Here is a 72,089-nt window from a genome sequence, read left to right on the forward strand (position 1 = left end):
ATCAAGCCTTCACATAAGTGCTTCCACTTTTGTGGACAACTCTCAAGAGTTCTCAACTTCAAAGAGACTTTCAACTTGATGAGTATTAGGATTAGAGGTCCTAGCATGAGAAGTAGAAGCATGTTGGATAGGATTTCGCTCAGATTCTTGAAGAGAGTCCATGCTTCATCCGCACTTTTATGTAAGAATGTGTCCCACACAAAGAATCAACCATTTGTCTATAAGGCTCAGTTAAACCATAATAAAAACCTTACACCAATTGTCATTTTGGGACATCATGGTATGGGCACTTCCAAAAGAGATCATTAAGTCTCTGCCATGTCTCATGGAATTGCTCCCCAGTGATTTTGGAGAAACTCATAATTACTCGCCTAACTTTATTGGTTTTTCCTACCGGGTAGTATTTTTTAAGGAACTCTTGTTGGAGTTGAGCCCATGTAGTGATTGAATTCACTGGTAGAGAATTTAACAGATACTTAGTTTTATCTTTCAGTGAGAATGGGAAGAGAAGCATCCTCAAACCATCTTCTGTGAAGTTTTGCAACCGAGTAGTGGAGCAAACTTCATGGAGCAGGTTCTACCGCTCTTGGTGCATTAGTGTTTGCATTATCATCAAGTTCTCAGTTTGTTCTCCTAACAAATTAGGGTCTCTATTAGTTCTCCTAAGTTGTCTAAATTTTTTTCTAATTTTCAGGTTGTATGTATTCACGGGGAATGATAATGAATGACGATCTAACATGTACTGATTTCACTAACAAGAAAAGAGAACAATAGAAAAGTCCCAAACACAGAAATTAAAACGCAAAGAACTCACAAAAGGCCCAAAACTTTAGCTTTGTTCCCTAATCCGTGTGATTTGCACCTAGATACATAGACTTGAAAAATAAAAACAAATCAAGAGAAAAATATATATAAGTCCTAAACTAAGAACCAAAATAGAACTAATCTTTAACTTAATAATAAAACCGTTACACAGTCCCCGACAACGATGCCAAAAGTTAATGCGTTAATAATAAAAAACCACTCGCAATAGAACAAATCCTTGTAGGATAGGGCTATATTGAGGGTGTCAAACCTCAAGGACTATAGTGGATTGTTAAGTGTGAGAATAATTCCAATTCAATTCAATAGAAGAATGGATTTGTTGTTTCTTTATTCCTATGGATGACAAAATTAAAGGAAACTAAAAATAAACTAAGTTAAGAGATAAGAATATCAAAGAAGAGAGGCTAGGGAATTGACTTCACCATTAAACTTGTAACAATGGCCAATTACATTAAATTTAAGGGAATTCATTATATGTATACTTGCTAATCATGTGGCTATAAGCTCACCTTGATTCAATTAAGATGATATATATATATATAATCAAGCACAAAGCATAAATCGTCTTCGGTTGGCACAAATTGTCTACCTAACTTCTCTAAACTAAGGTGTAGTACAACTTGTCTTCCCGAAGTATGAACTAACAAAACACTTGTTTATATATTCAATGAAAACTATTGCATGATCATTACCTTCATAATCACAGAAAATAAAAATAATTTGATTTCAATTAAAACAAAACCAATTCTAAGACAAGATCATGATTTTATTAAAACTGAAATTTAGTTAGTTCATATAAATATATAACTTGAAATTTACCTTTCAAAAAAAAAAAAAAAATTGTTAAGCTCATTTGACACATATAATTAATGGTAAACTGTATTTTTTTAAATACAAAATTTATAATACAAAATAATTTAATAAGGGCGAGGTAATAGTTAATATGAAAGAGAAAAAAATATTATGAGGTGTTTGTAGTTAAAGTGACTTTTTGGAAGTGTGTTTGTATTTTAGTTGGTAAAAGAAGAAAGGTTTGAATGGATGTTTCAGTAAAATATAAAATATAAAATTATATAAAATAATACTTGTAAAGTGTATATAAATAATAAAAATAGAATTCACTTTTATTAGGGATATGTATATATATATATATATATTAGGGTTGATCACGGATCGGATCGGTTTAATTTGGAGGTAAAGTTCAATCCAATTCAGTTTTTACGGATTGGTGAAATTTGAAACCAAATCTATCCGTGGGGACCTTCATCCGAACCTAACCGATCTGTGAAATAATGGACCGAATCGGTTCGGTTTCCACAGATTGGGCTTTTCAAACAACTCAATATGATTGTACTTTATGGCTATTAAAATCTCAAATTAGTAATTAAAAACGTGTAATGAGTAATGACTTTGGTGACCTAGGGTTAACTTAAAATCTTAAATAATGAATTAAAAAAAATAAAAATACAATAAATATATAGTTATATATATATATATATATAATATAATATAATATAATATTAATGGGTACATTTCACGAAACCCCCAATACTATCACTTTTTGATCAAATATCCCCAACCTATTTTAGAAAACCCCTAACACTATGAAATTTGATCACATTGCACCATGTCTGTGATTAAATGACGAAAGTACCCTTCTGATATACTAAATCAATTAAAAAAGTCAAAATAGGTATTTTGCCAATTACAAAAATACCCTTGGTGACATTTAAGTCACCAAAGCACAAAACGCGGTTGTTTTGTGTGTATATAATATGTATATATATTATTCACCTCCCTTCTCTTCCATCTCACCTTCGCCCTTCTCTTCCGTCTCACCTTCGACTAGAAAACAACAGTTAACAAACAAATTTAGTAAGAGCACATGGAATCAGAGCTCCGGCTGACGAAGGTGTGACATGCCAGTTCGGCATCATCATCGAGCTCCACCTCCTTGGCATGGGGCTTTCCGGCCAAATCCCACCACACACAATCGAAAATCTGACCCACCTCCACACACTCAGCCTCCGCTTCAACGGCCTCTCCGCCCACTCCCAAATGACCTCACTTCCATTTCTGGCCTAACAGCGAAACCTCCTCTCTCTTTGAGGATGTTAAGGACCGTTTCGAAGGAGCCAAACGAGCAATTAATTCTGATGCCGATCGACGATTAATTGAGAATTGCTTATCTAAAATTGAGAATTTTGACCAAGTCATGAACTGTGATTGGTCTTTGCGCCTGAAAATCGATTCTACTTCGTGCTTTGGGCACTGCAACAACGATGACGGCTCTGAAATTTTGTGATACAAGCCTTCAATTGAAAACCAAATAGGGAAGAGCTAGGTTTTAAGAAGCTTGGTTGGGTAGGTTTTAAGACCGAATGATGCTCTGAAATTTTGTGATTCCATGTCTATAATCAGATCCAATTGATTGCAGGTATGGGCTTAAGAATGGCAACCCTAAAGTTTGTGTTGCTAAGAATAAATCATGAGTTTTTGAAACATTTTTTTATTTGGATTTACACAATTGAATTTTCAAGATTGCATTTTTAATGGGGATGAATGATCATCTGATTTGGTCCTGAATAAATCATTTCTTAAGCTGTATTTGGTTGTTTGTTGCGACGAATACATAAAATTTAAAGGGCAGTGAAATGAAAATCAAAGGCCATTTCAGGGGTAACCTAAGAAGTTGAGAAAAAAGGGCTGCTGATCTAAAATGATTCACACCATGCCAACACTCTTGTGTGGTTCATGACGGGAATTTGTATTTGCAGTTACCTCAAAGTTTGAATCTGGACTAATCAAACACTTTTCCAGCTAGGGCTTTTGTCTTCTGGTGACCAAATTATGAACCTTAAGTTGGTGTGGGTTGGGAATAGTGGTGGCAATTACGAAGATGGGGATGGTGGTGCTGCAGCGGTTGCCCTACTGTAATCGTCGGATGTAATGGAGATGAAAAAAAGAAAAAAAAATATATAAAATGTGTTAGTTTGAATATATATATACACGCAAATTTCACTAAGACTATTTATGTAATTTGTAAAAAAATGATTTTTGCTTTTTTAAATAAATTGGTATATCAGAAGGGTAGTTTTGTCCTTTTATCATAGAATTGGTGCAATGTGATCATATTTCATAGTGTTGGGTGTTTTTTAAAGTAGGTTGGGGGTATTTGATAAAAAAGTGATAGTATTGGGGGTTTCGTGAAATTTACTCTATATTAATATATAATTAAGGTAACGAATCGGATCAGATCGGTTTTTTCAGGGCCTAATCCATTAACCGAACTGTGAATAGCGGATTGCTATTTTTCTAAACCATCATCGAACCATGAGATCTGAAAACTGAACCGAACCACACGGATCGGATTGGTTCGAACTGGATTGACAGATTGACGAATTATTTGCTCACCCCTAAATTATATATATTTATATATTCTAAAAATGGATATAAAATATTGGGTATAAAGAGAATTTATCTAACACAAATTAATTAATTAATTAATTTTTTGTATTTAAAAACATAAAGGTAGTTTTGGTAAGTAGAATTATTATTTTTTTCTTTTTTACACTATCCAAGCTAACAAAATAAAATTTTTTCATAATTTTTTTAATAAAATTTCCTACTAACCAAATAATTACTGAAAATTTGATTTTTCCATTTTCTTTCACTTTCATTTTCCGTTATAAATTTCCTTGGATTTACTTGACATGGAATTTGATGAAACTGACTAACATTAGGATTTGGACAGTGTGACGACCTTGCCAAGACTAGGGTTTTGGACAGGTCCAAATCCTAGACTCACGCCTGAGCTGGTTTGGATTAAAAATGGATTGTTTCCAAATTGGATTGAATTGGGTTGGTCCAGTAGGTAATGTAGGCTAGTTAGATTGGGTTAAAACTAATTACAAACTGGGCTGAAATATTAGGCTAGCTTGTTGAACCAAGCTCGAGAAATATGGACCATTGGGTTAATTGCATATCAGAGGGTATTACCGACTTTGAGTGTAAAAAATAAAAAATACCCTTATATTATAATAATGAATAAAATTCAAAACAATTCCCTTAAACTATTGTATTTTTACAAATAACCTCCCTAAACTATTAATTTGTCTAATTAAAGACAAACCAATCACAAATAATTATTTTACCCTTTCTCCTTTTTAGTTTGTCATTTTTTATTAAATTATTATTATTATTTTTTCTTATTTAAATATTAATTATACCATTTACCTTAATTTTATTACTAATATCAATTTATCATAAAATGAAAAAAATAAATAGATTTATAACTACCATTTTTTAAATAATTAACTCATCATTAAAACTTTATTATTTATAATAAAACTTATTATACTCAGTTTAAACTTTTATAGCCTAAAAAAAATACTTTCTCTTTTCAGATAATATATTTATGAAAAATTAATAAATAGCTTAATTTTTTTTTTTCGTGCAATGTATTCATGAAAAATTAAGAAATTAATTAAATTTATTTTAAAATTTTCTACTTAACATTTTTATTAAACAATTAATTTAAAAAATTAAAGTTAAATTTAAATATGCAAATTTAATAGAGATTATGTTATCAAATTAGTATGTATTTTTTTCATAATTTATTTGAAAAAGAAAAATAGATTAAGTGCCATTCAATAAGAAATGACATTATGGCCATTTAATGAAAAATAGTCCAGGCATTGGGGTATTTTGTAACAAAATGTGATAGTTCGGGGATATTATGCATAAAATAAATGAGTAATTCAAAGGACTTACTTGCAAATTTGAACATTGTTCATGGTTTTATTTTTTTGCACTTTACCCTGTAATAATATAGGGCTAAGTGCAAAAACCCCCCTAATATGTAGGGTTTGTGTAGAAATAGTCTCTACATTTTTAAAATGTTCATTTTAGTCCATAAAATTTTTAAAAGGTGCAAATAAGCCCCTTTGACCACTTTTTTTCGGTCAAAATTAACCTAAAATAAATTCAAAAATCATATTTTGCCCTTTTCTTTTTCTATTTTACCCTTCTCTCCTACGCTTCACCACCACCACCATCCTCACCACCACTACCACTATGTTTATTCTGGCCATTCAATTAAACCCCATAACCAAAGTTCAGCGCCAATCTGTTGAGTTAATTTAGTGTGTCATCAAATAAAGCCACATCACAAACCCAGTTGTTGGTGGTTGTTGGTGACGGTGATGGATGGCGAGCTTAGGATGTCGTTAATGTGTCATCCGTGACGGCAACTGATGAGAAGGGTCTGTATTTGTTGGTGTTTGTCGTCCAGTAAGGATGAAAGCTTGTCGTCGGAGTTTAGTTGACGGTGAAAGGTTGAGGTCTCATTCTATGACGATGAAATGACGTACGGTGAACCTCATGAGGTAGCCCTGGACGGGAGTGGTTCCACCGCCTCTGAGGAAGAGGTCGGTGGGGTTGGCCAAGTACAGTCTAGCGGCGACGAGGGCCTTTGCGATGGCTATGAGGTTCAACCACTACTTTACTCTCTCCCTTCATTCCACCACCATGTTCACCTCTGCCCTTTCTCTCCCTCCAACACTTCTACGGCCACCACAGCTTTTACAATCGCCACCACCTTTGGGGCCTCCGGGGCTTCTTCCTCCTCTGAAGCCTTTTCCTTCTCTCCCTCCATCACCTCTACCGCGCTCGCCTCTGCCCCTTTCTCTCCCTCCATCACTTCTACCGCCACCACGACTTTTAAAGCCGTCGCCACCTTTGTGGCCTCCGAGGCTTCTTCCTCCTCCAAAGTCTCTTCCTTCTCGATCTCCCTCCATCACCTCGGCCGCCTTTAAACCCTCCACCACCACGACCTACAAATCAATCAACCAAATACAAAGGGAAAAAAAAAGGGAAAAAGAAAAGAATAAATTATCTGCAATGGTAATATTACATTGCCTAATTTTTTAAATCTTATTTCATTTATATTAGAGAGGGTATTAATGTCTTTTCATGCAAATAGGGGGGTAATTGCGCCAAATTGATAATATAGGGGGGTTTTATACCACACATGAACTGTTTTGCAATATTGATAGTAGAGGGATTTTTTTTTGGCACTTAACCTAATGATATATTACATTTGGAAAGGACATAATAATTTTCATTTTATAAAATTTGGTCCTAGCACATGCGCAAATCTCATAGTAGATTAAAATAATAAATGCTAAACAATTTACAGGTCCGTAACTTGTCCAAATGTTGAAATCAGTGTAATTTACCTTATAAATAAACCGAGCTTTTCCCTTTTTAGTCAGAAATCTTTAGCCATTTTGGTAACACTCAAAAAGCACATATCGCTGCTAATAAAAATTTCATTGAAATTTTGTGTAATCCTCCTTATTATACTACTTAATTTATTGATAATTTTCTGCCCTATTTATTTATACAAATTCTCTGTATCATACTCAGAATGTGCAACATAAATCACTATTTTTTTTGTTCTTCTTTGTTTTTATCACAATTTATTCGTTAAATTAAGTATTTGTTTTATTATGCATCTGTGGGTATGTGTTAATATGTACGTTTGATTAAACTTAAAAAAAAAAACACAAAAACAAAGCAAAACAAAACCAAAAAAAAAAAAAAATCACTTCATCTCTGCATATACTACACGACTCATTTCACATAATCTTTTTCATATGCAACACATACAATCTAAAACTTCTGTGAGAATTATGTGAACATGAATAGCTAGAATTGGTTCATGAAGGCCAATTTCTATACCAACCAGCCCATGCAGAGACCAACCCACTGATGCCAAGTGTGACAGCATGGTTGCAGAATGGGTTGGGTTCGATATCCGCGACTGCGATAACCAAGTCCGCTACGTTTGCCGCCACTGCCATCAACCTCATCACTCTATCAACTCTGATTTTCTTAATACCCTCCTTTGCGTCCTCTGATTTCTCCATAGAAGTCACAAGCTTTCTCTCTCTCTCTCTCCCCTCCCTAATGACAATAAAATCAGATATAATGAAAAATATGTAGCCAAAAGCCTCACCAAATGCTGATATGAAGCTCATTTTCCTAGCTAGCTTTGCATCCAAGACCCCAATTCTGGACAACCAAAGAAAGTGGTCAAAGAAGAAGTACACCATCTCTCCTGCATTAGCAAGAACAGCTAGGAACCGGAAAGTGGGCGTCGAGCCCGGGTTTCGCCGGACGGCATTGAAGCCGGTGAGAAACCGGCCACTCCGGAAGGCTTTGCGACTAAGGCCCGAGGCAACTTCCCACTGCTTGGCTCTGTGTGCAACGTCGGGGCGCGCGGACTCAGCTTGCCAGTGAACGAGCTTGGAGACATACTGGAAGGTCTTGACAAGCTTGTCAATGCCGTCTCTCTTAGCTAGGAAGATGACCAGCTTGTCCACTGTGTCATTCATGGCTGAGGTTGATGAAGGTTTTTGCTTCTTCTTGTTGATGAAATATTAGATGAAGAAGAGCAGATTGGGAGTGTTGAGTTTGTGTGTCCGTTAGAAAAATGAAGGAGAGCCACAAAATTGTGCTATTTGGATAATACAGTACTGTGATATATGTTTGGTTGGACCTTGTTCTCCTCTATTTTAATACCAACATTTTTTTTACAAAAATTATTTTATCTGCATCCTACATCGAGAAAATAATGTGGATATATATATATATATGTGATGTATGTATGTACGTGTAAATTTGCCTTGTGATGTATAATGAAGCCTGCCTGAGATATATATATATATATATATATATATATATATATATGATGTATGTATGTATGTGTAAATATTGCCTTGTGATGTATAATGAAGCCTGCCTAAATTTTGTTTCATTCATTCTTGTCGCAATTGTTAGATTGTCATTTACAGGAGACTTCTAGTATTTAAATAATTGGCACCATTCATTTTCATTCAGTTATATTTAATCAAATCATGTTGAATAGTATGCATCTTTAATTTTTTCGTGAGAACGAAAGCAAGGATAAATTCCACAATATTGGAATGTGGGCATGAAAGGATGATTAGATGGGTTCAATCTCTGCCTTCTGTTTTCATTATCTTTGAATTGTAAAAAACTACCTAGTCTTTGTTGGGTAACACTGCAATAAAAGTATAAAGCCATGTCTGGATACCAATTCATCAGTTTATTAGATTTTAATGGATATAGCTTTCTGTTTTCAGTATCTTCAAATTTTACTGTACATTGGTAAATTTTGGGGTCTCAAAAGAACATAATCCATGATTTTGATCTTTTAGAATGACTACTATGTTTTTTTGAAGAATAATGGCACAGAGTCTGATTGTCTGACTACTATGTTTTTTAAAGAATAATGGCACAGAGTCTGATTGTCCGACACATTCGGTTAATTATTCCGCTAATTTTATATAAGTAAGGATTGATGTCATCATTATATCAGCGATATTAATGATATTATGATGTTATCAACTCACTCACATAAATTAATTAGATATATCCGATGAAATGTCGAATGTCAAATCATTACTTTTTCAACTATTCCATTTAGGATAATAAATTTATACATTGAAACATACTATTAAAAAAAAATTGTATAGAAACATTCAATGGAACATCCAAACATTTCAAATATTCCATTCGGATAGTGAATTTATACACTGAAGCATACTTAAAAAAAAAAAAAAAAAAAAAATTGTATCGATACATTCAATGGAACATCCAAACATATCATGACTGAGATTAGTCTCAATTTGCGCGCGCACACACACACATATTCTTTTCTTTTCTTTTCTTTTCTTTTTTTCCTTTAGCTTAATTAATTAGCACATAGACTTATAAGATTCCTATCCCACCTTAAATTCCACGAGGACTTTAATTCCATAGTTTTTTTTTTTTTTTTTTTTTCCAGATGGATGAACAAAAGATTCTACCATATATATGAAACAGCCAATGGTCTTGCAAGAGGACATTATTAGAGTTAGATTTAATTGTTGGGATTTATATGCCCTGGCATAGTAAATTTCTATTTGGATTATAGTGACATATGTTCCTGACGTTTTTGAAATATTTATGCTTGATATAATTGGTGAATTCAATGTATTATGTTTCAATTTATTATGGAATTGATAGTGTCCATTTGATTACAAGAGATATTTATATATGTATGTGATGGCGATTAATACATGAATATAAATGGTAATCATAAATTATTCCTAATCTCGGTAATTATGGATGGACTCATAATTAATTAAGACTTGAACTGGATCCGCGTTAGGTTGAATTATATTGCGAGAGCCGTCGTATGCAATTACTCCCTATCACTGTTATGGCATTTGACTTTTAAGCATGAGAAAAATATAAACTCTTTTATTAATTAATAATTACTTTGATTTGTTCGGCGGATACTTCAGGATCCTTAGACCGATACTTTGGGTAGTTATGTAATTAATAGTTAGAGGGTTATATTTTTCAATATTTGCATCATTGCTACTTGTATTTATTTTGTATTGATTATGGTTGATCACAAAGTAAATTCGAAGGCCTTCGTGTGTTTTTAAACAAAATGATTTATTATATATTTATTTATTTAAATTATTATTTTTTCAAACAAATGTTTTATTGTGATCGAGCAAGAGATAATCAATGTTACTAAAATAAATATATTAATTAAGTAATCAGATTGATGGCTTTATTTATCCGATAACTAATTATGCATAGAGGGGTCAAAGTGCAACATTGACTTAGAGGTTATTTATTATTTAATTGGAGTTCAATTAATTTCTTTTAGTGGAGTAGAAATTAATTTATGAATTAATTGAATTGGGTCCATGGACCGGGCCAATTATTAATTCATTGTAGCCAATAAAATAATAAGCCCAAATGATTCTCACTCATAGCCCAACTTGATATTGGAATCCTATTAGATTTGAGACATGTGAATTAGAGATTGAGAAGGAATTATTGTTTCCTTTTCTTTATCTTTATGTTGCCTATGGTCTATGTATATTTTAGGGGTAATTTTTGGTAGAAGGAAAAATGAATATATATTTTCTCTCTCTAGAAAATTAGGGTTAGTATTCTCATCTAATGGAAGCTCTCACAAGCCTAGTTTTCCAAGGTCATTCATGGAGGCTTATGAGTGATTTCTAAAGATAAAACAATTACCAAGAAGATGGAGATCCAAAGAGAAGGCATCTTGTTAAGGAATCTACAATAAGTGAGAACATTCACTTTAGAGGAAAGATTTAAAGGTTTACTCAGACCTTTGATGTAAGTATTCAATCTGGCAATTGAATGATACATCATGTTTTTTTTTTGCATAAAACTTATCTCTATGTGATGAATCAAGATCTGTGAATAAAAATCCCTCGAAAAGGTTTTAAAACTTGCACGTTTCCTAATAGTGGTATCAGAGCATGGTTTGATTCATTACTAGAGATTATATTTTTTTTTATCAAAATTATCATTCATGGATCCAATTTATATATGCATAAATATAAATTTATTGATGTATGATTTAATATGTTGATATATATTAATACATGATCGTGTATGTATAATTGTAAATGAATGATGATGTATGTTTGGGTCATGGATGAAGTTTATAGGTTGATTAAATGTAATTTTATCTTTGGATGAATGTAATTAAGGCTTTGATTTAGCCGTTTGAAAGTTCAATGATGTAATTTATTTTTTCCCATTATATTTCAAATTGTAAATTTATTTAAAGCCATGTAATCTTCATCAAAGGATGCTATGAAACTTCTAAAAGGTCTAAAAGGGTTTAATTAGGCTTCAGGAATTTTCTGGAATTTTTCTAAAATTTTTGGGCTTAATTATAATTTTCTGGAATTTTTCCAGAACTTTTTAAGGCCAAATAATTATTTCTGGCAATTATTAAATGTTTCTGGAATTTCCGGAATTTTCTGGAGGCCGGAGAAAGTGGCGGCTGATTTAGTGTGGCAAGGTCTTCATGCACCCGCACAAAGAGCCGCTGGATGAAGAAGAGGAGGTTGATTGATTCGGTGCGGGCGAGTATAACATGCACTCCATTTGCAACCATCCACACAGCGCGTGTGGAACATGCGCGTACAAGGCCAGCTGCTCCAGGCGCTTGGCAACGCGTGTCACGCGCTGCAGGATGCTCTACTCGGGTGCCAGCGCGTGCACGCACGTGAGAGCACGTGAAGGAACCTGTTCAGCGCGTGCGGGCGAGTGTGTTGAGGGTTTTGGCTTTACATGTGCACTTCAACTTACGGTGGACCTCTAGGCTTGATTTTATAATTATTTTACGCTATTTTTGCTTATTAGAGAGTAAATTATTGCCCCAAAGTAGATTTTATCATTATTCTCCATTATTTAAAAATAGTGGGAGTTTAATTGGGTGCAATAATTATAGCACTTAATAATTATTTAGTTTTTAATGTTAAAAGTTAAATCCATTGGCCATTTCATTTATTTGTTTTTGCCTGTCATTTATTTATTTATGTGATGTATGAAATGCATGGAATAGATAATTGCTAATTATTATTGTTCATGCATTGGATCCATGATTTTTTATCTAAATGGCTTGATTTATATTAATTAAATTCTGAAGATAAATTGGATTTGATTGCTAATTAATTTGAGGGCATTTTTTTAGGAAACGAAAAATTATTTTTGTAAATTATTTTAAAATAATGCCTCAAATTAAATATTAGTAAATCATTTAAAATCCAGATATTTTCTAAATTTAATTGGATTAAAATCAAGGCGTTTTGCATGCATTAAATCATGAATAAATTGAAAACGCTAATTATGAATGATTAAAAATTGAGTGGGAGCGGGGATTTTTATACATTACCCCATGGTCTTCGTTATTAAAATCATTGTAATTAGATTTTCAAAAATAAGGCTCAACGCATGATTTGAAGAGTCATAATATTACAAGAATGGTTGTCTTATGAAAATAAAAATATTAAACGTTCATTTTAATTAGATCTTTAAAAATAAGGCCCTACGCATGATTTAAAGAGTTTAGATTATAATGACAAGATATTTAATGTTTTATATTTCATTAGAGTTTTAATAACGTTATACACTCAATTTAAAATCAATAGTGTTAGCTCCCCAACGGAGTGGTCTATACTAGGTGATTTTAGAAAGGCTAAACGTAATCGGGAATCATTTCATATGATAGACAAGGCATTGTCTTAAGAGATATGGAAATAATGGGATTTGCCCACCAATAGAAATAATGAACTTTGCCAACCGAATAGGTTATTGGCCTATTGGTTATCCGATTTTTCATGTAGTAGTTAAGGGACCTACATATTATTATTTTAATGAAAATGCTCACCTAATAGCAAATGAATCCCAACAATAGTAATAATGAACTCCTCCATCAGGATAAGTTATTGAAAGGGATTGTTTACCAATAATGATAATGATCTCTTATTCTATTTGAGATTTATTATATTATGTGGTTAATAAACTCATTTTAATTTTAAATATGCATGATAGTATTAATAATTCACCTTACATATTGTATGAATGCATTTATATTCAGATTAATTATGTCTAATCCATTTTATTTACTTACTTACATATTCAATGTATTTGGACCTCATTTATATTGACTGGAAAATGAACTTAGATATTTTATTCACAACGTAAGGGTACAAAATGTATTTAATACTCCTATACCTAATTCATTTACTTTAAGATACCCAATGAGATGTTTTAGTGAGATTAGATAGAGCGTATGCCTAAGTACTATGTCCGACTTGAACACCAGCAAGATAGCCTAAGGAACTCCAGTATCAGATTATATTTTGAAAATGATTGTTTATTATTTAAAATTTAACTGGAGGTCAATTAGGCTGACTTGGGTGGAAAGTTTCAAGTTGACATGATTATTGCCTTGTTACCAAACTTGTTTGACTCTTTTAGAGTGAACTAAATAAGGAACCAGTTTGAGTTCACACTCGCTGATATTCTTATAAAATTGGTAACCGATGAAGGGATAATCAAGAGTATAGGCGTTCCTATCAATCTAACCTAGTCTATATCATCTTCTTCTAGGCCCAAGTGGAAGGGCAAAGTAAAGAAGAAGGATGATTATTGGACTAGGCTAGCACAAAACATTGGTATCCAAAAGGTTAAAGGGAATAAGGGAGTGTATGTTGAGGGCGAAGGAAACTGTTTCTTTTGCCTATAACTAAGACACTGAAGGACGAACTGTCTAAGCAATGACGTGGCATAGGAAAATGTATATTTAATCATTGAGCCATGTTATGTGGTTGTATCTATTAATTCCTGATGGATAGATTCTGGAGCCACTAAACATGTTTGCAATTCGTTGCAAGGATTTCAGGAATCCAGAAGCCTCAATGATATGGATATATATTTGTACTTGACCTGATACCAAGGTTGTAACTAAGTCAGTGGGAGTATTACATCTGAAATTAGAGAGTATGATGATATTAGTATTAAAGAACTATCTTTATGCACAGATATTAGACGCAATTTCATTCTTGTTTCACTTTTGGTTTATAAAAACTGTGTTGTTATTTTGTAAAACTGCTTTTATAAAATTGAATAGATATGCGATTGCTTCTGGTGCATTAAAAGATGGTTAATATACTATAACCACAATTTCTTAAAATTTGCAGGATGTAGATACTAATGTTGCATCTTCTAGATTGAATGTTAAGAGAAAATTTGTTATTCCGAACTCATTGTATTTTTAGTGTCTATTTTTTTGGGTTGTAATCAGTCAAAATGAGATTCAAAGATTGGTCAAAGAAGGTTTATAACCTAGTGAGGCAGGGGAGCCTAAACCAAACTTATGAATCTTGTTTTGAAGGATAGATAACCCTAAGGGCTTAATCAGCAAAATGAAATAGACATAAATAACAATTGGAGTCGGTACACACAGACATGTGTGGTCTTATGAACATCCAAGCAAGATTACTCACGTTTTGGATAAATTTATCTGATGCGACACGAGTCTTAAACTTTTGATATATTCTGAAAGTGTCAAGATTGATGTGGAGCACAGATCAGGTAAACTTATCAAAACAATTCGATCTGATCGTGGATATGAGTATTTCTTAGGATAGTGCAAAGACTATATGGTCAATGAGGATGCTGTGTACTAGTTTTCCGTGATTGACGCTAAATGGATTTAGGTGTCAAATAGGAATAACAGAATTTCGCTTAACATGGTTAGATCTATGATCAGTTATGCTACATTATCTCTTTCATTTAAGAGTTTAGCTTTAATGATATCGATGCATATTATGAACTGCATTCCATCTTAGTCTATCTCAAGGATACCGTTTGAGCTGTGTTTTTGACTATATCTTAGTTTGAATCACATGCACATATGGGGTAGTCTTGCACATGTATGCTTGATATAGATAAGTAAGTTGGAAACAGATCATACGCATGATAGATTTGATAGCTACTCTAAATGCACTAGGATGGATTATTTTATGATCTCAATGATAAAATTTGATTGTTTACACTCACTGTTTATCTATAAGAGGATCATATTTTGAATCATATACCTAGTAACATAATGTTAGAGAATATGGTACGAGTACCAGATGTACCACAGATGAACACACTTATTATAGAGATTAAGAATTATATATGAATTCCCTATTGGTGCATCAGCATCATCTAATACACAGATTCCTGCATCAGTACATTATTGTAGTGGAAGGATTATCATCCAATCCGACAGAATCATGTTTTTAGGTGAGACCGTTATGGCCATCCCTGTTAAACATGAGTTGGACCCAATAAGCTACACGGAAGCGTGAACCGATATGGATACAGATCGCTTTGGCGAGTTGCTATGAAATCAGAGTTGGAATCTATGTATTCTAATAAAATCTGGGATCTTGTAGAACTTTCTAGTAGGGTGATACCTATAGAAGGCAAGTCAATCTACAAAAGGATACCAGAAGATTTCTTAGTAATTAAATCATGAGTGTATAAGGGAATGTCATTATTTTTCCTAATTCTATATATATTGATGACATCCTACTCATTTAGAATGATATGGAAAGTTTTATCATCAGTAAAGAGGTAGTTGTTTAATTACTTTTAAATGGAGGATCTTCAAGATCTAAGCTATATTCCTAGGATCAAGCTTTTGCAAGATCAGGTTAAAAGGAAAATAGGCTTATCTTAATAATCCTACATTGATAAAGTTTTGACCAGGTTTGGTATGCATAACTCAAAGAATGAGTTCTTGCTTAATTAATATGGATTGCTCTCTCTAATAAATAGTTTTCCAAGACTAGCAGAGGAGATTGAGCAAATGAGACTGGGACAATATGCTTCGGCATATGGGAGTCTCATATATGCCATGGTGTATACCAAACAAGACATCCGCTATATGGTCGGGATAGTCAGTAGATATCAGTCTGAACTTGGACTTGATAACTGGTCTGTTGTGAAAAATATCATAAAGTATATTAGGAGAACTAATGATCTCATACTTAATTATGGATGTGATGATGTGGTTCCAGTCAGGTATGATAGTTCTGTTTTCAAATCAGAAGTAGATGCTATGAGATTCATGACTTAGTGTATGTTCATTCAATGGAGAGGAAATCAGTTAGTTGATTGTTAAGCAGATTTCAACTGCTGACTCAAACCTGAAGGTGGAGTACATTGCAGCCTTAAAGGCAGCAAATGAAGCCTTTTGTTTTGATCTCACTGATTTAGAGGTTGTGGAGCATACTAGCTTGCCTATCGAGCTATATTACGACAATAGTACAGAAGTAGTCCAAACCAATGACCCAAGGTTCCATAGAGGAACAAGGTACACTGAGAGGAAAGTATCACGTCCTACATGATATTGTCCGGCAAGAAAATATGCTCATGGCTAGAACATTGCATTGGAACACAACTTTGTTGATCTATTAACAAAGGTGTTATCGATCAATAGTTTTGATCATCACCTGGATAACATTAGAGTTAGATGCAATTTGAATTGGCTATGAGGGCAAGTGGGAGCTGTTGGGATTTATATGCCCTGGCATAGCAAATTCCTATTTGGATTATAGTGACATATGTTCCTGACATTTCTGAAATATTTATACTTGATATAATTGGTGAATTCAATGTATTGTATTTCAATTCATTATAGAATTGATAGTGTCCATTTGATTACAAGAGATATTTATATATGTATGTGATGGCGATTAATGCATGAATATAAATAGTAATCATAAATTGTTCATAGTCGGTAATTATGGATGTACTTATAATTAATTAAGATTTGAACTGGATCCGCGTTAGGTTGAGATATATTGTGAGAGCCGTCGTATGCAATTACTCCCTATCACTGTTATGGCATTTGACTCTTAAGCATGAGAAAAGTATAAACTCTTTTATTAATTAATAATTATTTTGATTTGTTCGGCGGATACTTCGGGATCCTTAGACCAACACTTTAGGTAGTTATGTAATTAATAGTTAGAGGGTTATATTTTTCAATATTTGCATTATTGCTACTTGTATTTATTTTGTATTGATTATGGTTGATCACAAAGTAAATTTGAAGGCCTTCGTGTGTTTTTAGACAAAATGATTTATTATATATTTATTTATTTAAATTATTATTTTTATCAAACAAATGTTTTATTGTGATTGAGCCAGAGATAATCAATGGTACCAAAATAAATATATTAATTCAGTAATCGGATTGATGGCTTTATTTATCCGATAATTATGCATAGAGGGGTCAAAGTGCAACATTGACTTAGAGGTTATTTATTATTTAATTGGAGTTCAATTAATTTCTTTTAGTGGAGTAGAAATTAATTTATGAATTAATTGAATTGGGTCCATGGACCGGGCCAATTATTAATTCATTATAGCCAATAAAATAATAAGCCCAAATGATTCTCACTCATAGCCCAACTTGATATTAGAATCTTATTAGATTTGAGACATGTGAATTAGAGATTGAGAAGGATTTATTGTTTCCTTTTCTTTATCTTTATGTTGCCTATGGTCTATGTATATTTTAGGGGTAATTTTTGGTAGAAGGAAAAAAGAATATATATTTTCTCTCTCTAGAAAATTAGGGTTAGTGTTCTCATCTAATGGAGGCTCTCACAAGCCTAGTTTTCCAAGGTCATTCATAGAGGCTTATGAGTGATTTCTAAAGGCAAAACAATTATCAAGAAGATGAAAATCCAAGGAGAAGGCATCTTGCTAAGGAATCTACAATAAGTGAGAACATTTACTTTAGAGGAAAGATTTAAAGGTTTACTTAGACCTTTGATGTAAGTATTCAATCTGGCAATTGAATGATACATCATGTTTTATTTTTGTATAAAACTTGTCTCTATGTGATGAATCAAGATCTGTGAATGAAAATGCCTCGAAAAGGTTTTAAAACTTGCACGTTTCCCAACACTAACAACAGGATAGCTTGGGCTCTTAACCTTACATATTTCAATTCTAAATCGGACTTGGGAAGAAGGTAATTAATTGGAACTGTGACCTTTTTATTTTTCTTATAAATCTGGACAAAAAATACAATAAAAACATTAGAAATTATCCCCCCCACCCAACAGAGAATACACACACACACACACACACACACACACACACATATATTTCAAGATTTTTCAATAAGTCTAATGCTCTATTTAGCACGAGGAGGAAGAAAAGAAAAACATAAATAAATAAATAAGAAAGAAAGAATGGGAACAGTGATTAATAGAATCACACGGAAAATAATTTTTTTTTATTATTTTATCATTATTATTTTTTAACTATGATAGCACATGGGAGGCAGGAAAAAAGAGTGTTTTACGAGAAATTATTAAGTAGTCTTAGGACCACCACATTACTGCTCTATTCCGTAGGAAGGAAGGAAGGAAGGAAGGAAGAGGGGTGGAAGAAAAATAGGATGGAAGGAATAAAGTTCCTTTATTCGGTAGGAATGAGTCAAGGAGAGAAAGGATAATAGGAGGGATGACTTATCCCTCCTCTTTTATAAATTTTCATCCGCTCAAATTTGGACGAAAGACACGAGAGAAAATAAGTGAAGTTGTTATAAAAATATTAAATTATAATTTTATCCTTCAAAATCCTTACACATCTCATCTCACGCAAAATCCTTCTATCTTGCTCTTGCTCTGTACATATATAGATTGATTCATGTATTACAAACTTATTTGATTAATGTGTTATATATATATATACATATACGTGGATTATTTGTTTTATAATTACCTTAGTAGTATAAAAAAGGATCAGAGGAAAAAAGTGAATATTTATTATTGCTCCTTGACTACTCACCCCATTATTAATGTAACGACCCAAAAATTCGGCATGACCTCTGCAGAAAAGAGTCCTTCTACAACCTGCTTAATGCATGTGAAATGCAATGGCCTCATTTGGGCCTTCAAAACTGAACTAACATGCTCCAACACATAATGCAAATGATAAACCTTAATCCAAAATCCACAACATCAACACCATCCTCAAAAAGAGTTCATTATCATCCCATTCACCTCCAAATATATCTAAACATAACTATTATATACATTATTGGCTATTCAAAAGAATTAAAAAAAAAAAAAAAACTGAGCTACATCAAAAGAGTACAAAATCATACTAAAGAGATTACAAGACCATGAAGCAAAGTTAAAGTTACAGGAGTCCATGAACATAATTAGAAGCAAAGTCCATAGCTTACAATATTACACAACTTACATCAAGGTTTTACAAAAAAAGAAAAGTTAATATTACATCTACGTAAGATGGCAAAAGTGAGCTTCCAACCCAATCTAAAATTGTGGTGGATCGTCGTCCGCCACTTCTTTCCCGTGTTCTGAAAAAATGTTAAAATAATGGGTGAGCATAAAACTCAGTAGAAGTCGCCTAAAACATTAGTATTGGACTTGTTGGGAAACGTGCAAATTTTAAAAACTTTCCAAAGAATTTTTATACATAGATCTTGATTCATCATATAGAGACAAGTTTTATGCAAAAATAAAATATGATGTATCATTCAATTTAGGGATTGAATACTTACATCAAAGGTTTGAGTAAACCTTTAAATATTTCCTCCAAAGTGAATGTTCTCACTTATTGTGGATCCCTTTTGCTAGACACCTTTTCCATGGATCTCCATCTTCTTGGTCATGGTCTTGCCTTTAGGAATCACCCATAAGCCTCCATGAAAGACCTTTGAAAACTAGGCTTGTGGGAGCTTCCATTAGATGAGAACATGAACCCTAGAATTCTAGAGGGAGAAAATATATTCCTTTTTCCTTCTTCCAAAAGCCACACCTAAAATATATATAGACCATGCATATATAGGCAACATAAAGATAAGGAAAAGGAAACAATAAATCATTCTCAATCTCTAATTCACATGTCTTAAATCTAATAGGATTCCAATATCAAGTTGGGCTATGAGTGAGAATCATTTGGGCTTATTATTTTGTTGGCTACAATGAATTAATAATTGGCTCGATCCATGGACCAAATTCAATTAATTCATAAATTAATTTCTACTCTATTAAAAGAGATTAATTGAACTCCAATTAAATAATAAATAACCTCTAAGTCAATGTTGCACTTTGACCCCTCTATGCATAATTAGTTATCAGATAAATAAAACTATCAATCCGACTACTTAATTAATATATTTATTTTAGTACCTTTAATTATTTCCGGCTTGATCACAATAAAACATTTGTTTGACAAAAATAATAATTTAAATAAATAAATATATAATAAATCATTTTGTCTTTAAACACACGAAGGCCTTCGAATTTACTTTGTGATCAACCATAATCAATATAAAATAAATATAAGTAGCAATGATGCAAATATTGAAAATATAACCCTCTAACTATTAATTACATAATTATTCAAAGTGTCGGTCTAAGGATTCCGAAGATTCCGCCGAATAAATCAAAGTAATTACTAATTAATAAAAGAGTCTATACTTCTCTCATGCTTAAGAGTCAAATGCCATGACGGTGATAGGGAGCAATTGCATACGATGGCTCTCGCAATATATCTCAACTTAACGCAGATCCAGTTCAAGTCTTAGTTAGTAATGAGTCCATCCATAATTACCGACTATGAACAATTTATGATTACTATTTATATTCATGTATTGATCGCCATCACATACATATATAAATATTTCCTGTAATGAAGTGGATACTATTAATTCCATAATGAATCGAAATATAATACATTGAATTCACTAATTGTATAAAGCATAAATATTTCAGATATGTCAGGAACATATGTCATTATAATGCAAATAGGAATTTGTTATGCCAGGGCATATAAATCCTAACAGCTCCAACTTGCCCTCATAGCCAATTCGAATTGCATCTAACTCCAATTAATGTTATTTAGGTGACGATCAAAACTATTGATCGATGACACCTATGTTAATGGATCAACAGAGTTGTGTTCCAATGCAATATTCTAGCCACGAGTACATTTTCTTGCCAGACAATATCATGTAGAACATGATACTTCCTCTCAGTGTACCTTGTTCCTCTATGGAACCTTGGGTCATAGGTTAGGACTACTTCTGCACTATTGTCGCAATATAGCTCGATAAGCAGGCTAGTATGCTCAACAACCTCTAAATCAATGAGATCAAACCAAAAAGCTTCCTTTGCTGCCTTTAAGGCTACAATGCACTCTACCTTCAGGTTTGAGTAAGCAGTTGAAATCTGCTTAACACTCTATCAACTGATTTCCCTTCCATTGAGTGAACATACACCAAGTCATGAACCTCATAGTATCTATATCTGATTAGAAATCAGAATTAGCATACCTGACTAGAACCATATCATCACATCCATAAATGAGTATGAGATCATTGGTTCTCCTAAGGTACTTTATAGTATTTTTCAAAACAGACTAGTTATCAAGTTCGGGATTGGACTGATATCTACTGACTATCCCTACAATGTAGCAGATGTCATGTTTGGTATAGATCATGGCATATATGAGAATCCCACATGCCGAAGCATATTATTCCACTTTCATTTGCTCAATCTCCTCTACTAGTCTTGGAAAACTACTTACTAGAGAGCAATCCATGTCAGTTAAGCAAGAACTCATTGTTTAAGTTTTGCATACCAGACCTAGTCAAAACTTTATTAATGTAGGATTATTAAGATAAGCCTATTTTCCTTTTAACCTGATCTTGCAAAAGCTTGATTCTAGGAATATATCTTACATCTTAAAAATCCTTCATTTTAAAGTAATTGAACAACTACCTCTTTATTGATGATGAAACTTCCACATCATTCTAAATGAGTAAGATGTCATTGATGTATAGAATTAGAGAAATAATGACATTACCTTGCACACACATGGTTCATTCACTAAGAAATCTTCTGGTATCCTTTTGTAGATTAACTTGCCTTCCATAGGTATCACCCTACTAGAAAGTTCTACAAGATCCCAGATTTTATTAGAATACATAGATTCCAATTCTGATTTCATAGCAACTTGCCAAAACGATCTGTATCCATATCGGTTCACGCTTCCGTGTAGCTTACTGGGTCCAACTCATGTTTAATAGGGATGTCCATAAAGGTCTCACCTAAAAACATGATTCTGTTAGATTGGATGATAATCCTCCCACTACAACAATGTACTGATGCAAGAATCTGTGTACTAGATGATGCTGACGCGTCAATAGGGAATTCATATATAATTCTTAATTTCTATAACAAGTGTGTTCATATGTGGTACAATTGGTACTAATACCATATTCTCTAACATTATGCAACTAGGTATATGATTCATAATATGATCCTCCTATAGATAAACAGTGACTGTAAACAATCAACTTTTATCATTGAGATTATAAAATAATCCATCTTAGTGCCTTTAGAGTAGCCATCAAATCAATCATGCTTATGATCTGCTTCCAACTTACTTGTCCATATCAAACGCACATGTGCAAGACTACCCCATATGTGCATGTGATTGAAACTAAGATTTAGTAAAAAACACAGCTCAAAAGATATCCTTGAGACAGACTAAGATGGAATGCAATTCATAATGTGCATCGATATCGTTAAAGCTAAACTCTAAAATGAAAGAGATAATGTAGCATAACTGATTATAGATCTAACCATGTTAAGCAGAATTCTGTTATTCCTATTTGACATCTCAATCCATCGAGCGTCAATTGCGGAAAAACTGGTACATAACACCCTCATTGACCATATAGTCTTTGCATTTTCCCAAGAAATACTCATATCCACGATCAGATCAAAGTGTTTTGATAAGTTTACCTAATCTATGCTCCACATCAGTCTTAACACTCTCGGAATATACCAAAATTTTAAGACTTGTGTCGCATCAGGTAAATTTATCCAAAACGTGAGTAATCTTGCTTGGATGTTCATAAGACCACACGTGTCAGTGCAGGCTCCCATGCCTCACTAGGTAATAAATCTTCTTTGACCAATCTTTGAATCTCATTTTGACTGAATAAAACCCAATAATAGACACTAAAAATACAATGAGTCAGGAGTAAGAAATATTCTCTTAACATTCAATCCCGAAAATGTAACATTAGTTTCTACATCATGCAAATATTAAGAGCTTGTGATTATAGTATATTAACCATCTTTAATGCACCAGAAGCAATCGCACGTCTATTTAATTTTATAAAAGAAGTTTTACCAAAAGTAACAATACAATTTTTATAAACCAAAAGTGAAATAAGAATGAGATTGCGTCTAATATCTGTACATAAAGATAGTTCTCTAATACTAATATCCTTATACTTTCTAATATCAGATGTAATACTTTCACTGATTTAGCTACAACCTTGGCATCAGGTCAAAAGACAAATATATATTCATATCATTCAGGCTACTAGATTTCTGAAATCCTTGCAATGAATTACAGACATGTTAAGTGGCTCCAGAATCTATCCATCAGGAATTAATAGATACAACTACCTAACATGGCTCAATGATTAAATATACATTTTCTTATGCCACGTTGTTGCTTAGACAGTTCGTTATTTAGTGTCTTAGTTAGCGACAAAAGAAACAGTTTCCTTTGCTCTCAACTTACACTGCCTTTCTTCCTTTAACCTTTTGGATACCCACGTTTTGTGCTAGCCTAATCCTATTATCATCATTCTTCTTTCCTTTGCCCTTCCACTTGGGCCTAGAAGAAAATGGTATAAACTAGGTTAGATTGATAGGAACGCCCATACTCTTTTGATTATCCCTTCATTTGTTACCAATTCTATAAGAATATCAGCGAGTGTGAACTCAAACTGATTCCTTATTTAGTTCACTCTAAAAGAGTCGAACGAGTTTGGTAACAAGGCAATAATCATGTCAACTTGAAACTTACCACCCAAGTCAGCCCTATTGACCTCCAGTTCAATTTTTAGATAATAAACAATCATTTTAAAAACACGATCTTTTACTGGAGTTCCTTAGGCTATCTTAATGGTATTCAAGTTTGACGCAGTACTAAGGCATATACTCTATCGAATCTCACCAAAATATCTCATTGATATTTAACATGATGCTTGAAGAAAATAAAATAATGCAAATAATAACTTTGGAACGTAATCGAGATAAATTTTAGAATATAGCACCGAACCATATTATTTGTCTTATTTCACTTATTAAAAGCATTAATGTTCTCTTGGGTATCTTAAAGTAAAAGGATTAGGCTTAGGAGTAGTAAATACATTTGTACCCTTATGTTGTGAATAAAATATCTAAGTTCCTTATCTAGTCAATATAAATGAGATTCAAATACATTGAATATGTTAGCAAGCAGATTAAAATGGATTAGACATAATATCTTAATATAAATACATTCATACAATATGCAAGGTGAATTCTTAATAGTATCATGCATATTTAAAATTAAAATGAGTTTGTCAACCACATAATATAATAAATCTCAATAGTATAGGAATTCATTATCACTATTGGTAAATAATTCCTTTTAATTAATGTGGGTCCATCAACTTTGTAACATAATAAATCACATAATCAATATGTCAATAACTTATCCTGATGGAGGAGTTCATTATTACTATTGTTGAGATTCATCTGCGTTTAAGCGAGCACTTCCATTAAAATATTTGTGGGTCCCTTAACCATTGCATGAAAAATTGGATAACCAATACGCCAATAACTTATTCGGTTGGCGAAATTCATTATTGCTATTGGCGAGCAAATCCCATCATTTCAATATCTCTTAAGACAATACCTTATCTATCTATATAAAATGATTCCCGATCATGTTTAGCCTTTCTAAAATCACCTAGTGTGGACCACTCCGTTAGGGAGCTAACACTATTGATTTTAGATTGAGTGTATAACGTTATTAATACTCTAACGAAAAATAAAATATTAAATATCTTGTCATTATAATCTAGACTCTTTAAATCATGCGTAGGGCCTTATTTTTAAAGATCTAATTACAATGAACGTTTAATATTTTTATTTTCATAAGACAACCATTCTTGTAATTTTTAGACTCTTCCAATAATGCGTGAGACCTTATTTTTGAAGATCTAATTACAATGGTTATAATAACGAAAGCCATAGGGTAATGTATAAAAATTTCCGCTCTCACTCAATTTTTAATTATTTAAAATTAGGGTTTTCAATTCATAATTTAATGCATTCAAAACGCCTTGATTTTAATCTAATTAAATTTAGAAAATATTTGGACTTTTAAATGATTCACTAATATTTAATTTGAAGCATACTTTAAAAATAATTTTCAAATTTTTTTTTTCTGTTTCCCAATAAGTGCCTTCAAATTAATTAGTAATCAAATCCAATTAATTTTCATAATTTAATTAATATAAATCAAGCCATTTAGATAAAAATCATGGATCCAATGCATGAACAATAATAATCAGCAATTAATTATTCCATGCATCATATAAATAATTAAATAATAGATAAAGCAAATAAAATGGCTAATGGATTTAGCTTTTAACATTTAATTGCTTTAAGTATTGCGCGAGGGTCAATTAAAGGCTTGTGAACACCTGCAGAGGCATGTATGCTGACCCTACGCGTTATCGGACACCATCGGACGCCCCTACGTGCATCTGACGCGCCTGCACGTGCCAGGGAAGCTTTCCAGTGCATGCCATGCGCTCCCACGTGCCTGCATGCACTGGTGGGATGTTGCTGCGAGTGTAACATGCTCCCATGGGCCTGCACGCGCGTAGGGAAGTTGCCAGCGCGTTCTACATGCCGGCACGCGCCATATGGCGTTGGCTGCATGATCGACGGTCGAAATCAATTATAAATAAACCTACTTCGCAATAGCACGAATCATTGTAAAATAGGGCTATTGGTCGGGTAAGTCGAACCACTGAGACTGCGCTAATCTATGGCAACCTAAGTGTCTAGAGTCATTTTAGAGTGATAAGGATTAATAAGGGTTTGTTTGATGGTCACTAAACTAGAAATGTAAAGATGCATAAACTAGTAGATTGCAAGGAATGTAAAGAGGTGAAATACAAGTAGAGAAAAACTAGGGAAATGAATCGGCTCCAACCCTATACACATTCTAGATTGAGATTAAATTGGGAAAATCAACATAAATGATGGTCATGACACATAACAACCCTTGGTTGCTATACTATCCTCAAGAGGTTCATTAAATCAAAAACAAGAATAATCCATCAAAGATTCACACGCTTGAACTACCTAAACTAGGGTGTAGTCTTCAACATGCTCCCTAAGCCAAAGATTATCAAGCCCTTAATTAAATGATGAGAGCACACAAAGTTAAGAATCAAGTATAAACCATCAAAGGGCATCCTAAGCAATGATTTATCAAAGTTCTCAAACTCCATGCCATTAAAACCATTCCATGATCTAACTTCCATTGTCACTATGGAAATGCAAGCAATATGATTAGGAAGAGAAACCATCTAAGACAAGATGAATAGCTCAAAATAATCATGTATAGACATTAGAATTCATTACAACACATATGATGCTCTAGATCATAAAATCAACAACAATAATACATTGAAATCCCAAAAGTAAAATCTACACTAGAACATGCTTACAAGGGAGGGGCTTCATCACCTCCCTAGAGAAGACTTAGTTACCCATAGGAACAATGGAAGAAGGAACTGGACTTCCCTCAGAGATCTAAATCTTTCATGTTATGAGGGAAGTCCAGTTCTCGAGTTTGGTAGGTCAAAAATGGTGAGCAAATCCGGATTTCACTGCTGCCAGAATTCAGCATTGCACCTTCCTATGTTCAAAACTCCACAAAGCATCATTTTTGCTTCCTTTTTGCAATTTAACCTGAAAATGTGCAAAAACATACAATTGGAGATAATCTATATAAAATACACAAATAAAGAACTTAACTAATGCAATTTAGGGCGCTGGAATATACAATATTCGGCGCTTATCATACCCCCAAACTTACATTTTGCTAGTCCCTTAGCAAAACTACAATGAAAAACTTAATGAAAAGACAACCATGGGAATGCTACTACAAAAATATCATCCATGGTAAAATGAGATATATACATAGCTCAAAAATAACTTGAAACAGAAAAAGAGCTGGAGATGGGGTCATTGGGAAGACTACCTTGCATATATGAAGCATTAATACAAAACACATTTCAACATGCATGTATCAACATCATAGACTATATAAATAACTCAATTATCATCTCTTGAACGGAAATCAACTTCTAGCTTCAGTGAAAGTGAATTGGATTCTCAACATGCGGCTTTTACTTTCTTTTCCAATTCCAAAGCACAAGTTTTCAAATCATTGAATTCCCCTTTAAATGAGGTCCCTAAGGCATGATTTTATTTACAAGACAACTTTTATTGCTTGTTGACAATTTATTGTAACTCATAAGCGAAACATAGAATGGTTGTGCAATGCTGAAGTCCCTTAAGCTTTCTAACCAACCTATGTAGCAAGCGTTAGGCCAACAACTCCCAAACCAGATGGCTTTAGGGTGTTAAGTGTAGAGACACTCCATAGGGCTTAATAGCTCAAGTTGGAAAGACTACGAACTCCAACGAACCATGTTTATTACCAGTTTATTTTTTGAATGGCCGTGCAATGTTTAAGTCCCTTAAGCTTTCTGACCAACCCCTGTAGCAAGCGTTAGGCCAACAACTCCCAAACCAGACGGTTTTAGGGTGCTAAGTGTAGAGACATTCTTAGGGCTTAATAACTCGAGTTGGAAAGGCTACGAACGTTAACAGATCATTATTTTCTTTCTTTCTCAGTTTTTTTTTTTTTTTTTTTTTTTTTTTTTTTTTTTTTGTTTTGTTTTATTTTTTAGATTCATGCCAAAAGTATTCATCCATTAGGTTCATCAAATCAGATTAACTAGGCCAAGGTCAAGGTCAATCAAGTTGCATGCCTCACAGTTAAGTTTCCAATGTGCATCTGTGCATTGTGAAGCTTAAAAGAGTGTCAAATCCAGCGAGAATTTAATTGAGACATTTATATAGACTAATTTAAATCTACGTGATCATTTCAACTTAAATTTTCTTTATTTTCAAAAATATCAGCTGCTTCTATACACAAAGTTTTAAACATATGCTTTCATCTCCAACAGGTTTCAAATTCCATTATCATTGCTTAGTAAAAATGTAAAACCAAAAATGCATAAATTGATCGACGGTCGAAATCAATTATAAATCAACCCTCTTCGCAATAGCACGAATCATTGTAAAATAGGGTTATTGGTCGGGTAAGTCGAACCACTAGGACTGCGCTAATCTATGGCAACCTAAGTGTCTAGAGTCATTTTAGAGTGATAAGGAGTAATAAGGGTTTGTTTGATGGTCACTAAACTAGAAATGTAAAGATGCATAAACTAGTAGATTGCAAGGAATGTAAAGAGGTGAAATACAAGTAGAGAAAAACTAGGGAAATGAATCCGCTCCAACCCTATACACATTCTAGATTGAGATTAAATTGGGAAAATCAACATAAATGATGGTCATGACACATAACAACCCTTGGTTGCTATACTATCCTCAAGAGGTTCATTAAATCAAAAACAAGAATAATCCATCAAAGATTCACACGCTTGAACTACCTAAACTAGGGTGTAGTCTTCAACATGCTCCCTAAGCCAAAGATTATCAAGCCCTTAATTAAATGATGAGAGCACACAAAGTTAAGAATCAAGTATAAACCATCAAAGGGCATCCTAAGCAATGATTTATCAAAGTTCTCAAACTCCATGCCATTAAAACCATTCCATGATCTAACTTCCATTGTCACTATGGAAATGCAAGCAATATGATTAGGAAGAGAAACCATCTAAGACAAGATGAATAGCTCAAAATAATCATGTATAGACATTAGAATTCATTACAACACATATGATGCTCTAGATCATAAAATCACCAACAATAATACATTGAAATCCCAAAAGTAAAATCTACACTAGAACATGCTTACAAGGGAGGGGCTTCATCACCTCCCTAGAGAAGATTTAGTTACCCATAGGAGCAATGGAAGAAGGAAGAAGTTTGAAGATCTCCTCCATTTTCGTGCTCCCTTCTTCAAGCTTAAAGAACTCTATCTCCTTGCTCTCTTCTCTCCCCAAAATCTGATCCAAAAGTGAGATTAATAATGTGTGGCCTCCCTTCTCTTCTTTTGTATAGGTAAGGCCTCTCTCTCCCTTCCAAAAACATCCCCAACCACCTCATAAAGAAGTAAGTAGAAATGAGGAAACCAATGCACAAGTGGCTGCCAAACTGAGAATTCCCGAAGGCAATTCTGCCTGAATTTCGAGCACTCGAAGCAAGGCCTCGAGCACTCGAAATTGGAGCAGATTGCTCCATGCTTGTTTTGCTTCGCCCGGACCTACTTTGGTAAAATGGCTATAACTTTGTGCTCCGAACTCCGAATGACAAACCGTTTGAAGATTTGGAAAGCTGATTTAAGGTAGATTTTTTTTTTTTTTTTTTTTTTTTCTATTTTTTTTGTATGTTTTTTTTATGCTGTATTTCTTCCTCAAGTCTGTTATTTAAAAGCATTGTACTGATTCTACTCATTTATATATATGTTTTTTACCTATCTTATCCTTGTGTTGATATTTGAGCTACCTATGATATTTTTCTGTTATTACTCCATATACTTGATACTCTAATGTGTGTTAGAGTTTACTGATTTTACTAGGTATTACAGACTAAGTTTGGGGGTGACTTCTCATTTGCCTTCCGTACTTCATATTGGTATATACTTGCTGGTCTGGGCTTGTATGGTAATATCTTTCTAACTCTCTGTTGTTTTCACACATTGGGGACACTGTGCACATTAAGTTTGGGGGTAAGGAACTTCAAATTTTTTGATGATATAATTTAACACAAGGTCCTGATATTTGATGTTATAAGCATGATTTTGAGTCTGTTGATGGTCATGTATTCTGTTTGCAGTCTGATGTTAGTTAGAAATGGTCTGTATGCCAAAATAATGTTGAAAAGGGATTCTTGAAAATTTTTGAAATCAGTTGGTGGCCTGTGGTCCACTTTGTTAGGATGATTATTATTTGATGATATTGATCTCTGTAATGCTACACTTTGCACATATTCACACTTGTATGAATTCTGCAGGGTAAAAACTAGAAGTCTTGTTTTGTTTTGAGTTAAACTGAGATGAGTAAGTGAATTTGACGATTTTGATAACCAAGGCATAAAAAATAAAAAAAAAAAAAAGGAAAAAAAAAAAGGAAAGAAAAGGAATGTATGCAATAAATGAAAAAAATTCTTCACCAATGTGAATGAAAGAGAGAAAAAAAAAATGAAGAAAAGAAGTAAAAAAAAAGGTCAAGTTCAGGTATGTACCTAGATTGCATGATCAATTAAGTCCTTAAGGGTGTGTTCTGACACCTAATGCCCTAAGACCATCTGGTCTGGGAGTCATTGGATGAAAGCTTGTTACATAAGGGATTTAGGTTGGCTAGAATGCTTGAATAATTAGGTCCGGAGGGGTACTTTATCACTTAATGCCCTAAGATCATCTGGTTTGGGAGTCATTGGCCGAAAGTTCGTTATATGGGTGATTTAGAAAGGTTAATAGACCTAAACATTGCACAGTATCCTTTTTGAAAAAATGCATACCTGTATAAAAAATAAAATAAAATAATGCATTGGGAGTTGGAATTTAAAAAGTTTACCTGTGAATTGAGGAATAGCAAGGAATAAATGCAAGCATGAACAGTAAGCCACATGTTTGATTGTAAGATCATTTTCAAAGAATTTTGGAAATTGAGATTATTGAATAAATGATTAAACTGATAGATGGGGACCATAGCTGCTAAATTGAAATTGGAAGTTGAAAGTTTTTCTGATTAATATGATTGGTTGTACTTGCTATATTTGATTGATTGATGAACTGCAGAGCTATTATGATTTGAAAATAGGCTTGAATAAGCTTATTGTGCAATTAAGGCACTGTTTGAGATGTTTGTGGGTACCATCACTAGAAACCCTCATGAGACTACAACTCGTCCACTAGGGGTAATCTAGGGGTTTAAAGGCTTGTTGCATACGCTAAATGCAACCGTGATTCCTACGAAAATGGCTATTTAGTTCTGTATTGCTAATGAACTAGTAATATGTAGTTTGGGGGTATGATGAGCACTGAATATTGCATATTCGAGCCCCTAAATATATGTATGTTAAGGCCTGAAGTGATACTTCTATCCAGTATTAGACTGATTTATGTTTAATGTGTGTTGATAGGTACTTTCCCAGAGAAACGGTTAAAATCGGGATTTTATGATGAAAAGATTGATATTGAAGCTTATAGAGTCATTGCCGGTCATTCAAAGCAAGCCGAGAACTTAAATGGTGAAGTTTGGAAGAATTCAAGTACCAAAGCTCAAGCCTGAGTCCTAAGGCTCGAGCCCTGCAAGAAAAAGAAGAAAAATCAACTAGGCATTGAAGCTCGAGCCTTGTACCTTCAGAGCTCGAGCCCTATTCAGTGGTGCTCGAGCCTAACCTAAGGGTGCTTAAGCCTTGGCCCTCAAGCTCAAGCATAAGGCGTCGAAATTTGAAGAGTTGATTTTAAAGGAAAAACCAAGATCCCAGGGCCTTGTACCAGACCTCAAGGATTGAGCACAATCATTCAAAGCTCGAGCTTTGAGTACCTAAAGCTCGAGTTTGGTACCTAGAGCTCGAGCCCTATGAAGTTTGGATTGAGCAATGTTAAAAGAAGATAATCCTAAAATATTCTAAGTGTTGAAGGAAAAGACAGTTCAGAAAATAGTTGAAGAAATTTGACTAAGTATAAAATTGGAGATCAAGTACCATCTTTTGTTGCTTGAGCAATAAATCAATGAAGCTCGAGCCTTGTTACCAAAGCTCGAGCCTGAACCCCAAAGCTCGAGCTTTACTTCTTAAGCTCGAGCCTTGTAGGACAAATCAGGTTTAAAGTTACGGGATTATTCTTTTCTAAGTCGTATTTCACTCTAGATGGGCCAGAAGACCTAAAAGCCCACCAAACCTTTATTTTCTTCTATAAAAGAAGGCATAGGCATTGATAGAAGAAGTCTTTTTTTCTTGTATTATTCAGAAAGTTGATACTATGGTGGTGGCTTTTAGGGTTTCTATAACCTTAGAAGGTAAAGATCCTGAGAAGAGAAGTGTCATCCTTGACGATGAAGTTAACCACAACATAGATGATATTCGGCATCGTCATAAGTGTTAATTCCTCTTTTAGGGCACTGATGTAACCCGATCTAAGTACTATGGTTTGACTGTTTTAACTCTGGGTTATTTTTAATATATATTATGTTTCTAATTACATGACTATGAGTAATTGAGACAACTCAATTGGATTTTAATGTTTTAAATGGTTTTCGAATTGTTATTACCTTGTCTTAGATATAACTGTTCGTATTCTATTCTCAACCCATTCTTATTGGACGGTATCTTGCGGAGCCCTACCGGACATAATAATGGAGGTCATGTAATGGTATTCTAATGTTTTTTATAAATGAATGCTTGCATAGTCTATGCTTAGGAAAGATGGATTGTTTACAAAATTAGTTAAAGTAGTTAGAGTAGGTAGGTGGATAGTCCATGCTAACCGCGAATAGGTTATAGTTAACTGTAATTTATAAAACATCTTTCTTTAAAAACTAAATTGAACGAATGTTATTAAGTTTAATTATTTGAAATATAATTTGTTAAATTCCCAGAGTTGAAATAGTTAACCATAGTATGAAGGTTATGGTGAAGTCAAAGCCCTAAGACCTCTTTCTCTCTCTAATAATTTTAGTTTAATTTCAGTTTATAATCGTGATAACCAATCAATCAATTCAACCAGTTACCTGTAAACCAAGAAAGATTAGTTAAAAGCAAAACAAAATACACTCATCTCCCTGTGGGTTCGACACCCTTTCTATAGTACTATCCTACAAAGATTCGTGCTATTACGAGTGGTTATTTATTATTGAAAGTAAAAACTAACACAACACATGCCACCTAACGTCTATGTTCAAAGTGGTACTAAGGGATCATCATAAGCTACTTTAGAACATTTTAAACACAAACGACAATAAGTGAAGCAATTAAATGGAATCGGAACCATCAAAGCCAATAAGTTAGAACAATTTAGTGTCATCAACTTGAAATGAAATGCAAGATCAACAATATGGATACAACAAGTTACAACAATTTAGTGTTATCAACTTGAAACGAAATGTGAAATCAAACAAAGGTGAATATACTTGGACATTACGCCAGATCAAATCCAAATGAATAATAGCTATTTTGGGTTATTAACCCGCCGAGAACTACCCTAGTGTGCACGTGTGGGGAGAACTCATATCTCTCGCATTAGAGTCGTACTCTAATCATAATCAAGACAACGACGTCCCAAGTTTCCAAAATCAACAAATTGTAAACAATGTACACTAAGTATACAATACACTTAACCACTTAACATGCATAACCCAACATGAATTCACACAATTCATGCCCTAAGTCCTCAACTATTATGGCATTTGAAATGTCAAGGTCACAATGTGAATTCCACAAAGTTACATCAATGTTGTCAACAATTGAATTTCATCTACACTATCACAAAATAAGTCTCAAATCTATGATTTGAACATTAACATAAAACTAAATACACAATTGAATCTTCAACCACAACAATGTAGAAATTCAATATATACACAAATACAAATCACATGATTTCAAAACACCACTAAGTAAAACAAGATAAATACTATTACAAGTTAATCAACATAGTGATTTTTGTCATGCTAACATGGTATTCATTAAATCCCTAATTTAACAATGACATAGTCTAATATAACAAAACAAATGATGACAATAATAATTCTAGAACAACATAGTAACAACAAGAAGTTACACTAGAATTTCATTATCTACAAGTAACACAACAACAATACAAGAGAATGATCACATATCAAACTTGTATAAAAATGACACCCTAGGTTAGATATGATCAATGTTCAGCTAATACAATCCTAGAATGTCAATTTACATGTATACAATGTATATCAATAACAAAGGAAACAAGAAATAACAACAAGATAAACATAGGACAACCCCTGCCTCACTAAAGGATTGTTCCTCTAGAATCCAAGGTAAATGAACTCAAATTGAAAAACTGTGAAAAGATGTTCTAGATAAAGAAGAGAAGAAACTTTTATCTTCAAGGTGAAAGACCAAAATCCCAAGGGAAGGGGGTCGAATTTCAGAAATGGAGAAGAGGGTTTCTGGTTTTCTCAAACTCCCTTAACAGAGGTTTGTCCCTCTGAAATCCGAGGCAAACAAGGTCAAAATGAAAAACTGAAAAAATGTATTCTAGATCAAGAAGAGATGAAGATTTGATCTTCAAAGTGGAAGATCAAATTTGTAATACCCCTAATTTTAAAAAGATAGTCTCGGTATTTATTTAATTGTTTTAATTGCAATTTTATTTAATTACTTGATTATTTGGCTATTTGATTACGTATTTACTTGAATTTGTAATTAAATGTTTTATTTGACTTAAATGATTAGTTGAAAGTATATACTTAAGTGTTTTATTTGATTTGATTTATTTATTTGATGTGGTTGTTTATTTGTAAGTAATTGTCGATTAAATATTTATTTTATTTTATTTTATTTTCTTTTAAGGTTATGGTTATTAGTAATGGGCCAACTAATTAGGTTCCATGTACTACTTGGATAGGAGATTTAATGGGTATGGATAATTACCCGCGAATAGTTGTATATGTATATACATATATATATAAAAGGAAAGTAATTTATTAATTAATATTATGGTAACATTAATATTAATAAATAATGTGATGTATGTCTTTTATATATTTATATAATAAGGATATACATAGATTATTTACGTAACATATTTTTAGTTACCTTTTTAATATTAATTTTTTTTTTTTTTTTTTTTTTTTCTTAAGTTGACTTGGTTTGGGAAAAAGAGTAGGGTTATTATATGGTTGTAAAAGGGGGATAGAAATATATCACATAATATATTTTAAAGAGAGAGTTAGAGAGAGAAGGAGGAAGAAGAAGGAAGAAGGAGGAGAAGAACCATTGGAGAAGAAGATCAGGGAAGGAGTTTAACTTTGAATCCGAAAATTTAAGGTAAGTTCTTGTTCTATACTTCTCCCTTTGATCTTTGATCTATATATCTCTAATATAATTTTAGGGTTGTTTAAGAACAATTAAAATTGGAATTTATAAATTAATTGATCTAGAACATAGGTTTTATAAATTATATTCATGGTTGTTCTTGTTGTGTGAATTGATAAATTCATGGGTTATATCTGATTTCTTTGTAAATTTCTACATGTTATAATGATGTAATTTCATGCTTGTATGTTGATGGGACTTAATAACATGCCTTAGAACCCTTAACAGTGAAGAACAGATTTACAATAGAATTTTTGGGCTGATTCGCGTAAATAGTGCTCAATCCGTTGTTACAGTACTTGAACCTTGGAAGCAAAACTCGAGCCATGGACGAAAAGCTCAAGCCATAGTTGAAAAGCTCGAGCCTTGGATGCAAAGCACGAGCTATTGTTGAAAAGCTCGAGCCATAGATAGGAAGATCGAGCTATTAGGATAAAAGCTCAAGCCTTACTTGGGAATTTTTGTAAACATCGTGTAAGTTGTCCTTAATTGATTTTGAGGGGTCCCGAACATTAAATAGGGACTAGGTATGGGTTTAAATAAATTTTAAATAAACTTAATCATAACGATGCATGCTATTGGAATGTTTTAAAGAATGAATGGATTTGATCTTTTAATTTTGTTTTAGCAATTGAGATTAAATGTTTAGTATGAATTGTATTTAGAGAATGCTTACTTGACTGTGAAATAAAATGTCAGCATGTTTAAGATTCAGTTTGTGTGGGATACATGATGTACGAAGCTTAAAGAAATTATAAGTCATTCCTATTTTGTGATAGCATGATATTCTGTTATTATGTTAATTTCTAGATTATTTGATGTATTAATTTATCTGTTACATCAGTTTTTGGATTGTATGAATGTAATGCACCAGTATGGGATGGTGACATTCTAGGGATGGATTAACTTATCAGTTAAGTCCTACCTATTTTTGTATAAGGGAATAGATTAACTAAATTGTTAATTCCTACTCATATTCGTGTCAGGTCAACTGAACAAGTTGGATTACATTTTGTGGTTTACTTTATATTGGATAGGATAGATGTTATTTATAGACGTATAGATATGTGCCATGATATGGTTTGAGTCTCAGGATCAGTGGTTAGGGTGCGTATATTGCCAGGGATGTGTAGCTAGATATAGAGTAGTTGTGTACCCTGATAGGTCTAGGTACTCATGCCCACTATATGTGTGTTTTACATGTTACCTACTATTGAGATTGAGGCAACCCTATAGTTTAGTGAGGTTCCTTTAGTGTGTATATATATTTATGGACTACGTAATTATTGCATGGGTTAACTATAGATGTGTAGTTTCTCTGGTCTCTGTTTGGGTTGTCGTAGAAAGAACTTGTTCGTGGGCCTAACCCACTATTATTTTTCAGGTGTTTATCAATTTTAGACATAGGGCTTGTTCGTGCTGAGCAGAGACAATCCACATCATTCTTCCGATTTTACGTAGGATTCTTCTTCATGTTTTAGTTTCAGATTATATTTTATTTAAGTTTTTTTTCAGTTGGGATATTATTAGGGGTCCACTAGATGGATTCTCGAATTGTAACAATATCGGAGGTTTTGGATATTTCATTTGGAGTATTATTTATTTATTAATTTAAAGATTTATTATTTAGTTTCTTTCCACTTATTTATATATTTTTAATTCATTTTGTATTTTGTGTTCGATTAAATACTTTAATTGTTTGATATCCCTCGGATCTGTACTCGGACTTGATCACCCGTGGCTATAGAATTGAGGGGTATCGCAAAATTCCTATAGGAAAGGGTTTGAATTCTGAAAATGGAGAAGAGGGTCTATGGTGGCTACAATGGTGGCTTTGAGAGGATGTAACAATTTTCACACCTTTTCCCACTAACAATGGCTTTGTTAGCCAAACACACACGCACCAACATTACCTCTCTCTCACACACACATCTACCCTCCACTTGTCACTACTCTAGGCTTCCTCACAAGGTTTGATCTTAGCTTTACATTTGTCAACAATCTAAGTTAAAAAGTGCACCAATAGCTAGTCAACACATGGTTCAATGGGAGAGTGTCATTTGTCACTCTTATCCCTATTTGCAACTTAGTCCCTCCACAAAATATCTCAAAGAATATTTGCACAAAAGTTCCTAAGACAAAATATCTCAAAAACATAATTACGCAAAACACCCCAAAAATCGAAAATGTCTCAGAAGAAACCATGCATCCATACCCCTGGAATTTTAAAATAAACGGGCAAACTTTACAATGAAATTAAGACATATGCAAACTGTAAAAGTTAATATAATGCAATGCACATGGTGTCAGAAATCATTTCCGAACACCGAAGCTTACTAGGGCGCAATAAAACCCTAAGGCAACGCGGAAAAAGAATAAATTAAACAATTAAATAATTAAATAAAATAAAAAAGACAGAAAATCGGAGAAGGAAAAAGAAGACATAGTCATTACATCAAACCTCAAGGGAAGTCTTTGTAATTTACCCAAATAGTATTTATGATTTATATCTACTTAGAATTTATATTCACTTGATGCACATAAATTATTTGTAGTAATATTTATTAAAAATCATTCACCATATATATATATATATATATATATATATATAGACACACACACACACACTAATAAAACTGTATGTGTGTTACACGTTAGTAAAATCTAATTTAAAGTTAAATTTAACAAAGTAATTAAATAATTGTAAATTCTAAAGTATCCATGAACATAAAATTGACACAAGGTAAAAAAGATAATAATAATAATTTTTAATTGAATTTTACAATATGAATTCAATTATTAATAGGTGTATTTTCAAACTTCTAAAACAATATCAAAATCAAGACTATTTTTTTATTACAACTTACTAATATTTTATTTATTTATATATTAGAAAATTATTTATATTTTATTTATAAAATTAGAAAATATGTGGATACTAAATAGACTAAATTATTTATATTTTTTATATATTTTCTTGTCTAATTAGAAAGACTAAATTATTTATTTTCTTTATATATTTTCTTATCTAATTAGATTTCCTTTTATTAAAAAACTCATAATAAATATATTAGAAAATTATTTACATATTATTTATAAAATAGACTAAATTATTTATATATTTTATATATTTCATTGTCTAACTAGAAAGACTAAATTATTTATTTTCTTTATATATTTTCTTATCTAATTAATTTTTTTTATTAAAAAATTCATAATAAATAGGTAATTTGAATTTTATAAAAACTCTTCTAAACACCTTATATTATACATATAAATTGAATTGTAAAAAGAAACATATACATTTATTATTAAAAAATAATGTACTGAAACATATTAATAGATTGAAATTCTTTATACTTTTAATAGTATTGATATAAATATGCATGCAAATTATAAAATTAGACATCCAGTAATAAAATTATGCATGCATTAATCAAATGATTCAAATATATTCCGTTATTGGCTTAAAAGACACCACAAACCAACAGCGCAAGTTAACGTTGAACGCCCTACCAAAGTCGTTTGTCATCAACATCCTTTTTCCAATTTCAATGGAGTCCACATTCCTTTTTATTACTCACGTTTAATAATTAAATTTTCACTTCTCACCAGAATATCTACTGCCTTATTCTAATGGAGTTCACATTCCTTTTTATTACCTTTTAATAATTAAATTTCCTATTCTCACCTCACCGGAATATCAACGAGTCTCACTCTTATTTTATCGTCCAAGTTATATGACATGGCAAAATCATGTCTAATTCTTTTTTAAATATTATTATAAAGTATAAAGGGTTAAAATCACAAATTTTTACATAAAACTTCAGTAGAATTTTGAAAAACTCCCAAACTAAAAAAAGTTATCCAATTGCCCAACCCGTTAACTTGATATTGAAATGATAAAATTGACCTTGTTATTTAATATTAAATTAAAATACTAAAAATTATTATTTAAAAATTACGTAAATAATAAAAGATCATCAAATATTGTTAAATTACAAATTTGTTTAAAATTTAAAATTATTATTTAATATTAAATTATAAAATTGACCTTACAATTTTAAAATTACAAAAACAATTTTAAAATTATCACCAATTTAATTTAATAGTAAATATTAAAGCCAATTTTGTCATTTCACAACCAAGTTAACGAGTATAATTTTGAAAGTTCAAGAGGGTTTTGTGTATTTAACCCGATTATAAGTAACAGTCCATTGTGCCCAAACCAATCAAGTCAAGATCAATGTTGAACTTGCGTTGGCTGTTTAGTTAGTGAATAGGTTTATGATGTCCGTAGCTGCAAAACAGGGCATGTGTAAGGATTAGATAAGAATTTATGCTTGCAGGAAGCAGTTTTGGTCAAGTAGAAGAAGCAAACAAATAAGTCCACATTCACGTTCTAGTTGGTAAAATGTGCCCGTATTCGAGTCTCCCCTAGTTTGTCAGGATTATAAAAAATAAAAATAAATAAATAAAAACTACATTCACACTTTCATTTCCATCACACAATAGCACAAGGGAATGCATGTATAGAGACGAGGAAAATTGTATGTTTGCTAGCATTGATGAAATTTCTGGTTAAGTGAATATAGGGTACCATCCACAAACTACAAAACAAAACACAACCCACTCATGTTCTCATATCATACAAGCGGCAACATGTCATGCTAACTAGCTATAACATTGAAACCACAGTATTAAGCTGCAAAATGCACTCCTGTTGCCCCCCAAGTAAGCCAATATTCGGAATTTCGGAGCTCCGTCCCTGAATGATTGCAAACTAAAGAGAACATCCTGCTGGTCAATCTATAAACACAGAGAAAACAAGGGCATTAATAGTAATATTAACGATGTTAACATGCTCAAAGGACAATAATATAAAACCTATAGCTATGTATCCAAGCAAAATTAGATGCTTCTTTATTGGATAATTTCCATTCTGCATCTTTATATTTGTAAAGTAGCAGTATATCCAAAAAAAAATTAGCAAGTGTAAAATCGACCAACAAAATATGCAGAAATACCAAGTGCACAATGTACTCGCAAATATATCATATCTCTTTCTTTAGGGCTGCTGATATTAGCGCTCCACAATTATCCTAAGGTTATTTGACATAAGAATCTTCAAAACTTCCAATCATAAATCCGTTTTGTTCCGCCCCGCCGATGGGGATCAACGGAAATATCCTCAGCGAATGGCACCGATTGAAGCTCGTTATACTTTGTCAATAAAAATATTGGTGAGCTGAAGTATCCCCTTGATGAACAACAATGTGATTTTTCGAGTCCCTCCCTCTACGTCGTAATTGTCTCCAAATAGATGGTATGCACTTTGATTAACTTCAACAAATCGAAAAGAAAAATTGAGATCAAATATCAAATTAAAGAAATCAAGATAGACGAACTTGTAGCCTTTGAAACTCAAAGCTTGCGCCATTTGAGAGACCACCGACCAAGTTTGGTGCTCACTGTGAAAGAAAAACCCAGACAAGTTCTGAAATCTATGAGACGTACTCACACACACACACACACACACACACACACACATATATATATATGTGGAGATATATAAGGGGATATGAAGTTGTAGTGGGTGATTTTAGGGAACTTGAAGTGGAAGAAAAAACATGGATATCTTTTAGAGAGACGCAGACTAGGTGAAAGAGTGTGGTTATGAGGGATGTGTGAAGAGTCATAGACTAATACAGAAGGGCAAATATGCAGAGTGATTCAGGACTTCTGTGTAATTTCACTTTTGCTAATATCAGCAGCTGCCTTCATTAGATAGCCATATACCGTAGCTAAAATTCAAAACAAAACTGATCGCCTTCATATAAGAAGCTCAGGGACCCAACCTACAAGGAGAATCACAGGAAAACCATTGGTCCCAACAAATCATGTGCAGACACAAGCAAAAATTGAGATAAAACTGACACAAAGATGACACATTTGCTTATTTCTCAGCACATGATTGGCCCAAGACATTGGTCCCAGGACTATGTAATAATTTCTCACCTACAAGGACTATATGAAAGGCTTTCTGTTCAAGGTAAATGAGCTGAACTTCTCGACTCATTTCCATCATTGACCTCCCACCACTGTATTGATACACTACATGCACATTTTGAGTTGATAGCGGTCACAAATCACACATATCAAAATTAGCTTTAAATTTTATAGGTCATCAATTATAACTAATTACTACAAGTAGTATAACAATTCCAATTCCTTACCTTCATGTGTTGACATATTCACTAGAGCCAATGTTTAATCTTTCAACTGCAATATCTCCCTTTCCTCCAAAGTTAACCTCCAATGAAGTCGCTTTTGATGATCCACAAACTCCTTGTATAAATCCCTTAGACATGTAGCTGTCCTGTACTCTTCAGTTCCTGAATGAACTATCTTTAACTCATCATCAATGATTTTATTCTGAATTTTATGCTGCAAAAGTAAATGATGAAAATTATTATCAAAGAAATACAAAGTCCACAGTTGACATTTAGGCTCCGTTTGTTTTGACATAAAATATTTTCATAGAAAAATATTTTTCTTTTTCATGTAAAATATTATCTTTTATTTTTATTTTTCAGTGTTTGGCAAGGGTCTAGGTTAAGGTCGAGTCCATCGGGTGGGACGTATAAAATAACTTGATGAAAATTGATAGATAAGTTATTTTTGTTGAGTTTAATATTCTTTTCTTCATAAATATTTTACGACAACCAAACACCAAAAACACAAAAAATACATTACGTTCAAACAAACGGAGCCTAATAGAATGGTTAACTTTTCTAAAATTGTGCTTCTTAGCCTTCTTATTTAGGCACGTCTTTTTATCAACTCAAACTCCTGCTGTAAATTTACCAAAACATTATTTTCTCTTCCATCACGTAAATTTACCAACTTCACTCCCTCCCTAATTAATGAACAATCATACAATAACATATAGGGCAAGCAGCCTCAGTATTCCACCTAGAAGCTCATATAGCTTCTTTATTTCTTTTCATATTAAAATTTGTTATCATACATTCTAAAAAGAAGTATGTAAATTGACCATATGATGGAGCACCGGGCATGGTCCGAAAGCTTGAAGTTCACATGACCCACACCTACTATTGGAGACCTGAAAAGAAAGATAGAATTATGGATTTTAGGATTTTATTTATAGTAATAGGATTTTAGGGTTTTTCTTTGATGCCTATTTATATGTTGGTTCAGACATTGTTGAGATATTATTGTGATTCTTCTCCCTCATTCTGATTTCTTCCTTCTCTTCTTCTTCTCTTTTTCCTCATTCTTGTTACATTCTCTCTCCTTCCATTTCTCGTTACTTGATTCTACATCGCCATATCCAAATGCTTTAATTTATTCATTTTCATAAGTTTATTTTACACAGACAAAAACCTACTTCTCTCTCAATCATCCACCAATATCAATATCATGCACTGATGCAATAAATAAAGCTTTTCTTACCTGATATTTTATCAAACTCTCAAATTTTGTTCTAAAAGTTCCATGCCTTAATGATTTTTCACTGATAACCCATGGCCTGCAGAAATGAATTAATAAGTGTACTTATGGAACATTGAAAAAGCAAACACACTACATTTTCTTCAAGTAACTCCCGAATCCTTATAGCATATATAAGTTGCAACTGGAAAGTATATACGATTTTTAGAACAAAAACAGATATAGTTATGAAAAACATAAATGCTTGTGAGTGTACCAAGAGAATCCTCCCAGTTAACCATGGTCATTAAAATCCCGATCCGGATCGCAGAGTAATATTGACATGCTATCATTTTTGTTTCACCAGGCTAGTGACCACATTACAATAAATTATATGTGATATTTAGCACCCGGTAATATTGACAGGGCGAGTGACCACATTATTACAATACAAAAATACATCAGACATGACTACGAATGTATACACGCACATGTGTAACTAGATTGAGGACACCAAAATGACCCGGGCTTGGTATGATCCATATTGCAAAGGACGGGTCGGGTATGGACAGACAAGATGGAGCAAGTTCACGCGGGATGGGCCCAGATCCATAAAGTCATTACAAAAGCCCATATTAAAATGAGAAAAGTTGAGTCCAGGCAAAAGGGAGTAGATAAGGCCCAGGCCAAAGGAGGTTGTAACCGTCTATAAATAAGGGAAATCGAGAGGGAAAAGAGATTAGAAAGCATTGGGAGTGAAAAAATTCTCTCTCTGTAATTGGAGGAAATTCTTTGTACTTTCATAGATGTATCTCTGTGTGTGTGTGTGTGTGTGTGCGTATGAGAGAGAGAGATGATAAGTTGATAACATTTCAATTTGAGCTTTCTCTGAACCAGTATTAAGGAACCAAACTTTACAAAAATAATGCATCAATGAGCTGAAAAACAACTAGACATTTTAAATGACTACAACAATGCCAACAAAGTGACCATAGGACGGAAAAATGGAAATAAAGGAATACATTATGAACAAAGAGGTTTTAATGATGATAAGACATACCTTCCTTTTGTAGACATTATAAAGTGATCGGGATTATCTAAAAACTGATATACGTTCTTATGCTTCTTTTCACAATCCAATCCAATTAAACCCTTTGCAAATGTCTCTGATGACAAACTTGGAAAAACATATGCTAGTGGCCTGATAGAAGTTTGTTTTTGTATGAATTCCGTAATTGACAACGGGGACAAATCTGTCTCCAAATTCTCCAATAATATAAAATGGTGACAGCAAGTTTCCTCAGTGCCATTCATGTTTACAGATTCCCCACCAAGGTCTCGATCTTGATCAGTCCTTAACCACCCTGCCTTTACATGAAAAGAAGAAATAGAGGATGTGCTTTGTCATAATAAATTAGGGTACTTTATTTTTTATAACACATAAGAAATTAGGGTCAAACCTTCAGTTGTTCTTACTGCACTACCAAACTGCCTAGCACTCTCTGTTTTCTACAAAACAAGCAAACATAGTTCAAACTAAGATCATGTATGCAATACTAAATTTAAACTCTACTTAAAATTTTGTTTATAGTTATTTGGTTTCCATTGCACTAAAAAATAAAAATAAATAAATAAAAAAAAAAAAATAAATAAATTAGAACATTATAGACAATAACTTGCCTGCAGCCCATGGCGAGACAAACCCTTCCCAGACCCTGCAGTGGCCGGAGCCTCGTGCCCTAGGCTAGTCTTTTTTCGTGTACCATAATTAGATTTATTACCCAATGAAAAGCCACCTTCATAAATTGCACCAGATTTATGAGATGAAATTTCAAGTTTCTCCTTTGCCATCTTTGCAAAGGATGCCACTCTGAAATCAGGTTGACCAGCAGATTGGATTATGCATATATTAGCAATTTTCGCCAATGACAGATTACCCAAATTTGGACCATGTTGCCAGCATAGCACAAAGGTGCACATACACTCCTCTTCTTTCGCAAATGAATGCTCCTCATAGTGCACCTATCAAATCCAAGTCCATGCAACATTACAGTGGAGGAAACCCTAAAAATAAAATTAATTAGTTTGTTACCACTATACTATTTTTTTTTTTTTTTTGACAATGGTGTGTCTACTGTCTAGCCTCTTAGAGCTCCCCCATAATCCACCACCGGACAGTCCCCCATCCCAGCGGCAAAATTACCTGGGAGTGGCCCCAAGAGGTTCAAACTCCCGAACTCCAAGATATGAAAGGCCAAATAAACGCCACATATTTGAAAGGCCAAATTCTATATATTCATAACAAGAACAAGATAGAAAGTAGGAGGTCTAAAAGTTAGTTATAATCAAATTTTCAATCAAAGTTTGTAACAAAAACCCAATTCTGGATCTATACTACATATAAAATTGGTCAGAATCAAAGAATGAACATACCCATTTCTAGATATTCATAACAAGTATGATGTGTGTGTGTGTATATCTATATATATATACAGGCACAGACCCTGCCCCAACTAATTTTCTTTTTCTTTTTTTATACGAAATTACCTATAAATTTTATGAAAATCTTAAAACTGTTCTTTCTTTTCTTTTTTTTTGAAAATCTTTAAAATTCCCCACTCAATTTATAATGATACTCGAAACCGTCCCTCTCATACAATTATTCTCTTGGTACACAATTCAGCCTGAAATCAAGATATAAAGTACTAACCGCTTCGACGACGGCGTCGTAGAAGCGAACGTCGTCGCATTTGAATTCAAATGAGGAGCAGACCGACAAGCCTTGGACGATTTTGGAGCACTGGCTGTCCTGTGACTGAGTCGAAACAGGTCGAAACCGCCGAACAAAGTCGTCGACGGCTTGGAGGGTCTGGAAATCGCCGGCATTGAATCTCTCGTTCATCGCTTCGGTGAAGTCCACAAATTTGACTGTGAAAGACTCGCTTTCGAGAACCACTCGGACGCTGTACCAAGCGTCGTCCACTGTTGATCGGAATTCCAGGTCGTCGTGCGCCCAAATATCGTCACCGGAACGCTTCATTTTTCTGATTTCTGTATGTTTATCGCTATGTATATGTATATGTATATGTATATATGTATATGTATATGTATAGATGCAGAAACTAGAAAGAGAGAAAGGGAGACCGTTCAGTTCAAATGTGACAAAGAACTTCGTGTGCGCATGCGTTGCCTCGGAAAATGATATACTTGAATGTTGATGATATGTAGCAACCAGGTAATCACGCACACGTCACATTATTTATGTTTTTTTCCGGAAGATCCACGTCACATTATTCACAGACCATATTGATTGTGAATGGATAGATGTAATTTTATATGTTTGTGGACAAAAAAAAAAAAAATGTATGGATGAATTTAAATGTAAATGGATTTTTTTTTTTTTTTTCCCTATTCTTTTTGACAAATATATGTTTAATGGTTAGATCAATTTTTTTTTTTATTTTTTTTTTTTATTTAATGGAGTTAGGTTTTTGGATTAATTCCACCTATATTCCTGGTCTTTGACCATATCTCACTTACACTCCTTCTAGGTTTCAATATTCCACTTACCTCCTTTCACTATGATGGTAGTTTATTTTACTAACTGAATTGTGTAATTTTACAATTTTGCCCATCAATTATATATTACTAATATTTATAAAAATTTAGAGTTGAATGGAAAAGACAAAAAAACCATTCTTATCACAGACAAATATATACACATTACATACACATATACAGTAACAGAAAGCAAGGTCGAATAGATACACATATACAACAATAGAAGGCAAGGACAAACAAGGAGAGCAAGGGCAATGCTTCAATGGAAGATGCTGAGGATTAACCGGCGATCAGTGGGTTTGTTCGTCATTTACGGAGAACGGCACGATAGCTTGGAATGTCGGTTGACTGCCCGGTGGTGTCGACTCAAGCACTAGTTGCAAAAAAGAGTGTAGTGTGGCCAAGTTACCACTTTTAACTATAAATATAGCTAGAGTGAGTAGGGATCGTCCCTAGGGAAATGGAGTGTATTTAGCTTAGAAATCAAAGTCGGATTAGTAGGTCGAGTGATCAAAAATGTTTTGATTGGTTAATTAAACTAAAATGTAAACTAAATGAATGCAAAGTAAAACAATTGAAGTAGAATGAAATGTAAGGAATATAAGACAGGGATCTCGGGACTTAGAGGTCACCACTAAACATAACCTTCCTAGACACTCAATGTTTAATGGATAAGGGAGATTATATGTTACAATACAATTGTGTGTCATTAATTGAATCAACAAGCATTGATGATTAAGTAAGTATACATTGTCTAGCCAAACTAGTGAATAGCATAACATATCAAATTAAGCCATTATTCCTTCCTTTAAGTTCACAATCAATGCATATCATCAAATTAGAGAAATATACTACTTGCATTCATAAGTATGGAATATCAAACAACAAGCATAGATTGTCCACCTATCTAAGAAAGTAAGGCAATTACACTAAAACTAAGCTAGTGACATGAAGATTAAACCAAGGTGTGGCACAATCCATCAAGAAATAAGTATGAACCATCAAATAAATCACAAGAGTAATCTATTTAAGCACCATGCCTTGACCATCACTAAATTCATACTATCAACACACATAAACATGCATCAATGTCACAAAATTTAGAAATAAACACATGAATATTCATCCTAACATACATAGACATATGGATAGAATTAAATGATCAATTGAAAGTATTAAGCCACACAAATCATTGTAAAAACAAGATTTATATATATAAGATGTCAAGACAATAATTACAACACAAATCCCCTTTAATAACAAAACATCAAAGTCTAGAAGGCATGCTTAGGGCTATATCTAGGCCAAAGAGAATGGTTTAACCACTCATTGATGTAGTCATCCAACCCTCAAGGGCTATCTTCATGGTAGAAATGATCTTCTTCTCCTTGATAGAAACTCTAGATGAGTGGAAGAACTCTCCAAAATGGTGTGTATCTCTCTCTAATCTCTAGACTCTTCCAACCTCTATATTCTATATGATTCCCTTCTAAAGTCTCTATATTGTAAAAATGGCCAGAAACCTTATATAGGTAGCTCAAATGTCACACCTAATGGTCAGACCTCGTGCACTAGGACCTCCAAATAATTGCACCACGAGCACACCTTTTAATTGGCTAGACTCAATTTTTCTCGCACTTAAGGAGGTTCAATTGATCACAAGGGTGGTTCGATCGATCGAACTATGGCCTTTTTGGAATAATGACAAAGTCAAGATATTTTCGGGATATTTTGGGAAAAGGACAAAAGTGGTAGGTGGGGATAAGATTAAAAATGTCCGATCGATCGAAGGAATGTTGGATCGATTGAAAAGGAAAATTTCCTGAGGATAAGGACAAAAGGCTTGATCCATATTGGCATGGTTGAAATGATCACTATGTGATCGATCGGAGTTTGGTTCAATCGATCGAAGAATGCTGTTTTTCACCACTTTGCTTCCACTTTACTACTTTCTTCCACTAAGCTTGAGATTACATCTTTTATGCTTTAATTCAGCTGAATTGACTTATTTTGGGGATAAGTACCTGCAAAGGGATATAACATGAAATTAGACTAAAACGGGAAAATAAGATAGAATAAGGTTCTAGAACGTTCAAGCTTAAGGGATTTAAATGCGCACTTTCAGCGCTTATCACACCCCCAAACTTAAATATTGCTAGTCCCTAGCAATGAACTACAAAGGAAATAAAGAAATAAACAACTATACAACTATGAACTAGAAAGTAATAAATGGATAACGCCACTTTCGTAGGGAACACGATTGCATTTAACACATACAACAAGCCTTTTAAACCCCTAGGTTACCCTTAGTGGACGAGTGAAGTCTCGTGAGGGTTTCCAGAAATGATACCCACAAACATTAAGCTCATTCTCACTAAAGAGGCACCAATATTCCAAACAAGTATTGGGAGAAAACTACCTCAAGTATGCAATTTTTCAATCATTTCCAAGCAATTTCCCAAAATCTCAATATCAAGCAAGCAAATATAGTCCTCCACACATTAAGAAAATGATCATGCAAATCAAAACAACTCTAGAATCCTTTTTAAGTGAACCAGCATCAAATATGTTGATATCTAAGCCAACTAAAGAAATTATCACATCCTTACCCTCAAACTAGCACACAAATCTAGTACCGATCATTAAGACAAAGAGTGAACCTTTTAGTAACGCTTTATTGATCTAGGTACGCTTATTCTTTTTTTTTTTTTTTCTTTTTTTTTTTCTTTTTTTTTTTTATCCCTAAGGATCAAAGATGGAAGCATAATGCAATGTGTTGATCTATTAAGCTATTTAGCGATCCATGAGGTCGAGTGTTAGGTCAATGACTCCCAAATCGAATGGCTTTAGGGCATTAGGTGTTTAAACACCCCTAAGGACTTACAAGCTCAAATCAACTAGGTTACAAATCAAAACAACCTCTATCTAATCATTTCCCACTTCTCACTTTTTTATTTACTTTTACAACAACTTCTTTTTTTAGTAAAGTTATTAACCTAGAGTTTAGGCCCTCCATCTTTCGACACAAGAAATTCAGTGCTTGATGAGGCTAGAATCCCTGTTACTAAGTGAAAAGGGTTTGTTATCCACCTTTATCAAGAATGAAAGCTTTTAATGCACTACTAGCTCAATTAGGATATAACCAAATCAATAATCAACAAAGCATATACCACACAAATGAATGCTAGTGTGCTCCTGTGCTAATGTAGAATCCTAGAGTGAATCTCAAAACAATCACAAAATCAAGATGATGTGGACCACAAATGCAAGCAAGATATTAATCTTTTAAAAAATTAACTCCTAAATGGCATCCTCAAGGCATACAAGGAGTATTGGACTTTCAAGTCAAGCAATTTTTAAATTTTAAGCAATGCAGTCCTCAAAAGATCAAAATCATAGTTAGTTATGGATTAGTTATAGAAAAATCCCTCAAATACACAAGTTATGCTCAAAATCTTAATTGGATGTAAAGAACACACATTACCCCCAAACTTAAATGGCACAGTGTCCTCAATGTGCAAAGAAAATAACAGAAAGAGGAAAGAGTATACTAGTGCAGCTATGGCAAAAAATGGCCGGAACACAAGTATCCGAAGTGGGTGGTGCAACCCCCTCCCCCCCCCCCCTCCCCCCCAACTTGGGATTAACTGTGGTCTTGAAAAGATAGCACTGGGATAAAACCTCATCAGATAACAAGGGGATAATAACGGTGCACAGTGGATATGCAAGTGCAAGTGGGATAGTAAATGAAATAAAGAGAGAAAGAGATAAGGGTGGTCCGAAAAAATTTGGGCAGCACTCTCTTACTGAAGTCACTGGGATGTACCTGATAATGGAGTCAATGAACAATAGATGTATCAATAAAAGAATCTGACATCCAAAATATCATGAATAAAAATAAAACAGTATAATGTACATCACAGTAGTTGGGCTTACAGACTGGCCGCAAAAATATAGTATCAGTATCAAAATAGCAGTCAAAGATCATAGATATATATGATAATGAGAGAAAATGATCAAGTAGAAGAAGTCGGTCTAGCGGGGCATGAACCCCGGATATTTTTGGAAAGACTCTGCAGCGTAGTCAGCACATCCGCACAGAGAGTCGTCACATCTATTCTGAGAGAGGCCACATCTGCTCGGAGGGAGACGACCGCATCCTTTAGTATCTGGATACGCTGCCCCAAGCTGGGTGTCTGAGCTAGAGCGTCAGGAATGGCGGGATCGGGAATTTGATGCTCACCCTGACTCTACTCTTGAGAATTAAGTGCTGACCCTGCTGGAGAGTGATGTGGTGACTCCTCTAGAGGCTCTTGCTCCAAGTTAATGTCTATGAAAGCGCCTTCTGCCACCGGTGCGTCTGCGGGATCCTCAGCTGCTACTGCCACCTCCTCTACCTCTACCTCCTCAGCTACCAAGACTGCCTCCTTCTGTAGACTCTTAATAAGATCCTTGTAACTCTTATTCCAGTCCTTCTTGCCATAGCGGCATGCCCCAGTCTCAAGCTGCTCCTGCGGATGGAAAGGATAATGCTCGTCCCTGAGAATCTGAGTGATCAAATGTGCGAAGGGGAGGAACTTGGCCCGCTTGGGCTGGTTCTTGCTGATATAATCCGTGTATAGCTTCATCATTACACTCCAATAGAGTGCTAGAACTGAGAACTAATGGCCTGTGTAGAAAGCATATAGGGCTGCCAAGAAATCTGCCCGTCTTTGAATCTTATGCCCTGCCATAAAAACATTTCAGTATAAAACCGAATTAAAGAACCATAGGCAGTCAGGCAAGTAGGTCCTGATGGCAAAAGTGTCACCGGCACTGGCAGGGCGAGTAAGAGCTTTGGCCATGTCTGCATCCGAGGGCCTCTGAAGAATAGGACAGTTTACACCTGGAGGGCAGATATGTGGGCACTGTGAAGCGGTAGCTAATGTCTCAACTGTAACGCGGATGACATGCCCATCTATAGAAGTTCGCAATTCAGCTAGGTTACTCGGAGCCAGCCGGAGATTCTGGTAGAGCAACCGGACGAGCCTCGAGTAAACCGGATTGGCCACCAGTCCAAGGTAGGAGAGATGTTGCACCGGTAAATCTCGTCATAGGTCCACTTGGTCGTGGTTGACCGGGCAAAGAAGGTCTCATCAAAAACTAACTTGTGCGCCACTGAAAGGCGTAAAAATCTATCCTCAACCCTGTCACTGACCATGTCGGGTTGTGCCAGTGGTGGTGCTAGAATGGGTGAAGGAGGTGGCGTGGGCTCAGCGTCCTGAGATGATGAAGATGAAGAGGCAAATGCAGAAGAGAAGGAGCACTCAGACTGAGTGGGAGCTGGCTCCTCAGGCTCCGCAGCTCCTCTACTTGCTGCCGGACTCGGGGGTCATATGCCTGGTAGGCCATGGTCTTAAACTGAGTCATGGTCTACAAAAAGAAAGAAACACTTACAAATTTAGTTAGAAATAAAAAATAGTTTATAAAATACAGAATTGAAAGCACAACAGATAGAAATATGTTTGTCAAATGAAGATAGACAACTCAGAATGTAAGCACATGGACCTATTTATGCAAGTGGTAATGCAGCCAAGTATAGACAATGAATGGTCAAAAATGTGAAACATGCTAGACATGATAAGTATGGAATGCATCCAATATGGAAAACACAGGCATTGGGCATAAATATAACAGCATGGAAACAAATGAGGGTGTAGGGGTATCAATATGAAAAAATAGTGAAGTTCGATTGATCAGAGTATGGTGTGATCAATTGAACCTGCTGAGAAATGAAAAGTCTCTCGTTCGTGAGGTGGACGACACGGGTTAAGTTCAAATGGTCACTTCAAGGCTTGTGACCCCCTATATACCCCAACAATGCAAAAATAGTCACTTAAATCGGCACTTGACAACCAAAATCAAATTCGGAAACAAAAGATATATATACACATATATACATATATACATATATATACATGCTTGCAAGTTCAGAAATGGAAACAAATCTAAGATTGAAGCTCGAGTCTAAGCATAGCAACTTAAAATCATTTGACTCAACTTCAAAAATGGAAAATAAAATTGAAAAAAGACTTACCAAAAATATAATTAAAGAAGAGGACCGAGAGAGAGAAGAGTAGATCGTGATCGGGAATGAAGGTTTGAAGCTTTGGGAGGTCGCCGGAGTGTCGTCGGAGGTGGGGAAGTTAGAAGAGATACACCAGGAGAGAAGAAGGGCTTTGGATCGATGTGGAAATCGATCCAATTGGGTCATATTTTAAAAAAATATTCCCGACCTGTTCGATCGATCTCTTGGGTCAATGGATTGATCGAACATAGATCGATCATGAAGGTGCTCAGATCGATCAAACCCACAAGACAACAAAATATTTTTGAAATTTTTGATTTTTTTGGAAATTTAAAATATTTTTGGATTTTTGTAAATTTTTTTTTTTTAAATAAAATTTGAATTTTGAAATTTAAAAAGTCAATAGTCAAACAGAAGCACATAGATCGATCCAACAAGTGAAAACCTGCAGAAATCTTCGAACGATACACAGAGAGATGATTTTTTTAGAGTTTCAAAATTTTTTCTTAGTATAGAACATAGATTGATCGAAAGGAAAACTGGATCGATCAGGAAAACTTGGATCGTTCTGATGAAAAGTTCGCATGATACACAGAGAGGTGAAATATGCAGAGAATTTTTGCACAATGGAACAGAGAGGTGGGAATATGCAGAGACGGTGTTCGATCGATCGAACTTGGTTTTGTGATCGATTGAACAGACACTAAATGCCTAATTCAAAGATGAAAGTGCATGCATTCCCTATCAAAGTCTCAAACAATGTATATAATCCCATAATATATCTAGACGACGCAAGGAAAGAAAGTAAAATAGAAATGAGGGAGGAATAGGGTAGAAAATCCTACGAGTCACTAGTGTTTAACGTCTCTAACAAGACATTAGGCTCTTTTAGCCTGGATCAAAAATTTTGTTGTGCATTCTCTCCTTAACGAGGCGGAAAGAACTTTGAACCCCACCTAACAAATTGTTCCCTAAGGAACATATTGGATTTGATTCAAGTGGAATTGATGGTCCTTGATCAAACAAATCTTTGGGTTTCCATGCCCTTGCAACACTTGGTTTGCACACAACATCTTTTGAAACCCTTTTAGAAGATAACCCCTTTGAAGTTTTATCATTAAGCAAAGACTCAAATTTTCCAAATTCATTTTCAAGGCATTTTTCAACAATATAAACCTCTTCATGCTTGTCCAAAGAATTGGGGGTTAGATTGAATATGTTCAACTTCACTTTCATATGCCCAAATGAAATTTTCATTATCCCCGTCCTACAATTTATGTTAGCATCAGCGGTTGCCAAGAAAGGACGGCCAAGGATAACAGGAATTTGGTTCTTGGGATTTGTGACCAGTTCCGTATCTATGACTACAAAATCGACCGGGAAGAAGAATTTATCAATTTTGATCAACACATCCTCAATAATACTTCGGGGCTTTTTGATGGACGGTCGGCTAGTTGCAAAACTACCGACATCGGTTTTAAGTCCCCTAAGCCCAATTGAACATATACCGAATATGGAAGAAGGTTCACACTTGCTCCCAAATCAAGAAAAGCCCGGTTAATAACATGGTCACCAATGATGCAACAAGTAGTAGGTGAACCGGGGTCTTTGAATTTTGGAAGTGTGTTATGTTGCAAAATTGAGCTTACTTGCTCGGTCAAAATAACTCTTTTTGGTGCTTGGCTTTTATTCTTCCTATTTAGGGTGCAGAGATATTTCAAGAATTTGGCATACGCCGAAATTTGTCTAATTGCATCCAAGAGAGGAAGATTAATCTTCACTTGCCTAAACACTTCAATGATCTCATTCACTTTGCCTTGTTATTTTTCAAGAGAATTAGATCCTTTTAAGGCATCCGAAAATGGAGCCTTTGGCTCAAAAACTCTTTCAAAATCTTGTTTCATAACATTGTCAACACAAGAATTTTTCAAATCATTTCTCAAATCTTTCTTAACAAAAGGTTCTTTCACATGCAATGGAGAAGGAACAGGATGTAAGACGGGACGGGTGTCAACTTTTGGTTGCACCGGTTCACTCTTTTCATTTTGCATACCAACTTGATTGTCAACAATTCTTCCACTTTTCAAGGTTGTCACCGCATTGACATGCTCAATTGTGTAACCTTCCAAAGAGGAATTGGTTTCCATAACAAATTGTTGCTTGAGTGGTGGATTCAAAGACATCTTGCCCTTTTTCCTAGCATTCAAGGTACTAGCTATTTGCCCGACTTGGGTTTCTAGCTTCGCAATGGATTGGGAATGAGAATAAAGTAATTGGGTGTTTACCTCCAAAGTACCCAAAGCAGTCAAAACTTTTTCTTTAAAAGCAAGACTCCTAGAATTTCCTTGAGAATAAGAGGATTGATTAATTAGGAAAATGAGAATTTATAAATTAGATTCCATGTGGTGCTTGGTATGATGATCTATAACCTTGGGAACCTTGGCTTTGCATGGGGGCGGAACATACTTGCCTTGAAAATCACTTTGGGGAGGGTTTGACCCTTTCCCTTGGCTTTTCCAAGAGAAGTTTGGATGGTTCCTCCACCCGAGATTGTAATGTGTGCCATAGGGATTATTCCCTTGGTTGACAAATGCGGCATTCACTTGTTCATGGTTCTCACTTTGCACATATCCATGGGGATAGTTGGAAGTAGAATATAAGATACTAGAAAAAGTCATGTAAGTTTCATTATAATTATGATGAGAATGACTAGGGGAGGAAGACACTTGATTCACCGAATTTTAGTTGATCAAAAATTGATCAAACCTTTGAGATAAAGACTTGACTTCGGCGGCTATGTCATTAGAATTGTCAACTTGATACAAGCTAACATTCTTCTGTCCACCTATGTTTCTACCATTTTTGGAAGATAAGGATCGATGCATTGAATTCTCACTCATGCTCTCATAAAGACACCATACATCGTCCTCGTGCCTATTAATATATGAACTACCCATGGAAGCATCTACCATTCTTTTATGATTATCTGACAAACTTTCAAAGAAAAATTGCACCAATTGCTATTTAGGAATGTCGTGATGTGGACACTTCCTAAGCAAGTCATTAAGGCGCTCCCATACCTTATGAAACAATTCCCCTTCCCCTTGAGAAAACTCTCGAATTGAGGTTCTCATTGCATTGGTCTTTGAAATCGGATAATACTTTTTCAAGAACTCTTGTTGCATTTCTGCCCAAGTAGTTATCAAAAAAGGCCTAAGATTGTTGAACCAATATTTTACCTTATCTTTAAGGGTGAAAGGCTAGAGTTTTAATCTTAGAACCTCTTCCGGTATGTCCGTGTATTTCACGGTGGAACACACTTCAAGAAACTCAACAAGATGCTTGTAGGGTTCTTCACTTGGAAGTCCATGATAATTAGGAAGTATTTGAATAGTTTGTGGTTTGATTTCATAATGATGTGCTTTAAATGGGAGTAATTGAATGCATATAAGTGCATTGTACTCATTTGGCACATAATGATCTCTCAAAGCAAGAGGGGGATTCACAATCGGGGGTGTTACACGAGCACCTTGATTGTATTGAATAATGGGAGGTTGTGGTAGACTAAAAATTGGTCGAGGCATTCCCAATGGAACATGGCCTTGTTGTTGTTATGGAATGAAGGGCCTTGGCATGCCTAATGGTACTTGGATGTTGTCATGATGGTGCATATTAGGGTGGAGGATACCGTGTTGGTCGATGTGACCAAGGTCCTCCACATGGTCCTCATTGATGTTCTCATTAATGTTCTCCACTGATGAAATAGAGTGATGAGAGCTACACCTTCCTTTAGAATTACGAACAATGGATTTAAGATTCATATTAAGTAGGACAAAAGTAGGATTTAACGATCTATGACCATGCATGCACTATCAAAACAAACAACAGAACAACAACAAGCATATAACAAGTACTTCTCCTCCTCAACAAATCAATCAACAAACCTCCACAAATATTTATCCCATACTCCCATGCTTTGAATAATATGTAAGAAAAGTAATTTGCCTCCACGCGGGCTCACAATTTATCTAACAATTTAAAGACTTGCCTCCATGCAGGCCGACGATTTAACTAGAGAGAGTTTAGAAATGCTCACAAAGGGTCCTTAAGCAACTTCAATTTATTTTCAATTTTTTCCTTGCTTTGCTTTGCAATTTATTTTTTTATTTTTAGCTTTTTGTGCTTTTGCTTAGCTTAGCTTGCTTCTTTGCTTTTGATTTCCCTTTGCTTCACTTCCTTGGTTCAATGCACCTAACCAATCAAGAGCAAACACAATAAGTAACCAAAGTAAAATAACAATAAAAACTGGATTAAAAGAGTACTAATTCCTAATTGATTTCCAAAATACGACGGTAATAAATCCCCAGCAACGGCGCCAAAACTTGGTGTCGACTCAAGCACTAGTTGCAAAAAGAGTGCAGTTTAGCCAAGTTTAAATTTAGAGATTGCCACTACCACTTTTAACTATAAATATAGATAGAGTGAGTAGGGATCATCCCAAGGGATAGGAAGTGTATTTAGCTTGGAAATTAACGTTGGATTAGTAGGTCGAGTGATCAAAGATGTTTTGATTGATTAATTAAACTAAAATGTAAACTAAATGGATGCAAAGTAAAGCAATTAAAGTAGAATGAAATGTAGGGAATATAAGAGATGGATCTTGGGACTTAGAGGTCACCACTAAACATCACCTTCCTAGACACTCAATGTTCAATGGATAAGGAGGATTATATATTGCAATACAAGTGTGTGTCATTAATTGAATCAACAAGCATGGATGACTAAGTAAGTATACATTGTCTAGTCAAACTAGTGAATAGCACAATCAATGCACATCATCAAATTAGAGAAATATACTACTTGCATTCATAAGTATGGAACATCAAACAACAAGCATGGATTGTCCACCTATCAAAAAAAGTAAGGCAACTACACTGCAACTAAGCTAGTGACATGAAGATTAAACTAATTAAACTAAACTAAGGGTGTGGCACAATCCATCAAGAAATAAGTATGAATCATCAAATAAACCACAAAAGTAATCTATTTAAGCACCATGCCTTGACCATCGCTAGATTCATAGTATCAACACACATATACATGCATCAATGTCACAAAATCTAGAAATAAACACATAAACATTCATCCTAACATACATAGATATATGGATAGAATTAAATGATCAATTGAAAGTATTAAGTCACACAATTCATTGTAAAAACAAGATTTATATATATAAGATGTCAAGACAATAATTACAACACAAATCCCCTTTAATTACAAAACATCAAAGTCTAGGAGGTTTGCTTAGGGCTATCTCTAACCCCAAAAGAATGGTTTAGCCACTCATTGATGTAGTTATCCAATCCTCAAGGGCTATCTCCATGGTAGAAATGATCTTCTTTTCCTTAATAGAAACCCTAGATGAGTGGAAGAACTCTCCCAAATGGTGTGTATCTCTCTCTAATCTCTAGACTCCTCCAACCTCTATATTCTATATGGTTCCCTTCTAAAATATCTATGTTGTTAAAATAGCCAAAATCTTTATATAGGTAGCTCAAATGTCACACCCAATGGTCAGACCTCGTGCACTAGGACCTCCAAATGATTGCACCACGAGCACACCTTTTAATTGGCTAGAACTCTGTTTTTCTCGCACTTGAGAAGGTTCGATCGATCAAACTACGGCGGCACCTTTTTGGAATAATGACAAAGCCAAGATATTTTCGGGATATTTTGGGAAAAAGACAAAAGTGGTAGATGGGGATAAGATCAAAAATGTCCGATCAATCGAAGGAATGTTGGATCGATCAAAAAGGAAAATTTCTTGAGGATAAGGACAAAAGGCTCGATCCATCTTGGCATGGTTGGAACAATCACTGTGTGATCGATCAGAGCTTGGTTCGATCGATCGAAGAATGCTGTTTTCCACCACTTTGCTTCCACTTTGCTCCTTTCTTCCACTAAGCTTGAGATTGCATATTTTATGCTCTAATTGAGCTGAATTCACTTATTTTGGGGATAAGTGACTAAAAAGGAAAATAACATGAAATTAGACTAAAATGGAAAAATAATATAGAATAAGGTCCTAGAATGTTCAAGCTTAAGGGGTTTAAATGCGCATTTTTTAGCGCTTATCACCCAGCATGGATGAATTGTGTGAAACAGCGTTGAAGATGAGCTTGGTGGTGAGCAAATCAGTGGGCAACTACCCGGCGAGCAGTGATAGAATTGGAGACACATATATATACATTACATACAGGTCTGACTCCAACGAGCTTCAGTCTAGTCCGGCGAGAAGTACAGGTGATGCAATTGTGGTGAGCACGCCATAAATGGACTGAATTTCATGTACAAGTAATGTTGGTTAGATCTATTCGCTGAAGCTTAACGCCAATTGGGAAAATGCTGGCTCAGATCTTCTTCACAGTTGGGTCTCTATACTCCACCTCAAGGGAACTTCAGTCCGGCGAAGCTCCCAGCTACTTAAAACAAAGATCAAAGGAGTACTAATTCCTAATTAATTCCAAATACGACGTTGCTAATCCCCAGCAACGACGCCAAAACTTGGTGGGAGTCAACGGTCGCATACGCACCAAAAATGATATATAAAATATGATAGTGCGGCCAAGTTTAAATTTATAAAAGCCACTACCACTACTAACTACTAACGTAGCAAGAGTGAGTAGGGATCATCTCAAGGGATTTGTAAGGTATTCTGGAATCAATGTTGGATTAGTAGGTCGAATGATCAAATAGGGGTTTGGTTGGTTGAATTACACTAATGATTTAATTAAAACAAGCAATTTTAAAACACAATCTAGAGATTAGGGTAACGAGAATGAGAGAAAGGTCTTGGGGTTTAGAGTTTACCACTAAGCTTCACTTCACTAAACATTAGTAATTGTAAATTTAAGGGGAAATTCATGTTGTAAATTAAATGTGTGTGTGTGTGTCATTAATTGAAAACTAAATATGGAAGACAAATAAGTATAGATTGTCTAATCAATCAAGTGAGTAGCACAACCTATCAAATAAAGCCATTAACTATTCAATTAAACCATAATTAATGCACACACATAAATCTAAAGAAATGTACTACTTTTACTTATAACCATGGATCATTAAACAACAAGAGAGGATTGTCTACCTACCTAGGAAATTAAAGCAATTACACTACAACTAAGCTAATGACATGGAAATTAAACTAATTAAGCTAAGGAGGTAGCACAATCCATCAAGAAATAAGCATGATCCATCAAACAATCCACAAGAGTAATTAATTTAGTACCATGCCTTGACCATCACTAGATATATAATTTTAACACACATAGACATGCATCAATCTCATAAAAATCTAGTGTAAGCACATGACCATTCATTCTAGCATACATAGACATATGTATAGAATTAGAAGATCAATTGGAAGTATTAATCCATACAAATCATATAAAAACACAAGATCTATATTTATTCATGGTCAAAATATCAATTACAACTAAAATCCCCAAAAAAACTACAAAATACTAGGTTTAGGAAACAAGCCTAAGGCTATCTCTAGCCCCAAAAGAATGATCTAGCCACTCATGGTAGTGGCCATGAAACCCTCAAGGGTTGTTTTCAAGGTTGGCACCAACTTCTTCCTTTTTGCTTTCTTCCAAAAACCCTAGTTCTAGAGAAAAAAACTATTTATATAATTGGTAAAAATATCAACTAAAAACACTATACAATTTGGCTCATTTAATTTAAATACGATCCGCTTTGAGTAGGCAACAAGTCAGAAATAAGGCTTTTGATTGGTGAAAACTCATAACTACAAAATTTGGTAGAGATCGGGCGCGTTCGGGAATTAGACAGCACACTACCAGCAGTCACTTCGATCAATTGGACAAGACTTTGATCAATCCAACACTTGCTTCAATTAATCGAAGTAAACGTGGCAAGATATTTTTGACACCTAGCAACCTTATCCATTGAGCTAGCACCGCCTTCTTTTCGATCGATTGTAGCTTCCTTCGATCGATCGGGACTTCCTTTGATCGATCGAAGCTTCAACAGTACAATTTTTCTGACTCTTTTTGGGCTTTCTCCTTAGCTCCAAAATTGAGCTAAAAGACTTTTATTAGCCTGTTTGAACCTTATTAACCTGAAATAGACAAAAATACAAATAAGTACTAAAACATGAAAGTAAGATAAATGAATACACTAAAATAACCTAGCTTAGGTGCTAAAACGCATCACATTTGAGCACTTATCACCGACACCTCATGCATTGCATCATTTTTGACTTTTAATATTGATGCATGATTTAATTTTGTTGAAAAACATGCTCGGTTATTTCCATTTCGTAGGGGGTATGGATGCATAGTTTTTTTAAAAATATTTTTGATTTACGAGGTGCTTTATGTAATTATTTTTTGTCTTAGGGACTTTTGTGCAAATATTCTTTAGGATATTTAAAAGAGGTACCTCGTTGCAATTGGTAGGAATTAGTGACACTTTTCCTTGGGGGCACTTGTCATCCTCTTGGTGGTGAGACTTGAAAGCTTGTTTAGGTGACAAGTGTTGGCATTAGATTGGAAGATGTTAACAAGTGTAGGCGTGTGATTAAGCCTTATGAGGGTGCTTTGGATGGTGACAAGTAGAGTGTGAAGATTCACCCCTTTGTAGACTTTTGGTTGGTATACTTGTTATCTTCGATTAGTGACAAGTGTATGCTTGAGATTAAGCCTTGTGATGAGCCCTATGATTGTGACAAATGGAGGGTGGATGTGTGTGTGTGAGAGAGAGGTAGTGTTGGTATGTGTGTAGTTGGTGACGAGCCTCTTTCTATGTGTTTAGAAAACGGACTTTTTAATGCGAGAGGTCGTTTCGCAAGGTCAAAATATGATTGTGGTTTCGGAAGCTTAGAAAGTCAAATTTACATTTATAAAACCACTACTACAACTAATGAAGTATAGCGAGTAGGGATCGTCCACAGAGATTATACTGTTGGAAATTAGCTTTGACTCTAATGTACCAATTGATTGCAAAGAGAGAGATTGGTTGATTAAACTAAGATGCAATGAAATTAGAATGCAATTAAAGTAAACTAGTGAGAGATAGGGATTTAAGAGATATGAAGAGAGGTCTTAGGGTGTTGGAATCACCACTAAGCTCATGTAATTAACCATTTGCTTTCTATTAATGGGGAATATATTCTTACAATCTAGATGTGACCACAAACATAAACACAATTTGCATGTAAAAGTGTGAACTATTAAATGCAAGAGTGAATTGTCTACCTAATCAACAAGTAAACTAAGTGTAGAACAACCCACCAAGACAAAAAGCATAATCCATTAATTAATTAACAAATGAGTTTAATGAGAGCATACATCAATCTAGAGAATCATGGAATTTACAATAATAAGCCATGGAATATCAAATCAAGTATAAATTGTCTATCTACCTACAAGCATAAATTAAATTGTAGAACAACCCATAAAGTATAAGTATAATCCATCAAATTAATTGACAAACCCATTCAATGAAAACCCATGCTTAGCCATCACTAAATCCTTAATTAATCACACATAGACATGCAACCAACATAGAGAATCTAGTATAGAGATCAATTCTCAAATAATCACACATAAGACAACATGTAATTAAAATAGAGAATCATAAGGAAGAATTGAATCAACAATTATAAGGCTAACCACTAATCACAACAATATATATATAAATCCCCAAAAATAGAAATACAAGGGTTTAGATTACACAAGACTTAAGGCTCATCCAAACCCTAAGTGTAGATCTAGGTCGATGTGGTCATGAAACCCTTAAGGGTAAGCTCCAAACATGGCTCCATTTTCCTCTTCTTCTTCTTTGAAGCTCTAGAGAGAGAGAGAGAGAGAGTATGTGGATCTAGAGATGGGTTCTTGAGATGTGCCTCCACTTTCCTCTTTTCTTCTAACCCTAATATCTAACTTTCTAGAGAGAGAAAGCTACAACAATATAGAAATTAAAATGTAAAAATATAGATCTCCCTACAAGAATGGTTCAAACCCTCTTACATAAAAGGCTTTGACAACCCAAAAATGTGAGAACTCGGCCCTATAATCTCCCCTTTCAAGCACAGCCCGAGTTGGGTCGAAATGAGCTTTAGATCTGCTTTTTAATAACTTTCATGAACAGTTCGATCGATCTCACTTTTCTTCGATCAATTTGGGTTCAATCGATCTCACTTTTCTGCGATAGATCTCACTTGGCAGTTTTCAGCATCAGCCTCCATTTTGCTCCAGATCAGCCTCCTTTTTGCTCCAGATTCTCACCAAGACTTAGTTTGACTCCAAAAATGCCTTAAAAAGCCATTTTTAGCTCGTTTTAACTTTATTGACCTAAAAAAGGAAATAACACGAAATTAGTCTAAAACGAAAAAATAAGAAAGATAAAGGTTCTAGAACACTCAAGTTTAAGGGGTTTAAAAGCGTACTTTTCAGCGCTCATCACACCCCCAAACTTAAATATTGCTAGTCCCTAACAATGGACTACAAGGTAAAGAAATGAAATGAACAACTTAACAACTATGAACTAGAAAACAATAAATAGATAATGCCACTTTCGTAGGGAACACGATTGCATTTAGCACATGCAACAAACCTTTTAAACCCCTAGGTTAGCCCTAGTGGACGAGTGAAGTCTCGTGAGGGTTTCTAAAAATGATACCCACAAATATTAAGCTCATTCTGACAAAAGAGGTACCAATAGTCCAAACAAGTATTGGGAGAAAACTACCTTAAGTATGCAAATTTTCAACCATTTCCAAATAATCTCCCAAAATTTCAACATCAAGCAAGCAATATAGTCCTCCACACATTAAGAAAATGATCATGCAAATCAAAACAACTCTAAAATCCCTTTTGAGTGGACCGGCATCAAGTATGTTGGTATCTAAGCCAACTAAATAAATGATTACATCCTTACCCTCAAACTAGCACACAAATCTAGTACCAATCATCAAGACAAAGAATGGACCTTTTATTAAAGCTTTATTCATCAAGGTGCGCTTATTATTTTCACTCGATTTTTTTTTCTTTTTTTTTTTTAATCCCAAGGATCAAAGATGGAAGCATAGTGCAATGTGTTGATCTATGAGATCATTAAGTCAATGACTCCCAAACCAGACAGCTTTAAGGCATTAGGTGTTTAAACACCTATAAGGACTTACAAGCTCAAATTGACTAGGCTACAAATCAAAACAACCTCCACCTAATCATTTCCCACTTCTCACCTTTTGGGAGAAGTCCTCACTTTTTATTACTTTTGCAACTTTTTTTTTTTTTTGTCAAGTTATTAACCTAGAGTTTGGGCCCTTCACCTTTCGGCTCGAGAAATTCAGTGCTTGATGAGGCTAGAATCCCGGCTACTCAATGAAAAGGGTTTGTTATCCACTTTTATCAACAATGAAAGTTTTCAATGCACTACTAGCCCAATAGAGATATAACCAATTCAATAATCAACACAGCATGTACCCCATAAATGAATACTAGTGTGCGCCTGTGCTAGTGTAGAATCCTAGAGTGAATCTCAAAACAATCACAAAATCAGGATGATGTAGACTACAAGTGCAAGCAAGATATCAATCTTTCAAAAAATTTACTCCTAAATGACATCCACAGGGCATACAAGGAATATTGGACTCTCAAGTCAAGCAATTTTTAAATTTTAAGTAATATAGTTCTCAAAAGATCAAAATCATAGCTAACATGGATCCCAAATCTTAATCATGCAATTAAGTCTCAAACTTACGTAGAATGCAACAAAGACACCTTACCCCCAAACTTAAATCGCACATTGTCCTCAATGTGCAATGAGAGCAATGGAAAAGATGGAAAGAGTATACCGTGGTGACGAAATCATGAAGCCCGGCAATGATCTAATATGAAAAGGCTCTCCCACAAACTTGGAATCAACAACCTATTTGAATAACCACACTAGCAAACTCACATCAAATATCAAATGAGATAAGAATAATCAAATCATGCATTCTAAGACAATATAATACAAGATAAAAGAGAGTTATGAGATTAAGCCCAAACTAACGCATAAAGTATGCATGACTACACAATAGTAAATTTTTTTTATATTTTTCATATTTTTCTTCTTAGGAAAGAAAGTATATACAAAATGCAAGAAAAATAAAGGAATAAAATGCATGAACAAAATGTAAAAAGAAAAATAAAGAAGGTAAAATGCAATGAAAGAATATGTACAATGTAAGAAATAAAAAACAAAAAGTAAGAAAGGATGCAAAAACAAAAATAAAATAAAAAATCTTTTTTTTTTTTTCATTTTTTTATGACATAAAAAGTATGTACATACACACAATAACATGCAAAGAAATAAAAATGCAATAAAATAAATAATGCAATTTTTTTTTTTTATAAAAGTATGTACAATGAAATAAAATGCAAGAAAAATAAAGGAATAAGAATGAATATGAACATGTATGATACAAAATATAAAAGACACAATGTGCCATGTGGGTGCTAAGTTTAACGTCTCTAGCAAGACGGAATGCTGTTTTGAAAAATTATTTTTTGGTGGTTTTTTTTTATTTATTTTTTAGACAAAACATGTATATACACAAATAAAAATAAAAAGGCAAGTAAATAACAATGCAGGAAGTAAAGATGCAATGAAAAAAATAATGCAAAGAGAGAATTTTTTTTTTTTTTTGTCACAAGAGAAAAGTAAGTAAATAAAATAAAAGAAAATAACAAAAGTAAAAGAAAATGAAAAAGAAACTAAAATAAAAATAGAAAGAAGGAAAAGTCAAAAAGTCAAAGGGGCAAAGCTGTGATCAATCTAAGGATGATCAATCGAAACTCGATCGATCCAAGATTTGAAAATCTGCAGTCAACTTCGAACGATATACAGAGATCTAAAATATGCAAAGATTCAAAACTTTAAGTATAGAACTGAGATCGATCGAAGGGATAACTGGATTGATCGAGAAATAATTGGAACGATCTGGAAGAAAGTTTGCACGATACACAGAGAGCTGATTTCTACAGAGAATTGACTGTGGAGCGGTTTGATCGATCGAATGGACACTTGTGGTCGATCGAACTGGCACCAAATGCCTAACAAGAATAGAGATTGAAAAATGAATAGAAGAATGTACACAAGAATGAAAAATAAAAAGAAATGAGGGAGGAATAGAGTATTGAAACTCTACGAATACTAGTGTTTAACGTCTCTAGTAAGACTTTGGGTCAACTCACTAGTCAAACGAATCAAAAACCGGATATGAAACATCCTTATTGACCCTCTTTTCATTTTTCTCATTTGATGCCTCACTTACAACAATGAAATCATCCTCCAAAAGAATGACTTGAAAAGAAATGAAAGAGATGATATTGTTCCTTTCATCCATGGTCTTGAAAACAAAATCAATCATGGTTGGTCTTGCCTCTTTGTTGTGTTCTTGAAACACATTCAAAGGATCATTCACTTTGATAATTGGTGAGGCATTGTCTTTCAAAGACTCATTTGGAATATCAAGAAACACCTTCTCTTTATCCCTCTTCTTTTCCTCAAAAATAACCATCTCTTCACCTTCCAAGTTAGCTAAGGAGTCTATTAGAGAGTTCATTTCATTTTTGGAGCTTTCAAGGTCAAAACCACAATTTTTATACATTTCAAAAAGGCATGTCTCAAGAGGGTCTTTGGAGATAATAGAAGGAAGGCTCTCTTCAACAAGTTCCTCCTCCTCCTCCTCTCCTACCTCTATAGTGGTGACCGTCTCCTCACTCTCTAAAGTAGCAATGGTCAAGATAAAATTATAATCAAAACAAGGAAAGTCCTCATTAATCATGTTATGCTCTATTGGATTAGCCACTAACTCACTTGTCACTTCCTCCTCTATACAAGATAAAGTGCTAGGCATTAACTCACTTGTCTCATCCTCCTCTTCACTATTATCATACTCATCTATATAAATTGAAGTTCTTGTCATTTTTTCATTTGCCTCTTCCTCCTCCTCTTGATGAGAAAGAGTACTTGCAATTTGCTCAACTTGAGCTTCAAGCTTGGGTAAGATTATAGAATGAGAATTAATAAGTGGAGTTTGTGAAATATGCATATCAAGTAAAACTAACACTTTATCTTCAAATCCGGGTGAGTACCTAGAAGGTGGTGGAGTTGGTTCATCATAAAATGGTGGGGGAGGATAATAGTCACAAGGAGGATAATGAGAATAGTCAAGTCCATAATAAGATGATGCATGTTGAAATGAATTGGACTCAACCTCATAAGGATCAAAATATGGTGGAGGGACATAAGGTGAGGGGAAGTAATTTTCCCCCAAACTTGGATCAAATAATGGCTCCATCCACATTCAAAATCCAAATACAACAAATAATGGCCTCCATACGAGCCAATGCTTGGACAAAGACTTAAGCAATATAATGAGCCTCAACAAGGGCTATCACAAGCATGCAAAGAAGTAAAACGATTAAAATACAAGAGTTCCAAGAAATGCTCACAAAGGTCCTTAAACAACTTCAAATCTAATGTTAACTTCAAGCACCAATGATTACTTCAAGTTCCAAAGTTTGCCTTCCTTGTAGTCAAGTACCTAATTGAACAAATAATATCAAGAGTAAGAAAAGAATATACAATGAAAAATAAAATAAAAATAGAAGCAATCAAATGAACACTATTGTCTAATCTAATTCCAACAAAATCGTTAATCCCCCCGACAACGGCGCCAAAATTTGACGACTCGCCTTTCTATGTGTTTAGAAAATGGACTTTTTAATACGAGAGGTCGCTTCGCAAGGTCAAAATATGATTGTGGTTTCAGAAGCTTAGAAAGTCAAATTTACATTTATAAAACCACTACTACAACTAATGAAGTATAGCGAGTAGGGATCGTCCACAGAGATTATACGTGTTTGAATTTAGCTTCGACTCTAATGTACCAATTGATTGCAAAGAGAGAGATTGGTTGATTAAACTAAGATGCAATGAAATTAAAATGCAATTAAAGTAAACTAGTGAGAGATAGGGATTTAAGAGATATGAAGAGAGGTCTTAGGGTGTTAGAATCACCACTAAGCTCATGTAATTAACCACTTGCTTTCTATTAATGGGGAATACATTCTTGCAATCTAGATGTGGTCACAAACATAAACACAATTTGCATGTAAAAGTGTGAACTATCCAATGCAAGAGTGAATTGTCTACCTAACCAACAAGTAAACTAAGTGTAGAACAACCCACCAAGACAAAAAGCATAATCCATTAATTAATTAACAAATGGGTTTAATGAGAGCATACATTAATCTAGAGAATCATGGAATTTGCAATAATAAGCCATGGAATATCAAATCAAGTATAAATTGTCTACCTACCTACAAGCATGAATTAAATTGTAGAACAACCCATCAAGTATAAGTATAATCCATCAAATTAATTGACAAACCCATTCAATGAAAATCCATGCTTAGCCATCACTAAATCCTTAATTAATCACACATAGACATGCAACCAACATAGAGAATCTAGTATAGAGATCAATTCCCAAATAATCACACATAAGACAATATGTAATTAAAATAGATTATCATAAGGAAGAATTGAATCAACAATTACAAGACTAACCACTAATCATAACAATATATATATAAATCCCCAAAAATAGAAATACAAGGGTTTAGATTACACAAGACTTAGGGCTCATCCAAGCCCTAAGTATAGATCTAGCCAATCATGGAGGAGGTGGATGTGGTCATGAAACCCTTAAGGGCAAGCTCCAAACATGGCTCCATTTTCTTCTTCTTCTTCTTTGAAGCTCTAGAGAGAGAGAGAGTATGTGGATCTAAAGATGGGTTCTTGAGATGTGCCTCCACTTCCCTCTTTTCTTCTAACCCTAATATCTAACTTTTTAGAGAGAGAACGCTATAACAATATAGAAATTAAAATGTCAAAATATAGATTTCCCTACAAGAATGGTTCAAACCCTCTTATATACAAGGCTTTGAAACCTAAAAATGTGAGAACTCGGCCCTATAATCTCCCCTTTCAAGCACAGCCCGAGTTGGGTCGAAATGAGCTTTAGATCTGCTTTTTAATAACTTTCGCGAACAGTTCCATTGATCTCACTTTTCTTCGATTAATCTGGGTTCGATTGATCTCACTTTTCTTCGATCGATCTGGGTTCGATCGATCTCACTTTTCTACAATCGATATACTTTTTTACGATAGATCTCACTTGGCAGTTTTCAGAATAAGCCTCCTTTTTGCTCCAGATCAGCCTTCTTTTTGCTCTAGATTCTCACCAAGACTTAGTTTGACTCCAAAAAGGCCTTAAGAAGCCATTTTTAGCTCGTTTTAACTTTATTGACCTAAAAAAGGAAATAACACGAAATTAGTCTAAAACGGGAAAATAAGATCAATAAAGGTCCTAAAACACTCAAGCTTAAGGTGTTTAAAAGCGCACTTTTTAGCGCTCATCAGTTGGCTAACAAAGCCTTTGAGTTAGTGGAGAAATGTGATATTTTCATCTTTCTCACAAAGGCCACGATTGCAGCCACCTTGAACCCTCTCCACCATTTTCAGATGTCGACCTCCTTCCCTTAGGATTTTGGTCTTCCACCTTGAAGACCAAATCTTCCTCTCCTCCATATCTAGAACATCTTTTCTCAGTTTCTCCATTTGATGTTGTTTGCCTTGGATTCTGGAGGGGAAATTCTCAGGTGGGCAGTTTAAGAAAACCAGAAACCCTCTTCTCCATTTCTGAAATTTGACCCCCCTCCCTTAGGATTTTGGTCTTCCACCTTGAATACAAAAGTTTACTCTTTTCTTTATCTAGAACATATTTTCACAGTTTTTCATTTTAAGTTCGTTTGCCTTAGATTCTAGAGGAACAATCCTCTAGTGAGGTAGAGGTTGTAGTATGTTTATCCTCTTGTTGTTTGAATTGTATTTGAGGTTTTATATATATTGTATACATGCTTGTTGAATTGTATGATTGCATTTAGATGTAAATTCTATATCCTTGGCTTAGGGTTTAATGATTTAAAGCATTTGAAGCATATATATATCTTGTTGTAAGTAAATTGTTTTATTTACTAGATTACTAAATTCTAGAGATTTTCTTGTTGTGATAATGAATTCTTGTGGAATATTATTAATATTTACCTAGTGAGCTTATTACTATATTGTTGAGGACTTAGTGATTGTGGCTTACTATGGTGGTAAATTGATTTAGCATGATAGGTGATATCATTGTTTTGTGTAGCAAATCGCACATTGAAGATTTGACATTTTGCATGCCATTGTTTTGTGTAGCAAATCGCACGTTGAAGATTTGATATTTTGTATGCCATTGAAGACATGAAACCCTAGGATATGGATTGTGTGGTTTCACTCTACTTATGCATGGAAGGTGGTTTCATGCATTATTACTTGAGTATGAGTTATGAACTTGTTGATTTTGGAAATGTTTGGGACATATTTATTAGATGACTAAAGTTCAGCTTTAGGTATACTTGTCAATTGTATATTTCATTTCAGTTACTTAATGTAGCTTGAGATGATCCTTTAGTTCACCTTCCAACTTAGACGTTAGGTGGAATGATCCTTTGTGTTCTTCTATATTGAACTTGCAAGACATTTGAAACTTTAGGGTATACGCATGCTCTTTTTCCTATAAGTAACTTTGGTTACTCACCCTAGTGGATTGGGTTATTTTTCAAGTAAATAAGTTCTATTCATGGATGGACAATATCCTTAGACACTAATGTAGCTTGGTGTTGTGGACGTTTTTGTTTTTGGAAGCATGCAAGTGTTAGCATGTCTTGGTATCTCTTGATGTTGTAATATATAGCTTAATTGATGTATGTTCGCTTCCCTTTTGTTGTGAAATGAGCACTTGTATAACTCTTTTTTGATGTACTTGTATCACATATGTAATGAGGCCAAGGGCCAACCACTTGAATGTATGCAAAGTAGGGCTTTTGTTTCAAATGTTCATTTTGATGTCGTAATTCCTATTCATCGCATTTTTTTTTAAACCGTGTTGACCGTTCTGGAACTTCTGGGGGTCTATAGAGTGTATTTTTATACAGGATTATCAATTTAGGCCTTGGGAAACCCTCCCGAAGCCCCATTTCCATTTCTTTGGTAGCAACTCAACATGTTTTAAATTCTCTTGACCTGATTTATCTTAGGGGCATTTTGGGCATTCCAGGTTGTATATTACTTTTGGTTTGGACAATAGTTGATCAAAAAACATGATTTTAGGGGTGGTTACTTCACACACTTTTTCCAAAAAACTTCATCTTGGCCCTCAAAATTTCATTTTTTTCTCGGATGTTGCAAGTAGCAGCGATCGTTCGCATTTGCACTCCCTTATCCAGTTTTTTGTAAACTTCGGGGTTTGATAACTTCTTCATCCAGTCTCCAAATCAAGTGATTCTTGAGTCTATCCTTATTGATTTTTCGTTGTATATCCAATGGTATACACAATAGCATCCATTTCTGTTTTAAATGACCATTTTACCCTTGGTCCATTTCTTGAAGGGTTTTAAAACCCTTGTTTCCGTTGAGTCTCGGGACTCCTTAGGAAGCCACTTTGATGTATTAAAGATGCTCTAGAGACCTTTTTTTTTTTTTTTTTTCGCTTCCGCATTTGGGATCCGTTATCAGGTCAGTTTCGGTTAGTGATTTTGTTTGAACACATCCAAATAGAGTGGTCACGTTCGGACACATCCAAAGAGAGAAAATAGTGTACTAGTCTTGTCTTCAAAATTGTCCTAAAACACTATAAAGCAATGCAATATATGTGTAATAAGAATACAACAATATTGTATGAAGGTGGAGAAAGAAATAAAGAATTATTTTAAGAGCTTTGCTAGCAACAGTAGACATGATGTTGACTATTGCCAACAGTCGACAATTTTAATTGGCCCACGTAAGAATGGGCACATGGGGTCATTTTTTTTTTCCTTTAATTATCTTGTTTTAAGACACACACTTTGGAAAGAGAGTTTTGACTTACTGAACCGCTTATTGCCTTTTCACCTTCCCTTTAACTGGTCACTTTCCTGTTTTTTTTCTCATTTGACAAAAACAACCTTGAAGAAGACGATCATCACCAAACTCAGTCCACTGCTGAAAGCAAATCCGTTCAATCATCCATTTTTTGCCGCTCAATTCAGTGAACTACCACTCGTGCCATGCCAGCTCACTGAGTCGACCCAGTCACTCGTCTGATCTAATTTTTTCTAATTTAGCAGATTACAAGGCATACTGAAAGTCTTTGGTTTGGTTAATGTAATACCCCTAATTTCAAAAGGGATAAAAATGGAATTTAAATTTTATTTTTGTATCTATATGCTTATGTGTCCAATTGTTTGTTTATCTTAATTCATTATGTTTTTTTTTTATGTGTTTTAAGTGATTCGTTGCTTGCTTATTTGATTTAATTAATGAGTGTTATTAAATTAATTATTTAT

General features: G+C 34.2%; 2 protein-coding genes across 8 annotated transcripts; both read right to left on the reverse strand.

The window, feature by feature from the left end:
- Positions 1-7,412: 7,412 nt before the first annotated feature.
- Positions 7,413-8,375, reverse strand: LOC132268142 (peroxisomal membrane protein 11-4). Its single transcript, XM_059768904.1, has one exon. It carries the CDS (start codon positions 8,223-8,225, stop codon positions 7,548-7,550), a length of 678 nt encoding a protein of 225 aa, XP_059624887.1. The 5' UTR covers positions 8,226-8,375; the 3' UTR covers positions 7,413-7,547.
- Positions 8,376-40,033: 31,658 nt separating this feature from the next.
- LOC132268143 (uncharacterized) lies at positions 40,034-46,141 on the reverse strand. Of its 7 annotated transcripts, XR_009469234.1 has the most exons (10): positions 45,661-46,141; positions 44,631-44,972; positions 44,411-44,459; positions 44,011-44,314; positions 42,975-43,050; positions 42,556-42,624; positions 41,735-41,945; positions 41,517-41,612; positions 40,526-41,356; positions 40,034-40,307 (listed from the first exon to the last, which is right to left on the reverse strand). XR_009469234.1 is itself a non-coding variant. In XM_059768906.1 (8 exons), the coding sequence occupies exons 1-7, from the start codon at positions 45,988-45,990 to the stop codon at positions 41,769-41,771; spliced, it is 1,347 nt and encodes a 448-aa protein (XP_059624889.1). In that variant the 5' UTR covers positions 45,991-46,141; the 3' UTR covers positions 40,034-40,307; positions 41,735-41,768. The 7 variants fall into 7 exon arrangements, 3 of the variants coding, with proteins under 3 accessions (XP_059624889.1, XP_059624890.1, XP_059624888.1); XR_009469233.1 differs by having other exon boundaries at positions 40,034-41,356; XR_009469236.1 differs by lacking the exon at positions 44,631-44,972 and having other exon boundaries at positions 40,034-41,356.
- Positions 46,142-72,089: the final 25,948 nt, after the last annotated feature.

This window comes from Cornus florida, unplaced genomic scaffold (genome assembly GCF_030987335.1).
Source record: "Cornus florida cultivar Cherokee Brave unplaced genomic scaffold, ASM3098733v1 CherokeeBrave_3.0.0_Hap2_Chr08, whole genome shotgun sequence".
Classification (NCBI taxonomy): domain Eukaryota; kingdom Viridiplantae; phylum Streptophyta; class Magnoliopsida; order Cornales; family Cornaceae; genus Cornus; species Cornus florida.

Bases quoted from the DNA above. Each gene is read 5' to 3' on its own strand.
- LOC132268142 (XM_059768904.1), bottom strand. From the start codon at position 8,225: ATGAATGACACAGTGGACAAGCTGGTCATCTTCCTAGCTAAGAGAGAC.
- LOC132268143 (XM_059768906.1), bottom strand. From the start codon at position 45,990: ATGAAGCGTTCCGGTGACGATATTTGGGCGCACGACGACCTGGAATTC. The intron at 44,460-44,630 runs GCAAGTTATTGT...CTTGTTTTGTAG, and splicing joins TGTCTCGCCATGGGCTGCAG to AAAACAGAGAGTGCTAGGCA. The intron at 43,051-44,010 runs GTATGTCTTATC...TCATTTCTGCAG, and splicing joins ATAATGTCTACAAAAGGAAG to GCCATGGGTTATCAGTGAAA.